This window comes from Adiantum capillus-veneris, chromosome 6, assembly GCF_014529385.1.
Source record: "Adiantum capillus-veneris isolate H3 chromosome 6, ASM1452938v2, whole genome shotgun sequence".
Lineage (NCBI taxonomy): Eukaryota > Viridiplantae > Streptophyta > Polypodiopsida > Polypodiales > Pteridaceae > Adiantum > Adiantum capillus-veneris.
The window spans coordinates 109,651,738-109,723,826 of NC_140936.1; the positions used below are offsets into that span (position 1 = coordinate 109,651,738).

A 72,089-nucleotide genomic window follows, 5' to 3' on the forward strand; every position below is an offset into this window, starting at 1 on the left:
CGTGGTCGCACTATTCCACTAGTAAATCCTCTTGCTTTGATAAGTCAATGAAGAGCTCAGTTTCTGCGTACATGATTTTTGTCAAAGAGTCTCTAAAAGATACTAATGTTTCATCAAATGTAAATGATAGGAATCAAGAAGAGTTAGACTTGTCTAATTTTTTAAAAGGATTCCAAGATGTGTTCATCGATGATATCCCTATGGACTTACCTCCAAAACGAGGGGATGATGACCATCGCATTGAGCTCCTTCCTGGAAGCTCACCACCTAACAAGCCTCCTTATCGAGTCTCACAAGCTCAACAAGAGGAGAACATGAGGCAAGTACAAGAGCTGGTAGATAAAGGGATGGTGAGGCCTAGTTCCTCTCCCTTTTGTTCTCCAGTCCTTTTAGTGCAAAAGAAAGATGGTACATACCGTATGTGTGTGGAATATCGAGCACTAAACCATATCACTATCAAAAACAGATTTCTCGTACCTCGGGTAGAAGATCTGTTTGATAAGCTACAAGGCTCTACCTACTTCAGTAGGATTGACCTTAAGAGTGGCTATCATCAAATAAGGATAGTGGATGAAGATATCTTAAAGACCGCGTTTCGCACAACGTTTGGTCTTTATGAATATCTAGTCATGCCTTTTGGCTTGACTAATGCACCAGCTACGTTCAATCGTTTGATGGAGAAAATTTTTAGACCATATCATAAATTCACTGGAGTGTTCTTTGATGATATCATCATCTACTCCAAATCTTTGGAGGAACATAAGAAACATCTCCAAGTGATTTTTCAAGCATTGAGGGAGAACAAGCTTTATCTCAACCAAAAGAAAAGCGAATTCTTCCTTCAAGAGATTCAATACCTAGGTCATATTATCTCTAAGGATGGTATCCAAATGGCTTTATCAAAGTTAGAGGTAATAAAAGCATGGCCTAACCCAAGAAATCTACATGAGCTAAGAAGCTTTATTGGTATGTGTGCATACTATAGACGCTTCATAGCAAAATTCTCTCAAGTAGCAGGACCACTACATGACTTAACTAAGAAGAATGTTAAGTTTGTATGGACTGCTAAGGAGAAAAATGCTTTTGAAAACCTTAAAGAGAAGCTTACTTCCCAACCAGTCCTCGTGCTTCCGGATCTCTCAAAGCCCTTTGAGGTCCAATGTGATGCTTGTGGTGATTGCCTTGGAGCGGTTTTGCTTCAAGAAGGGCCTGCCATAGCATATGAGAGCCGAAGGCTCAATGGTGATGAACGAGTCTTGGGCATTTATGAGAAAGAGATTTTAGCTGTTCTACATGCCCTAGACACATGGAAGCACTACCTATTGGGGACTCCATTTATCCTACGAACCGACCACCAAAGTCTCAAGTATTTCATGACGCAAACCAAGCTTTTCGACAAACAAATGAGGTGGTAAAAAATTTTTCTTTCGCAATTTAATTTCCATATTGCTCACATAGCTGGTAAGCAGAATCAAGTTGCCGATGCACTTTCACGACGACCAAAAGTTAATGCGGTGTCTATAGCTACTCACAATGATCTATCCTCTATGATAGATGAGTATGCTACTGACCCTGACTTTAGAGACATAATGTCAGCCCTTGAATTGGGGAAGAAAGAGGAACCATTCACCTTGCAGGATGGTTATCTTCTCCATGGAAATAGGCTATGTGTTACCCATTCTCTTCGTGAGAAAGTTATGTATGAATCCCATGCTCCTCCATATGCGGGGCATAGAGGTATTCAACCTACTCTCCGAGGAGTAGAGACGTACTTCTATTGGTCTACCATGAAAGTGGACATACAAGAGTATGTATCAAAATGTGTAGTATGCCAAAAGACCAAGTATGCTAGAGGGAAGCAACCTGGATTACTCCAGCCATTGCCTATTCCAAATTCACCATGGGAGAGTACATCCATGGATTTCATCTTTGGATTACCCAAGTCTATCCATGGGAATACAGGAATATGGACAATAGTCGACAGGTTTAGCAAGCAAGCACATTTTATTCCTGTCAAAAAGACTATTAAGGCACATCAAATGGCAACTCTCTTCATATCTCAGATTTTCAAGCACCATGGATTACCCACATCCATCGTGTCAGATAGAGATCCTAGAATGACCAGTAATTTTTGGAAAGGTCTCTTTGAAAATCTAGGAACAAGATTGAATTTCTCTTCGGCCTATCACCTACAAATGGATGGCCAAAGTGAGATAGCCAATCTTACGATACTGGATCTACTCAAGACTTATGTTACCGAAGTAGATCAACGCTCACAATGGGAAAAGTACTTACCTCTTGTGGAGTATGCCTACAATAATACTGTACATACTTCTACGAGAAAAGCACCTTTCGAGATCATTGAGGGAAGACCTAAAAGTCCCTTACTACTCAAAGTACATGGGAAGATCTTCGCCGCCGATGAGTATAGCCGTGACCTACAAGAATCTTTTCAAAAGATTAGGGAGGCTATATCCATCTCTCAACAAAGGCAAAAATCTGCTGCTGATAAGCACAGAAGAGCCTTAATGTTCAAAGAAAATGATTGGGTCTTACTCAAGTTTCCTGAGGCTCGATTAAGGCAAACGACGGGCAAAAATCCTACGGGCCATCAAAAGTATTATGCTAAACTAGCAAAAAGATACTATGGTCCTTTCCAAATCTTGAAGCCCATCAATGAAATGGCTTATCACCTCAAGTTGCCCAACCATTGGCTCATACACAATGCCTTTCATGTAAGCCTACTTAAGCCCTACAAAGGAGAGCCACCAACTGAACCAATTATTGAAGACCCTCCTGAAGTTGAAGACCAAGAAGAGGTGCTACAACCCGAAGCTGTCCTTCGGCATGAAGATAAGGTACTACGACATGGTAAGATTATCCGACGGTATCTTATTAAGTTTAAAAATTATCCTTTTGAAGATGCTAGATGGATGCAAGGAGTACAACTTAAGGATAGTATGAATCTTGTCAATGCTTACAATGCTACATTAGAGTAAGCAAATGTACAAATTTCTTTTAAATGACTCATGTTTTTGTCCTATAATACTAGTCCTCTTTGTAATTGTGCACAAATTTAACTAGTATGCATGCTTAGAATCATGTTTGTGATGATGATGTCTCTCAAACACCAAGTAGAATTTGTCACTCTACTTTGGGAGAATGAAATAGACTAAAGAGCAGACATGCTTGCGGCAGCTATGACTCCCAAGCACCAAATGGATTAGTCATCCATCTTGAAAAGATGTCGTAGGGTAAAAAGGGATCCTCTACCCGCTAAGTACGATTGACTAATGACTAAAGCTTTATCTCTTCTACCTCATAGTCGAGGACGACTATGATTTTAAGAGAGAGGTAATGTCATAAAATCTAATATCTAACCAACCCAAATGATTTTCTCATATTAAATTGATCACTTAATGTGGGAGAATAAAAGGGAACAAGTGTTAAGATATAGATATGTGCTTATAGATCTATCTCAACATGGGGCCAATAGTAAAGGGGCCCAAATGGGAGATGGTCTATCAAAGAGCAAGGCTAACCAATGGAGCATAAGACTTTAGGGTTAGCTTCATTGAAGACCTCCAATAATGTGTGTAAAAGTCCTTTGACCTTAGGTAAGCTAGGGCTGGAGCTTAAGGTGGCAACCCGGCCCAAGCTCGAGGTGCTTGTCGTACTTGAGGTGCTTGTCCTGCTTGAGGTGCTTGATTAAGGTGCTTGACTTGCTCCATTCTTGAGGTGCTTGACTTGCCGCTTGATTAAGGTGCTTGAGGTGCCTTGACATGCTTGCCTGAGATGCTTGTGGGAATACCCCCTAGTTCAAGTGCTTTGTCATGCTTGGTGAGTAAGGTGCTTGAGGTGCCTTGACATGCTTGCCTGAGATGCTTGTGGGAATACCCCCTAGTTCAAGTGCTTTGTCATGCTTGGTGAGTAAGGTGCTTGAACACCTAAAGTAAAAAGCATCCCTACAAGAGGGGGGGCGAGCCCTTTTCCTAGGGATTAGATAGAGAACACACACTCACACACACAAGGGAATCCCCAACTTGAAGAGGCAGCAAGGACACATGTCAGGTCCCTACCCATGTTACCTTCATGTGTTGATTGAAGCCTATTGGCTAAGCTTCAAAGGGGTCCAATGATAAATTACTTGAATTACCTAATTGTTTTTGCATTTATCAAGTCCTCTCTCTCAAAGGGGAAAGGGGGAAACTTGTCCCAAGCCTACACCTAATGCTAGAAATGGCCCAAGCTTGTGATTGGCTAGGCTTGGCAAGGGCCAATGATCTTCAATTATGAGCTAGAAGGAGGGGTCGACCTAGCAAGGAGGGGGCTTGCTTGAGGGGTATACTCACCCACACACACACACACACACACAAACACTCTCATTGTGTACTATGAAAAGTGCAAGAGCTCCCTCTCCTTCTCCAAGCAAGTAGAGGTTGAGAGCCTACACCAACACTCTTGGCTATGGGCTTTCCATCTCCTTCTTCTTCATTACTATGCTATTATGTATGCTAGCACAAGAGTTATGATAAGTGAGGAACTAGTTCTTTCTCCTATGAAATGTTTCTTCTTCCTCTTCCCTACCCTCATTCCCTACTAGCTCTCTCCACCTTCGAAGGTGTTTGAGGTCTTGGGACTGAGGCTTGGGATAGTTAAAGCTTTCTTGAAGTTTATGTTATGTTTGTGATGCATGAAGCTTTCCATCTTCATTGCATCACCTAGGTCACAAGGAACACAAAGAATGTATTGTAACAAGTCTCTCTTAATGGGAGAAATCATAATACAATTGCCTATTGGAGGGGGGACCGGATCCACATAAATCCGGTCCTCAACTGTTGTCATGTTCTCTAAATTCTCTCTCTTGCAAAAAGTATTGTTCATGCCAAGTTAACTAATTGCTATGATTATGTTGCTATCTTCAATTATGTCTACACGCTATGCTCACAAAGTTATTTCTCAAAAGTATTCTCATTAATTTCCGCTACTCTCAAGTTGAATAGGCTAATTCCATTACAATTAACTTGGCATGAATAACACTTTGTAAGAGAGAGAATTAGAGAACTTGACAATAGTTGAGGACCGGATTTATGTGGAGCCAATCCCCCCTCCAAAAGGCTTTTGTATTATAGTTTCTCCCATAAAGAGAGACTTGGTACAATACAAGATTTGTGTTCCTTGAAACCGTGATGGTGCAATGAAGTTAGAGAGCTTTATGCACCACAATTATTCTCATAACTTAGCTAAATGAAAGCTTTAACTTGTCTTGAGCCTCAGTCCCAAGACCTCAAACACCTTCGAAGGTGGAAAGAGCTAGTAGGAAATGAGGGCAGGGAAGAGGAAGAAGAAGCATTCTTACGAGAAAGAAATAGTTCCTCACTTATCATCACTCTTGTTGCTTAGCATAGCATAATAGCATCGTAATGATGATGAAGAAGATGGCAAGCTTAAGCATTGAAGCATTGCTATTGGTTGGATTTGCATTCCATAGCCAAGAGTGTTGGTGTAGGCTCTCAACTTCTCAACAAACTTGGAGAAAGAGATGAAGTTCTTGCACTTAGCACTTCACATAATGAGAATGTGTGTGAGTGTGTGGGAGAGAGTATACCCTCAAGCTAGCCCCCAAGTCTCTTGGGTCAACCACTTCTTTTTTCCCTTGATTAAATCTCATTGGCTCTCCCAAGCCTAGCCAATCACAAGCCTTGGTCACAACTAGAAATAGAGGTAGTACTTGGACAAGTGTCCTCCTTTCCCTTTTGAGAGAGAGGACTTGATAAATGCTTAACCAATTAATTTAATTAGCTAAAATTTTATTGGACCCTTTAGAGGCCAACCAATAGGCTTTAGGCACCTTATGAGGGCAACATGGAGAGGAACTTGACATGTGTCCTTGTTGCCTCTTTAGACTTGGCTTGCATTGAGTGAGTGTGTGTGTGTGTTGTCTCTCATGCTCGTACTTGTAGGCTTGCCCCCCCCTTGTGTAGAGTTATGATTGACTTTTTGGAACACCTTAAGCCCCTCAAGCACCTTAGTCATGAATCACCTTAAGCACCTTAGACATAAAGCACCTCAAGAACCTTAGTCATCAAGCACCTCAAGCACCTTAGTTGGCAAGCAAGACAAGCACCTTAGTCAGTGAGCACGACCGGGTTCCCACCTCAAGCACATCCCTAGCTTTCCCAAGACTTGGATGGATCCATACGGATATCATTTTAAGATATAATATGACCTAAGTATTGAATCTCTTGAAGAAAAAATTCACTCTTATTTTGATGATAAAAATCTTGTTCTCCCTCAAATCTTGAAAGATTACATGGAAATGTTGCTTGTGCTCCTCCAAGGACTTGGAGTAGATGATGATATCATCAAAGAACTCTCCAATAAACTTGCAATGGGTCTAAAATTTTTCTCCATTAGACAATTGAACGTGGCAGGAGCATTTGTCAAACCATAAGGCATGACAAGATATTCATAAAGACCAAATGTTGTAGGAAATGCAGTCTTTATGATATCTTCATTCGCTATCCTTATTTGATGATAGCCACTTTTAAGGTCAATCCTACTGAATTAGGTCAAGCCTTGCGATATAATATGACCTAAGTAATGAATTTTCTAAAAGAAAAATTCACTCTTCTTTTGATTGATACAAATCTTGTTCTCCCTCAAATCTTAAAAAAATTACATGGAGATGTTTCTTGTGCTCCTCCAAGGACTTGGAGTAGATGATGAAACAAATCTTCTACCTGCGGTACGGGAAATCCGTTTTTGATAGTGATACGATTTAGTGCTCAATAGTCCACACATATGCGGTATATACCTTCTTTCTTTTTCACTAAAAGGACTGGAGAACAAAAGGGAGAGAAGCCAGGCCTCACCATCCCCTTGTCTACCAGCTCATGTACTTGCCTCATAATCTCCTCTTGTTGAGCTTGAGAAACTCTATAAGGAGGTTTATTAGGCGGTGAGGTCCTGGGTAGAAGCTCTATCATATGGTCATCATCCCCTCATTTTGGAGGTAACTCCATAGGGATATGTTCATTAAATACATCTTGGAATCTATTTAGAAAATTAGACAAGTCTAATTTTTCTTGATTCCTACCACTTTGTTTTGTTAAAACATTAGCATCATTTAGAGACTCTTTGACAAAAATCATGTACGAGGAAAGTGAGCTTTTCATCAATTTATCAAAAGTAGGTGAATTTACAAGTGGTATAGTATGATCAAACTCATTAGCATCTATATACATCCTCTTTTCCGTGTAGGTGCAGTAGATTCTCCTTTCAGGGAACTTCATGTTGGCAACCATGCAGTTGAACCATGGTGCCCCTAGCATAACATCCTCATGTTGGAGAGGAGAGATGAAAAAATATTCTTTGTCGACGTAGTTGTGGACATGAAGCCTAAACTTCCCAATTAAGGGAGTTACAAAGGCTTGCTGTCAATTGAAAGCCCCATCGGCAGTTACAATATCTCCCATCTCAAAAGTTTGAATGCCCAGCTTAGTGGCCAAGTCGGTTGATATGAAGTTGTGAGTAGAGCCAGGGTCAAAAATGATGAAGGCATCATGCTCCCTCACCTTTCCCCACTCATAGGGAAGGGATGATCCTTTGCAATGAGCATCCTCTTTTGGAGCTTCAACCGTGGCAGCTCTAGGAGTCTCATTGCGGGCATTTCTTTTGGGCCAAGAACGATAGCCATGTCCTTGCTCCCCACACTTAAAGAATTTGTGGTCTTTGTGAAAAGCCTCTAGCTCTTTAGGAGAGAGTGTGTTTTTACCTTTCTAAACTCCTTTTTCCTTGGTCTTGTTGTTGTTATTGTTGGAATTTCCTTGGGAGGACTTTTGAGCATTGCTCTTCCCCTTTGCATCTTTTTGATCTTTGTTTTCCATGGGCTTGGAATTCCTTTTAGCCCCTTATTGTAAATTGATATGATATGAAACCATCGTGTGGTGGATGACTTTGGTGATAGAACCGAGTCGTTGTAGGTTGACATACTCAGCCATTTGTTTAGGTAATCCTGCACAAAATTGTTGCTTTTGCTCAAGTCTTATCTTTTGAAAGACTGTAGCTTTGAGATTAAAATCCCATAACTTGTCTACATATTGTGGATAGACTCTGGGAGAGGTAGATTCAAGCTTCTCCATTCAGTAAGCACTTTGTCCTTAGCATTGCTTCTAAGGAATCGCTTCATTATGGAAACTTGTAGAGTTCTCCATGTCCTTGGGGCTTTGCCATTCCCACGGAGACTAGCCCACCATTGACCAGAAGGTTTTTGAAAGTGCATATCTACATGGCGTAGCTTGGAGGACTCTTTGAATCCCTCGTCTCCAAAGGCCACATTGAATTTCTAGATGAAGGCAAATACTTTGTTAGTAGCACCAAAGGTGGGAATGAGCTACATTATGTACAAAATTGTTGGACATGCGCTTTGTTGGGGTTCTAAGAATCATACCTGTCTTCATACTATCAAGCACCATTCTGATTTTATGATACGGGTCAAATTCTCTGATTTTTGTTGGTATAAGTAACTCATACTTCCCTTCTCCATGCAATCTGCACTCTGTGTTCTCCCAAATGGTTCTAATGAAATATTTAATAAAGATATCACTCTCATTTGTTTGTTGGATTCAGACATCTGCACACACAAAGAAATTGCATGTATGCAATCCTTTCGAATAGCCTGCATAATAAATTTTGTTTATTTAGGTGTCATTTTTGCACCGGCCTCATCCTCTTCTTCATCATCATCATACGGCATACTATTGTATACATTTTCATAGACCTCACTGGTTAACATAAACATGTTTTGGAGTCCAGAAATAGGCTCCATCAAAATCTGTATGGCTCTTGCAAGGTGGGAATAGATCATGACTAGTGGTATATGATTAAGAAGGTTGTATGTATCACATTTTTTATCCACTTGGCCATAGTAGAAGCCTTCAACCACAAGTCCACCCTTAAAAATCTTGTTGTGCCACTTATCCGTTTGTGATTTGTGTGCCTGGGACTTGGCTTTGGTGTATTTCAAAAGATAAAAATCCTCACCGCCTTCAGATGCCTTCATTGCAAAGTTGTCCCCAACATACAACATTTCAAACATTTGTCTGTGGGTTGTTCTCGTACATTCGCAAGTTGATGATTGATCTCTTTGCTACAGTTGTCATGTTGCTATCATCCTCCCTGGCTCCATCCTCTTCCTCACTATCCTCATTGTCCACCTCTTGCATCGGTACACTAGACATGTATTTCCATTCTTCAATGTATTGCTTGCTCTTGCATCTCCTTCATTGCCCACTTAAACATGCATCACAAAATTATGAGAGTGTACAAAGACGTAGAGTGCATGGGTCCTCAGGTGAATAACCATCTACACAATGGGTCGCACGCAAGCCTTGGATTCGTTCACATTCCCGTTGGATATCTCATTGCACTTCTTTCTTTCAAACCAGCCAAAACACTCTCTATGTGTTAGATCTATGTGACCTAGCCATGTCTCCAAATTCTTCCTTCAGTAAATTAACAACATCAGCCGCACCCTTCATTGGTGACCCGTCTAGTTTCACCTCCTCATTGTTAGTGTTCTTTTTATGACAACACTAGCTCCATCATGCTCCCCTTTTCCATGCCTCAATGCGGAAAAGTTCCACATCATGTGAAAGTCTATCAATTGATGGTACCTGGCAACAAAGTAGAAAGGTCACTGTGCCTTGAATTGTGATGCTACACCATTTGACCAAACCCAATGTTATCACAAAGGGTGACCTTGATCTTTCAACCACCTATCATGAATCATAAAGCAATGTTGCACAAACAAAAGTATCATGCTGCTTATCATCAGATATGTAGAAATGCAGTGTCTTATGTACGACACCTCTCAAATTTCTAACATATGTAATATTGCACAAGTATTGTTACTTGTCTTGACCACCAATGCATCAATTTTATTTCATTCTGTACTTTGAATGAATAATTCTTTGCAAAGTCAATTACAGATACAACAACATTGTTAGGAAATCTAAGCCTAATTTCTTGAAGGTGTTGTGCCTGCCACCCCACTGAAAGATGAAGTTGTGCTTGATGAAATATTTCAGATGCTTTGCAAAAGGCCATGTAAAGAAGCACATGACATTCTTTGTAGAACCATGTCCTTGTTTTTGTTTTCAGTTCCATCGTCAACCACATGTCCACTGCTGACGTCCATGAACACCTTGAAGAATGGGAATACATATCCATTGTACCGGTGCAAGAGGGAAAAAGGGCAACGTGGTTACGCTACATTGAGAACATTCCCCGACCAAACATTTCTTTGCATGGAACTCATTGTCAATTGTCTTTGGACACGAAATGAATTCCCACAAACTACTTGTGTGCTGCCATATACTACCTAGTTTGTAGAGCACTGATTTGCATCATTATTGCTACAACACACAGAACATCTACATGTATGAGCTTTTACATGATGCCCAAACTTATTTTTCCGCATGTGATTGAAAGCCTCCTTGAGGAATAACATCTGCACATCATACACACCGCAACAAGTATACTGTTCTTTTAGCTTTTGAATAAAGAATGGATTCAAGGCCTCAAAAGACCTAAGAGATATCTCGATCGTGGGGTGTGTTGGTTTGAATCTCTTGTACGGTTCCACTTGAGATACGAAAACAATGTAGGCTAGAATCCTTCAAGATGACACAGAGATGCAAGCTTCAAAAGTTACAATAACCAGACCCAAAAGTTGATAGTAAAGTACCAAATTTGAAACTAAGAATTTAGCTAGCAAAGAATTCAGCATAGTACCATCCTCAGAGACTTGGTTTTTGTGCAAATAGTACCCAAGCCATTGTAAATTTCCAAAATGAGTGCTTCAGGTACTGATTAGCTTTAATTTTTGTAAGGTCATTGGATGAAGTATCAAAGTATTAATGACCTGGTAATTTGAAAATACTACCCACAACATTGTAAAGTGCCAGGTTTGGAACTCTGGGTACTAGTCCCAAGGGCTTGGTACTGCGTTGATTGTAGAGTACACGGATTGGTGGTTTGGGTGTTGTACAAATCTAAGTTTTGAAGAATTGTTTGATGAACTACCAAAGTTCCAAAGCCTCAATGACCTGGTACTTGGCAAATACTACACACAACATTGTGAAGTACCAGGTTGGGAACTCTGGGTACTCTAAAGTTAACATTACCAAACAAAGAATACTACAAAGATACATGACAATAGCAGTCCCATGGACTTGGTACTGAAAGATAGTACCCAAGCCATCCTAATGTACCAAGATTGGTGCTTTGGGTGCTGGTGAGCTCTGAAGAATCATTTGATGACCTACCAAAGTTCCAAAGTCTCAATGAATTTGCACTTTGCAAATACTACACACAGCATTGTGAAGTATCAGGTTGGAAACTCTGGGTATTCTAAAGTTAAGAAAGCATGTATTGGTGGTACCACTTTTTGCACCTTTTGGTGGTACCTTTTAAGAAAAGTGGGGACAAGTAATTTTTTTTGCAAAAAAACTCAAAACTTGTCAAACTTTATACTTTAGATTCTACATGAAAAAATCTATCCATTGATATATAACATGCTAGTTTATTTTACATGTAACACATGAAGATGGGGCTTGTAAAGTGCTACCAAAGGAGTGTCCAAGACACCCCTTTTTGGTACCACCAATACATGCTTTGGCCCAATAGCAGTCTCATGGACTTGGTACTGAGAGATAGTGACCAATCCATCCTAAAGTACCAAGAGTGGTGCTTTGGGTGCTGGTCAGCTCTAAGTTCTGAAGAATCATTTGATGAAGTACCAAAGTTCCAAAGTCTCGATGACTTGGTATTGTGCAAATACTAACAAGATCATTGTAAGGTGCTAAGTTGGGGACTCTTGGCACTCTAAAGTTAAGATAGCCAAACAAAGAATACTACAAAGAGAGACATGATAATACCAGCCCCATGGACTTGGTACTCAGAGATAGTACCCAAGCCATCCTTTACTACCAAGTCTAGTGCTTTGGGTGCTGTTTAGCTCTAAATTTCAAAAGAATCATTTGAAGAAGTACCAAAGTTCCAAAGTCTCAATGACTTTGTACTGTGCAAATACTAGCAACATCATTGTAAAGTGCTAAGTTGGAAAGACAAAGTTTGATAGAGAGAATCAACACCAAAAGCTATGGATTACCATGAAATGCTTACGTCAATGCGTAGAGCTCTTACTCACGGTTGCAACGCAATAGATGTGACTGCAATGTGACAACCGGGGAGGGAGTAGGAAGCACAAGAAGGAAGTCTGCGCTGTTAGCTCCCGCTGTGTTTCTACTATCAAAAATTTATAAAAAACTTACAAAAATTGGCTTTTATACCTTAGCCAGGGTTTTTGGTGGTCAAAACTAATAATCTGGGATCTCTAACTAAAGACAGATTGATACAATCTGGAAGATTGTAGCCCCGTCTCATCAATTACAATGTTTGTCTAGAAAGTAGGAGTTAGAATATTCCCAATTCATCAAAATAATAAGTGTTTTTACAATAAAAGCTCCGAAAAATGGTATCCGAGTTAGCCTGCTACTAACATTCCCCCCCTCCTTGATTGTGTCGTCCCTTGACACAGCTTCATGGGCTGAAGTAGTCTTCGGGTTTGACCGTTGGCAAGGTGATCTTTAAGCGCGTGGAGTGCTTTCTCATATCTAAGTCTTCTTTCTTTGTCAGGAACCTACAAGAACTGCATGGTGACTCTGTTTTTAAGTTCAATGGCTGAATAGCCAACAAATCTAGATTTTAGGTTGCTTATCACACTAGCCCTAATATCTTCGTTCGCCAAGTGAAGAAACCTGTATAAAATGCTTCCTCAAACACCAACATATTGCTAGATGGCAAAAACATGCATCGGACGTAGAAACCATAAAGGACTTCTTCGAAAGCCTTGCCACTTAAGTCGTAGTAGATACCCTTATTACCTTCAAGGAATGACATCCATGGTGCTCTTGCTTGCTCTAGCTCGTGAAAAGCTTCAATACATGTGAGCAGCATACGACAAATCCTGTATAGCATAGCACATGAGAGGTCAGGAAGGCTCTTGAAGAATGTCATTGTGCCCTTTAGGGTTTTCACCATGTATTCCTCTATCGGTGTTCCGTGCTCTGGAGCTGGAAATCATGGATAGTTCAGTCGTGTAGGCCGCTTCTTATTCAATGCTTCATGTGATTGCCATGTCCTTACCCTTGGTACAAGACAAAAGGTTGGGTCTTTCTGAAGTGCGGTAGGTGCTCTTGTGAACATATCTTTGTATAATCTTTCCTTGACCTGTAATAGCTCTACCTTGATCAAAGGATATGGCAATGATTGTTGATGCCATTCTGCATTGATTTGGTTGGGAGTGAGTTGAGTGACATTGATTGAGTGGAGAACTCTCAACTCCCAATCCATCATCGCTTTCCATTTAGAATCTGTCTCCTGGGCAACTTGATCCTTAAGTGCTTCTTCCTCAGCTTTAGATAGTTGGACCATGGGAACTTGCTCAACATCTGTGAGTGGTACTTGAAAGTATTCTTCTCCAACTAGCCCTTCTGTCGGCTGTGTTTCCATAATAGCAAAAGAGACTGAGGGAATTTTGATAGTTGGTTGCTCTGAGGTACCTGCTTCTTCTTGTGTCTCTGGTTGTCCCTCTCGCAGTAGTTGATTGACTCTTTTTAGCTCACCTACCTCCTTGAGCAATTGTTCTTCTCGTTGTACCCGCTTTAGTGCAAGGTCTCTTCTCTGTGATTGCTCTAGCTCAAGATCCCTATTTTTCTTTTCCAAAGCCTTATAGACTTCATCCTGCCTTTGATCAAGGCGACAACAAGATTTTCTCTGATTTGTCTCAAAAATTCTACTTGATCATTGATCCTTTGCTCTGAGTATTGCAGAGAGGCATTTGCTATGTTGAGCTGCACTTGGATCTTCTTTACTGACAGAGTTGTGGCTAGGACCTCATTGGTTATCTCTGTCAGTTGTTAGTCTTTGGTCTTCCAAGCATCTGACAACTTGGTGAGAAGTTCGCCCAGCTCCTTCATTTCTTTTTGTTGCTTCTCTTTGGCTAGCTGGTGTTGTTTGACTTCAGCTTTCAGCTCTTGGATTCGTCTTTGTAGATCTAAGATGAAAGTCATCTTGTCATCTAACTCTCCTTGTAGAGCATCGATGACCATTTCCAGTTGTTTAGCCTTAGCACTACGGCTAAGTGCTGTTGTTCGTATTTTTTCGATCGTCACCTGAATCTGCTTGGCATATTCATTTACTTGTAGGATGACTTTGTTGTTTGTCTCCCACTCTTCAGACTTTGTAGGTTGCCTTGATGGTTTAGCAGTTTTGGTTGGTGGCTCCTTGGGTGGTTCTGTGGTGGCTGCTTGTGGTTCCGACGGTGTTTTTACCTCTCCTTGAAGCATTGTGGTTGCCTCGGCTGCTTATGTTGCTTGAGGCTTTGTGGATGCCTCTGTGGTTTCTTGTTGGGTGGTCGTAGATGGTGTGGCCTCTGTCTCTATTGCTTTGGGCTGCTCAAAACTTGCTGCTTCTTGCGGTTCAGGCTCTTTGTATTTGGATTCCTCGCCCTCATTGGGTCTAATTGTTGGTGAAGGGGGAGGGATTGGCATTGGGTGGTCTTCTTGCTCCATAGCAGGTGAGGTTGGCTTCGAAGAAATTTCTTCTTGGTCATGCCGTGTCTCGCTTTGTGCCGTATCCTCCACTTGCCTTTGTTGCTCTCTTGCTTTTCTTTTGGTTTCCTGAGCTTCTTTTAACTTGAGGCTTCTACCTCTGCATACATGCATTCAAGAAAGTTTGTGGGGTCCTCTGCTTCTTTCCTTGTAGGGTTCTTAGTTATGGGACCCCTTATCTCTTTTGGAACCCACCTTTCTGAGTACTCACCTGTAGCTTGGAGGCTTCTTTCATAAGTTTGTTTTTCTCTTTCAAATCTCGCCTTCTTATGCTGAGGTTCCTCTTGGTGTGCAGCTACAGCTTTCTTCTTCATCTCTTGTATTGTGGCCCTTCTCTCTTCATTATCTGAACTCTCACTGCTACTATGAGCTTGGTGGGACCTTTTTGCAGATTCTTCATTAGATTTATAAACTCACTTTGATGAACACGTAGTTCTTGGAGAAGGTTGTGCAGACACAATCCATGTGTTCTCGTCTGGGGCTAGCAGCAAATTGTCGGCCATGCCAATAGCATGATATGCTATTCTTGTCAATACTTCATGCGTGCAGACACAATCCATGTGTTTTGGTCTGGGGCTAGCAGCAAATTGTCGGCCATGCCAATAGGATGATATGCTATTCTTGTCAGTACTTCAAGCATACCCAGATAGGTGATTTTAGTACTTTAGGCGTGCCCAGATAGGTGATTTTACCTTCTTTCTTGGTGCCCTTTAGTGTTGTCAACACATACTGCACATGATCAATCGGTTGATTGGTTGTCGACTTCAACACTTGGGTGAAGGTAGTCGCAACTACATGATTTGGGGTGGTGTACCATGGCAGTCTCCTTGCTAGAAAGTGAAAGTGTTGATGATAGAAACGTGTTGGTTCTTCCACTTTCCTTTGGATGAGGTCGGCAAAAGTTGCAGCAGCAGTCTCCTTGGTGAATGTGCCTGCTGTCTTCCTATCTCTGGCCCGCATTGTCATCCCTTCAGTCGGCAATTTCAGTGCCTCGGCCACAATCTCTTTTGTGATCACCACTTCTACTTTCTGTCCTTGTTGGTCAGTGATTTGGACCGACTCCTCTTTTTTAATTGTAGACAAAAACTTATAGGCTTTCTGGAAATCTACGCCGCATGGTTCCTGGTCGTAGAAGTCCCCGAGGCCTAGCCTTTTGCTAGCTTCCTTTGTATTTGGCTTTGGAGCGACATCATAGATCTCTGTCGGTAGTAGTTGCAGCTTTATTTCGTGTCCTTCTTCACTCTTAAACTTGCCTGTGAAAACTGTTGTATTGTTTTCCTCAAGCTGTTCTCTCGACAAATATGTTGCCTTGGCTGTCTTTACTGAACTTGGGTCCAGTTGGTAGGGTGGAAGCTCTTGCAGCTTCTCTTTTTGGGATACTCTTTTATTGGCCTTCTCTGCAGCTTGCATTGCTCCTGTTAGGGGAAGTCATTGCCAAAGTTAGAAAGTTTTGCAGATTATGCTCTGAAATGCCCTTGACTCTGAATTGCTGACAAATTGAGTTCAATTTGCTTCAAATCAATTTTGGAACATGCATAGATGCATAAAAACATGTAAAGATCAAAATCATAAAGTTCAAGCAAAAATTTTCAACAAAAGTAAATAATCGCGATTATTTATAGCTGAGGATTTTTTCCAACGTTTTGCACTTTTGACATGACAGACGGTTCTCTGAGTGAAGTGTGGGCTCATTTGAAGGGTGAAAATGGTGTCAGATTTAGGCTTTCCGTCTCTGAAACAGTAGATTTAAAGAAATTTGAGATTTTGAGATCCAAATTTGCTCAAACTTGCTCAGTGGGCTTGGGACATCATGTGCTTTGGTCCCATAAGGTCAAAGTTACAATTTTTCCCCATTTTGGCAAGAAAGTAAATAATCACGATTATTAACTTTTCCATCAAAATGAACATTTTTTGTTGCAACTTGATTCTAGGCATGATGTAGACCCTCCTGTGTATGTGAGAGATGGAGTGATTTGGATCAAAAAATGTGATAGATAACTCAAAATTTGGATTGAAAGGATTTCTTTGTGTTTTTTGACAATTTTCCAAGTTTTTGTTGATCATTTTGGCTCATACTTGAAATGTGGCATGTAATAGGTGTGTACAAGTGATAGGTGAAGTGAAGGTACCATTTCCAAGCCAAAAAAGTGTAAAAGTAAATAATCGCCATTATTTATAACAATCTTTTTTTTTTTGCTAAACTTGTTAATTTTTGGCCTAGACATATTCAATACACCTAAAACAAGTCCTAAATTGAATTTCGTAAAGTTTTGTATTGTCGACATCACTTCATGCTTTGTCGACTCTAAAATCACCAATTTTTGTGACTACACGGCTTGTGGAGTTGGTTAGTCACTTTTGAAGCTATGGACTTGTCCGCTACATAGTCCTGAAGCTACCCATCCAATTTTGGCCCATTTGGAGTCAGTTTGACTTCATATGTCAAATTTGACGCTTTATAGCCTTCGAGCTGTTTTTTACTTTTTGAGAGCTTGCCTTGATTGTTTTTATGAAACCATCCATGTACATTGTGGATAGACCCAGTCTATAAGCTATCTGTGGAGTCAGAATCCAATTCTGGCATCTGGCAAAAATCGAGCTTTTCTACTTGGGACCCCCCTCGACCCTGGCCAAATGGTCATCTGGTGATATAGAAGTGTTCTTTTATCTAAGGGCATGCTATAGTTCAAGTCTCATCCGATTTGGTTGAGTTGACTGGCTGCTATGGTCAATTTTTGGTCGTAGGACTTCGTGCACTGCTCAATTTCTAGGGTTTTTTCCATGGGCTTAGACTAGCTACCGGCCATATAGAGTTGATCATTGATAAGCATAGAACTTACCTCTCATGTCTCGTGTGAGATGGTGCTGTAAAAATGGGCGACTGTGGACTCCGAACATTGCACACGAAGAAGGTCGAAAGCTCTCTCTCCAAGGCAACTAGTGGAAATGAGGTGATTTTAGACTACCTTGGATATCTATACTCGGATTTGCCAAACTATTTTTCCCCAAATTCCCCTGTTAGTCCTACTAAGCCGTGAAATCTATGTTAAACTCAGAAATCTCCTCAATCGGATTCGTGTAGCTCATTCTGCAAGAATTTGCGGAAGTAGGCCTTGGTCGCCTAATTTAGGCTTCCCGCTTTCATCTGCCGATTTGAATGAATTTTTTTTGTGCCTCTCCGCCTTGTCCTTCCGATCATCAGTGTATCTTCAGTATTTGCATCTGAGCTCATTTGCTATTTATTATTAATTTTTGACATGTTTATTGGAAAAATCAAAGAAAATAACAAAATATACTAAAATAGAAAAGTAAAAATCCAATAATCAAGAAAATCCATTGAGAAACACAGCTTTATTGTTTTTTGTTGGATTTCTCCATTTTCAAGTCCCAATATCAAGAAAAATATCCAAAAAACACTATTTTTTGATGATTTTCTGATAGCATATACACTATTTACACTCACCAGCTAGGTATTATCAGTTAAATTTCCCCTGTTGATGACTTGGTAAGGGTATTATTAAGTAATGTTGCAAAAAATCACACATTAAAATCAAACTTTTTCCTCTCTCTTCAAACATTGTCCCTTCCACCCCTCCTAGATGGCGTACTAGGAAACGACTGTGTGCATGGGTTGAACAATCGTGTCTACGCATAGCCTTGATTGGATCTACCATGCTTTGAAGATCAATGCAGTTAAAACCATTATGTTGTGCAAGAGTTGGGTCTTGAGTAATTAACTCAAGGGTTTCTGATGTCAAGGTTTTCTTTTGCTGTCGTCCAAAGAGCAAATCTTGTAGCTTGTGTGCTCTTTGCTTGATTGTACCATCAGGATGCTTTGGCACACTGATTTCCTGAGCTATTGGTATCAATATTGGTGGTTGTTGAGCTTTTACCCACCATTGATATCTAAGTACTACTTAGCACACTAAATCTTCTAGTTAGCATAATGAATGTGCTTGTTAGCATACTGTTTGTGCTAGTTAGCATACTGAATGTGCTAATTAGCACATTGAATTTAACAGTTAGCTTCTGAGTGTGCTACCTAGCATATTGAATGTACCAATTAGCTAACTGAATGTGCTAGTTACATATGGCACATGCATGGAAGCATACTCTAAGTGCTAGTTAGCATACTGTAAGTGCTAGTTACATACAATAGGCTTTCGTGCATGGCTTGTATACTAATTAGCATAACTAGCATAATAACCGCCTTTTAACTCTCATAATTGCAGGTTGAGCTCTTCTACAAATTCAAAGAAAAGCATCCAAATTGCAAAATAGGTATGATAATGTTTACTTGATGATGAAGCCATTTTTTGTACAGCGGTTGAAAGATAGATACACATGCTGCTGCAAATATCATGTGCATATGTCCTTTTTAAATTGTATACTATCTACAATGTATCAATTGTAACTAGAATACAATGTATGCTAACTGGCATATAGTGTATGCTAACTAGCACAATATATGCTAACTGGATACTCACTACCATGCAGTATATTCTAACTAGCATATAGTGTATGCTAACTATCACAGTATATGCTAATTGTTTACTAACAAGCTTCTACATACTGTTTGCTAACTAGCAAACAAATATATGCTAACTAGCACAGTATATGCTAATTGTGTACTAACTAGCTGCTATATGGTGTGCTAACTAGCATATAGTGTATGCTAACTAGCACAGTATATGCTAACTATATACTAACTAGCTGCTATATGGTGTGCTAACTATAACTAGCATACAATATTATGCTAACTAGCACAACATATGCTAGTTGTATACTAACTAGCTACTATATGGTGTGCTAACTAGCGTATAGTGTATGCTAACTACCACAGTATATGCTAACTGTATACTTACTTGCTACTTTATAGTGTGTGCTACCTAACAAAAAACTTAATACATAATTCTGTAACACATAAAAATGGAATAGTAGGAGGCGACTGTTGAAAATACTATCTCATCATTAATTTCCAGCATCAAACAACATTACATGGGGTTTAATTCTACAATGAGAGTCACACCCCCCTAAAAATCTTTACGCCTCCTCACAGGGTGTATGTGTAGACCGCGCTTTTCTACTGCCTCCTTTTTCTCTGCTTTCTCCTTATCCTCTGCTTTCTCCTTTTCCTCTGCTTTCTCCTTTTTCTGTGGTTTTCCTTTCTCTCTTCTTCTAGGGTGCCTCTTTGTTGCTCCTTTGTTTTTTCTTTCCCTCTCCAACCTAGCATTCTCCTCTCTCTTGTATGCTAGGCCATCTTCCATTTGCTGCTCCTTTTCCATTTGCCTTCTATTTGCCTTTACTAGTTATTTGAGGACTTCATCAGAGAAGTTATCACAACCTGTATCAAAGGTATTTTCTGCCACATACGTTGTCCAATTATCCAACTGCAGCCAAAGAAAAAGCCAGTCTTTCATAGTTTTTATAAGAAATTGTTCTCCCTCCTTAGTGCTATGGTCCCCTAGCTTCAGAGCAATGAGCCAAGCTTGTGCTGGGTTCTGAGACACTTTGTAGAGGCTATCATCAATTAGAAGCGTGTTTTGGGCATTGTACACCGGAGCGTATTTTCAAAACACGGCTAAATCTTTCATAAACACACGTTTATTCAAGATATGCCTAGGTTGCCTCTTGCACTACTCTTGCACAAGAATACAGGCAATCCTTGGCACCTGCAATTTAAATACAGCCCTACAAATAGTCATGACTTACCTGCATGCTTGTGCTCCAAATATACACACTGAAGAACTGAAGACACCAATCCAAAAACTTGTGGCTGTCCTTACAACAAAACACATGCCGGCCCTCTACATTGTGTTTTATCATTTCATCTGCATATGCAGGGGGATTTATGCCAAAGGGAGTCTCTACCACCCTTACCAAAAGACCGTTGAGATCTAGTAAAAGAGCCCTTTTTTCATGTTAACCCTCACGGATCATGGACACCCTATTACCTACGACGGACGTTCTAACCTATGGTGGACATTGTATTATTTATTTGGTAGAGTCAGGTACCGGGCTTGTCGGTCCAATAGGAAAAGGGTAAGAGTGATCGTCGATGAGAGGCGCACTCTAACTGGAACATTCATGGGATTAGTTGGCTAAGCATGGGCGCCCAAGTGTGAATGGGGCGAGCTCATATAAAAGTCAACTAAACCTAAAATTCACTCATTCTCTCATTTGTGCAATAGAAGAGTGCTCTTGCTCCATCTTCTTCTTCTTCATCTCTTTGTGCATGTGTGAGAGAGAGAGAGGGAGAGAGGGCGAGAGAGGGAGTGTGTGGGCGATCCAGCATTACGAAGGCACGACGGCGGTGAAGTAGTTGAGCGCGGCGTAGCAGCGTCTCCTTCTTCTTCGCGGCGAGGAATCCTCCACGAAGCAAGCGTAGAGCGGTGAGTGACACACCATCGCCTTCTTTGAGCTTACTAGTTTAGGCTTGTTGTGTGCTTGGAGCCATTTGTGGCTCACACACGGTGTATCATCAAGTTCCTTGCATTGACACGTGCGACATAGGCGCACATTTTTGGCGCCGTTGCCGGGGAATGCCATACATGAAGCTCGAGTAGCACTCTATGCTTCTCCGTGGTGCAATTTCTATTGTAGGAAAGGTAAGGAAGGAGTGTGTGTGTGTGTTGAGAAGATGGATTTGGTGTTATACTGTGTGTTTTTTTTGTTAATGGAGTTCTCAAAGGTACTGTGTTTATTCTTTGTGTATTAAGGTAGTTAGTTTTCTTTGTTAATAGAGATTTCAAAGGCTCTGTGTTTATTCTCTGTGTATTAAGGTAGTTAGTTTTCTGTGTACAGTAAGTAGGAAGTAGATTAGTGAGAGTTAATAGAGTGTGTTAGTGTGTAAGAGTAGGTATATTAGTTAGAAGTAGGTAGATAGAGTGTGTGTGTGCTCTCGCGCAGGCCGCAGCGACCTTATCCTTAAAATAAATAAATAAATAAATAAATAAATTTTGAAGGTAGGACCGGGATCGGGAATATCTTCCAGACCCAAACCCAAGCTCACACTCAGGCCTAGACCTCAGTCGCCTTTAAAAAAAACGAATTTTAGCTTCACACGTAGCTAAAAATTGATTTTTTGAGGACCAACGGAATGTCAGATGCCCGAAAATTGTGCTGTAAAGCACACAGCGACTCTTTAGGTGATACGCTCGTTTCGAGCTATCACACACTTCAATCAAAAAAATGAAACATTAAAAAACATTCAAAAAACATCAAAAACAAGAAAAAATCAAGTAGAAAACGGGGTGCAAAACACCCACAAAACAAAGCAAGTAACCTTTGAGGGTACTTGCCAACACTTGTAGGGCACCCAAAGCACATGTATCTACGCTCTGGTCTTGTGCTAGAGTCCGAACAACTAGCTAGTGCTTCAATTTACGGAGGTACTCACTATCCTTCCACGCTAGGGTCTATGCCCTCGGCGGGGACCCAAGGTAGTGCAACCCAAGACCCAAATATAGCGGCTAGCGACTCTTCCTCTGACTACGATATTATGGAAGAGCATCTTACACAAAGCCCCGGGGGAACAAATGAAACCGTACCTAGCTGGGCTCAACAACCTGGAACTAGTGTTTTTAGCCGTTTGATGGAAACTTTTAGTAGAGCTACGCACTCTGAACCTACATCTAGTGAAGTAAACGAAGGGGGTGGAGAAGTAGAATCACCATTCACATCTCTTGTAGACCCCACACTCCCTCAGAGTGTCCACGTGGACATTCTACCTACCTCATTTAATGAGGGCCCTACCGAGCTACCACCTTCCAAAGTCGCCTCTAAGGTAGCGGTGACTAAAAGTCAGAACATGGGAAGCAACATTGCATCCACCTCACGGCAACCCTCTAGTACACCAAGTTTGGACGGGGTATTTCTCAATGAAAATTGGGAATATGATCTACACATGGAGACTTTGACCGACCTATACATGGGCTACACATACCAGTCCGAGAGGCAAAATCGAGGAATAAACATACCTTCGACGGGTCCTATGCGATTTTTAGACACGGGCAAAGGGAAACAACCCACTCTATCACAAATGGAGACTGCCCCAGTGAGTCCCATCGATCCCCCATATGTTGTTTTGCCAGGGGTCTCAATGAAATCTGAGCCCACAAGTGATAGTTTTACTTTTCCAAGTTTAGCTCATCTTTCCCTCAATGACACCACGGATACCATGCCTACCCCAATGATGGGCATGCCAAGAAACACGCCATGGACCTCATTTGTTAGTAAAGCACCGCTACATGGTAGCTCAATGCCTGCAATAGTACCTACAAGTGCGTACCAATCGTATGCACCTATGGGTCCATGTACTCATGTAGTCCCTACCCCTCCCATTGTTTCAACTACCTAATGCTCCACAACCACAATACACAAGTTCTTATTTCCATGGGACTATACCGGCTAGCACTAGCATGTCACATCCGACGTCTGCTATGCCTAGGGCCACCCATATGAACTATGGACCACCACATGGCACAACATCGTACCCAACGTGGAACCCAAGGGCTTCCTATGCGCCAAGCCCAATGCCAATAACTACTTCACATGTAGTCTCTGGAGCGCCTCCACCCACGGTGCTTGCTCACTTAGGTGACTTGGTAACATTTGCTCAAGCTATTGGTCGATCTATTGCTGAGAATATGCATTACGCGCCTGATAGAGAGCCTAGAAGTAAGGCAGTACAAATAGCCAAGCTCACACAAAAATTTAGTGGAGACGGGGATGTGAGGAAGCATATCAAAGTGTTTGAACAAATATGCGATTCTCTAGGAGAACACAATGACCTACATAAGAGCAATGCTTTAAGCCTAACCTTAAGTGGAAAGTCTGGGGATTGGTATAGAACCCTAAGGGTGGAAGAAAAAACGATTTACCCTACTCTTAGGAGACTGTTCTTAAAAGAATACATACGAGAGGGAGTGCTTTGGGGTGTAGCCTCTCAGCTCCAGAAAGCCCAACGAGAGGAAGGAGAGTCGGTGAGAGACTTTATAAGTCACTTGAAGCATTTGAATTCTTGTTGTAATCCAAATGAGCGCTTCAACAATAACCAATTGCTTGATAGATTCATTAGGGGATTACGACATGAGGATATCTACAATGGATTAGTCATTAGAGGTATCACCACTTGGGAAGCAGTCACCACCAATGCGATCCAATTGGAGGATAATTTAATGATTCAAGGAGAAAGAGTGTCTGTTGAGTCTAAATCTATTAGCTCACAAGCATCGGGGCATCAGCCAATGACCCTAAAGCCTATTGCTAAGGAGCCAAAGATATCTGAGATGACTTTAGCAGATCTCACCAAGGCTATTCAAGAGAGTCTTAGAGACAATCGTGCTCCGCAAAACAATCATATGTATCCGAGAAGGGAGCAGCAATGGTGCTCAGTATGCTATGGACCGCATAGTACCAGTGAATGCCCTACTTTTAGAGTAAAATTCAATGGGAACTGCAATGCATGTGGAAGGTATGGTCATCAAGCTAAGGATTGCATAGTATTTAAGCGCGCGATGGCCAATAGACCAACCTTAGCATGGACAGACACACCTCGAGTGCCCGCATTGATGCCGACCCTTGATTCCGGCCCCACCTTTTGAACAAACATCACAACATATGGTCCCTAGGGCCTAAAATGTTGTTCAAACAACACCCTTACCACCTCCAGTGCTGGGACAACAACCACCACATCTGAGAATCACTTCAGTGAATCAAGTGGGTTGTGAGTCATCTATTGCTTGTTTGGAAGGCTGTGAGGAAGATATAGATCCTAATATTGCCTATGGGATGGATGTGCTTGAAGAAAGTCCACAATATTACATGGAGGACTATTGGGGACAATTCAAACCTGTATATCAAGTAGCTGCTCTTGTGGCAAGAGGCCAAAATATCAACTACACTGCTAAGAGACCACCTCTTCAATGCTATGAGTGTGGAGGTCTACATCGTGTAGCCGAGTGTCCTATTAGGCTACAAAAGAACGCCACAATAATGCAAACCAATCAAGCGAGCACGTCTACAATGCCGATACTCATGTGTAATTGATGTGGCATAGATCATTTGATTGCCCAATGTCCAAATAATCCAAATGCACCGAAGATCACGCCATTAAACTTGATTGAAGTTACCGAGGATCCATCACCAAGTACACCTGTGGTACCAGTAAACGTGCTCACATGATCGATGCTTCAAAAACAAAATTATATTCTTGAGGAAAGAGACACAGCATCAATTGCCCAATCTCAGAAAAAGAAGAAAACACGAAGAAAGAGATCGCAAAAAGCAGCGAAGTCAGACCCCAGTTCAAAGACCAACATAGGGACTGGTGATGACCCCGTATATATGAACGACACTGAAGAAGATTCTGATTCAGGTGAAAACATGGAGACCAAAACAACCACTAACATAGAAACCAACAAGGAAGATCTTCATGAGCCACAATGGCCAGGATCCAAAAAGAAGATAGGAACTTACCCAAACCCTACAGAGGAGTTTGAGCGAGTCAAGCAATTAAGGAGTTTGGTAGAAGATACCCAAAGGGATCTAGAACCAACACCTAGGAAGATCTAGATTACACACACCATGTTCCCTACGCAACAACAACCTCACCAAGTCCATAGACCCTTGGACATACCTAGTGTCATCCAAGAAGAAAGTGACTTAAAGTCATGGGAAAGTGGGCATACTCACTTCTTGATGGAAAGAATGTTTACATAGGGACTACCTGATCCTATCAAAGAAATGGAGATCCCATCTTCCCCACGTCAAGGGACTCAAGGCCAAAAGGTGTCGTTAAACATTGCCAAATTGATGGATTTCATGTCTTCAGAAGTTAGAACCACCATCATGTCCAAACTATATAAAGACCCTGAGCTAGTCTCAGCTCTTCGAGCCTCCTCAATGGAGAACTAAAGTTTGGGCTACCGAAATTTGTGCAGATGGATGGAGCTGGGGAGATGCCAATAGAGGAGGAATACATAGATCCACAACCCAACCTAGATGAGAACCTTGTTATAGAAATACATGTTAACAAGTTGGGACAATACTTTGAGGGTGATGAATCCAATGCGACCATACCAATCACTACTAAGGGATTAACTATGAAGGGAATCCTTGATGGTGGCACTGGGGTTAGCATTGTGACTAAAAATTGCTGGGAAACTATGGGAAGACCTCACCTTGTGACCACAACCATAGTAGTTAAGATGGCCAATGGGTCTATTGTTAAAACTATTGGGATGCTAGAAGACCTCAAGATCAAGGTCTTTGGACATAAAATAAGGATTACCTTTATTGTTATGGATTTCTCCAAACACACTATGGCATCGGAGATGATCTTAGGACGTCCTTTCATGAGGGAAGCAAAAATGGTGTATGACTGGTCCAAAAACCATGTCTACCTGCAGTTCCAAGATTCTGTCATTCAAGTGGATCTTGTAGCTGGTCGAGCACATCCTCTAGGAAACAGGTTTATAATTGATCATATATCTGACACCACAGTTCACTCGGCCCCATTTCAGTATTGTTACACGTGTAAAGCGGACACTGATGTTGGGGAAGATTTTCCTTATATGGATGTACTACCTGGGATGACTGAGTCAGACAATGTGGATTGGGTCCACCTAGCAGCAACCATAGACACTTGGGGAAATAGGGGAACGACCTAGGTAACACCTGTGGGGGATGAAATGACCGTACCCTTAAATATGCTACAAGCAATGCATATAGCTTCTGACAAGACTCATCCTAATGTAACGAAGAAAACATACAAGTGGGTCCCTAAAGCTTCTTTAGCGACCATGGCTAGTACTAAAAAAAGAAAGCCTTGTAAGAAACGTACCACTCGCTCCAAGAAAAGTAAGAAAACGTGGCGTTGGATTTCTAAACGACTATTGGAATCCCAAGGCTACTACCAAGGAAATGATCAAATCTGGGTGCCAAAACGTAGATTGTGTTCTTACTTGTCACCTGACCCATGTGAGCTCAATCCTGTAGCTCCAAAACAAATTAACGACCGTGGAAAGAAAAAAATCATAGAACGCTACACACCCGCTCCAAAGCTAGTTTGGGTACCAAAGAAAGAACGATTTGTTCCACCTAGCTTAGGAAGGGGAGAGTCCCATGAAGCTTCTAGCTCCTCATGTAATGCATCCATAGAGGTAAAAGATTCTCCACAGCCTCCACCTACAATAGTGGACCTCCATAAAGCTACAAAGGAATCCACACCTCCCAGTGTTCAAGAATCACCTAATGAACCACTTCAAGTTCGATCCTGGGAGAGTACCTTACCACCCTTACAACTCGACGAGGCACCTAAGGTAATAGAGAACTACTGGCAAAAATCCCCACCTATCACCAACTGGAACAATTGGTTTCAAAGGTTGACAAGCTCATTTCAAACGGTATGATCTACCCAAGGAAGGGGGAAGTGTTTGCTGACAGTCATCATTCACTCATTTCCCTCTGAACATTCCTCCCTGACCTCTCAATCTCCCAATCTTAGGGAATGTATATATAAAGCCTTATACTCACAAAAAAGAAAAATAATAAAGAGCAAGAGAAATTAGCAAACGAGTATGCACAATAAAAGTCAAAACATTGACCCAGACCTACACATTCACATCCGGTACACTAAAATAGAAACTTATGCCATAAAACACCTTTGATCCTCATCACTCGAGTGATGGAGGGTAGGTAGAATTAGTACGATAGGAGCGTTTCTGTTTTAGAGTTGAGTGATTAGCAAAGTTCATTTTTCCCACTGATGTGCCTCCTAGAGGTATTCTTTGTGTTTCCTACTGTGTACAGGAGCGTGTTGCTGTTGTTAGGATTTGGACCTTCATGGAATCTTTATCTCGCCTCACTCTTCAAAATCAAGCGCGACCATCAACACAAACAGGTGTTTCTTGTCCATTAGCATTGCCCCTTATCTTTTTTGCATCTATGATTGTCTGCTTTGATTATGATTGGTAGCATAATATCCATCGCATTTGTTTAGTACCAAACATTTAATTCAATGTAATTTTTTGTCATAATCACTTGTCTAGGTTTAAAAATCAAGCAAGTTCCACTAAGCTAGTTTGACCAAGTTAGGTGTTAGATATCTTCTCTTAATACCATGGGGAATGCCTTCCAATTAATCAATGGTTACTTAGGTTCTTAATCCGATTTAGGTAGCATTGTGTGAAATGTACTAGGGATTTCTAGTGGGCTTGACCCTATTGACCTTTATCTTAAGTATTATAAAGGGAGTTTACTAGTGTGATGAGCCTAGGGAGGTGTATCAATGTTATATGACCCCCCAAAGTTACAAAATTAAAATGCTGAAAATGAACAAACAAAAAATCAAAGTGCCACAATGTAAAATCTTAAGCTGGAAGAGAAATCTCAGCTTGATTGGGTACTTCACTCACATGTATCGCCTATGGTACTAGAGCCCTAGAGGTTCCCAGTGTGGGCGCTTTTCCTTGAGAAGCAAAAAACCCAAGGCAAACAAAATAAGCACACACATCAAAATTGAATCACTGTGAAAAGACTTTGGGGGCTCAAAGAAAAAGTAATAAGTCAGGCAATGATTTCATGAGAAGTTCCTTTTATCGTAGCTTAACTACAAGGTCTTCTAGGTATAGCCTCTAGTCAGCCCTCAAACATGAAATACTTGGCTCTCGCGATTAAACAACTCAATTGACCAGAGAAAATTAAGAAGCTTACCCATGGTATTAATAGTTGATCTCTAGTGCCTTTCGACCGTTAATTTAGCGACCCTAGACATGTTTAAGTTTTTACCTTTACATCTGTTTATGCATTTGATTATATTGCAATTTAATGTTTATTGCTGACAAATTGTTTAAAATTCTGTTACCAATCAATTTGTCCGCCTAAAACTGCATATGCTTTTTAATCGCTTATGAGAATGCAATTACTGTGCCAATGTTGTTTGATTTTGTAGTGCCTGAAGAAGGCTAAGGACATTCATCTCAAATGCTCTTCCACCTCGACGAACGAGCTTCAACTCAATAGCTTCCGAGGATGGAATCTACATGAGGAAGGGGGGCATGTTAACCCTCACGACTCACAGACACCCTATTACCTACGACAGATGTTCTAACCTACGGCGGACATTGTATTATTTATTTGGTAGAGTCAGGTACCGGGCTTGTCGGTCCAATAGGAAAAGGGTAAGAGTGATCCCCGATGAGAGGCGCACTCTAACTGGAACATTCAAGGGATTAGTTGGCTAAGCATGGGCGCCCAAGTGTGAATGGGGCGAGCTCATATAAAAGTCAACTAAACCTAAAATTCACTCATTCTCTCATTTGTGCAATAGAAGAGTGCTCTTGCTCCATCTTCTTCTTCTTCTTCATCATCTCTTTGTGTGTGTGTGTGTGAGAGAGAGAGAGAGAGAGTGAGAGAGGGAGAGAGAGGGAGTGTGTGGGCGATTGAGCATTACGAAGGCACGACGGCGGTGAAGTGGTTGAGCGCGGCGTAGCGGCGTCTCCTTCTTCTTCGCGGCGAGGAATCCTCCACGAAGCAAGCGTAGAGCGGTGAGTGACACACCATCTCCTTCTTTGAGCTTACTAGTTTAGGCTTGTTGTGTGCTTGGAGCCATCTGTGGCTCGCACACGGTGTATCGGCAAGTTCCTTGTATTGACACGTGCGACATACACGCACATTTCATCACAAAGTTGCTTAGGCACCCATATTGGGTCTGGAGGAGGATACAATTTAGCATATATAACCTCCCCAGATGGGTGAACATAATTTAGGCACTCAAAAATTCTATGGGCATTCTGTGAATATCGTTTGAGCCGCTTTTCAATCTCCAATTTTTGCCTCCTTATCTACCTGGCTTTGCAGACTCCCCTTTTTAAAACTTTTTGTCATTGCATGGCTGCATTTACATCAGGCAAGGAGATTAATGCCAGTTTCTCTTCCTCTTCAAAGAAACATTGATACGAAGTGACGAAGTTCAGAGATTGGTAGAAAATTATAATGGACTGCTGCTCAACGTTATATTAGATAGACATTTTCACAAGGAAAATAAAAAAAGCTACAATGTCATCCACAAGAGGCATTAGTTTTTCAAAATGGCATAGCCATAAGAGTGAACGGCACAAGTGTGGGAATACTAAGTAAAGGCCAAACAACTGAATAGTGAAAATTGCCTGGTTACAATACAGAATCTAAGGAAAGGTCATTGGCATAGTTTTTTGCAAGCTCTTGAGCGGGTGGATTTCTTTGCACCTTTGGTGCTTTCAGCTTTGTCCTCCATTTTCTTTGGGGAGCCACAGTCATTGCTTGCAGTTTCTTTAGGTACCACTTTAAGGCCTAATTTTCTCTTTGCCTTAGCCTTTCCCAAAAAACCCTCTAGAGGGTTGTTATCACCAACTTCCTGCAGGTCCTCTATGATGTTAGTCTTCAAAGATTCCCCTGAGGCACAGACACTAGCACTAGCCATTGTCTGATGAGAATTTTTTACTATTTCAATTGCAACAGGCATGTTATCACCAGCTTCTTGTGGGTCCTCTATGTTGTTAGTCTTCATTGTTTCCCCTGAGGCACTGGCACTAGCACTAGCCATTGTTTGTTGAGAAGTTTTTACTGTGTAAGTTTTGTAGCAGGCATGTTATCACCAACTTCTTGTGGGTCCTCTATGTTGTTAGCCTTCAATGTTTCCCCTGAGGTACTGGCACTAGCACTAGCCATTGTCTATTGAGAATCTTTTACTGTGTCAATTGTAGTAGGCATGGTAGTCGACGGGTTCTTAGTTGCAGCCTTTCCCTTACCTTATTGTCATGCACACTACCCACATCATGCAGGGGCTTTGAGAGGCTTGCAACAAATAAATCTTTGATTACACCCTTTAAAAGCATGTCATGATGCTACATAGTATGTTTGCTATGCTAACTATGTGTGCAGCTAGGCCAGTATGCTAATTAACTTTCACGTGTAAATTAGCTAGAATAATCATATATGCTAACTAGAATATCAAGTATGCTAACAAGCATACCAGGTATGCTAAGTAGTAAACCTTATAATCTTTAAGCAATTCATGTCCCCACAAGCTTCTATGTGCTTGCTAGAGGACAACATATGCTAACTAGAATATCCAACATACTTAATAGCATATTAAGTATGCTAATTATCATATCCAATATGCTAACTAGCATACCTAGTATGCTAACTAGAAAAACTTAAAATCTCTAAGCTAATCCAACATGCTCCAAAATTCTTACTAGCATATAAATATTGGTAACTAGCATATCAAACATGCTTAATAGCGTATCAAGTATGCTAATTAGCATGTTCAATATGCTAATTAGCATTCCAGCTAGCAATCCAATATGCTAACTAGCATACTGGATATGCTAATTAGCATTCAATATGCTAACTCCGGTATGCTAATAAGCATAACCAATATGCTTAATAGAATATTGGATATGCTAATAAGCATAACCAATATGCTTACTAGAATATTGGATATGCTAATTAGCATCCACTCATCTAACTAGAATATCTAGTGTGCTAGTTAGCATTTTGAATACACTAATCAAGTAGGCCTACTAGCATATCCAGTATGCTAACTAGTATATTGGATATGCTAATTAGCATATCTTGTATGTTAACTAGCATAGTGGATATGCTGATTATCATATCCTACATGCTAACTATCATTCTAGCTTGCAATCCGGTACGCTAATAAGCATATCCAATATGCTAACTAGAATACCTAGTATGCTAACTAGAAAACCTTATAATCTCTAAGCTAATCCAATATGCTCCAAAATGCTTACTAGCATATAAATATTGGTAATTAGCATATTCAACATGCTTAATAGCATATCAAGTATGCTAAATAGCATATTCAGTATGCTAACTAGCATATCCATATGCTAATTAGCATATCTTGTATGCTAATTAGCATTCCAACTATCAATCCAATATGCTAACTAGCATACTAGATATGTTAATTAGCATTCAATATGCTAACTCAGGTATGCTAATAAGCATACCCAATATGCTTACTAGCATACTGGATATGCTAATTAGCATCCACTCATCTAAATAGCATATCCACTATGCTAGTTAGCATACTAGATACACTAATCAAGTAGGCCTACTAGCATATCCTGTATGCTAACTAGTATACTATATATGTTAATTCGCATATCCAATATGCTAACTAGCATATACAGTATGATAACTAGCATACCTGGCATGCTGATTAGCATATTCATTATGCTAAGTATCGCACCTTTTATTCCCAATATGATCAAGCTTCTTTTGCAGGAGGAAGCAGCGCCGGTGGTCCGAAGGAAACATGTAGCAACAAAACAGAGAAGGTGATAGTTATGATCACAAGGGAGCTTGACCATTGCAAGGAATGGTTGGACCTCAAGGAGCAGAGCACAGTCAATACACATGTTTATTCCGATGTTGTCTTGCACCTCTCAATCCTTCATAAAACTAGCAAGGGCTAGATTAGTTAGGGCAGACTGGAGAAACGAGCCCTGTAGCTTGGACTGCATGTGCATCAGACGTTCAAGTTGGATTTCAGAGTTCTGCACCTTAGATTTTGCAATGTCCACCTCAACCTACAAAACCAAGACAAAAAGAGCATGGTAAGTACATAAGATAGTTGAGCACATGTACCAAACATAAAGTGTAGAGATGAAACTTACGGACACTTATCAGTTTACAGGTTATGTCTATGTCACTATCTATGGGGTCATCTTCACCAGGAGGAAACCCCATAGCCTCTATGGTGTCTTTTGTTGTCTTTGTTCTGATTTCAAGCTCCATCTTTCATCGGGCATCCACATCATTGCTTGATAGTAGAGCCTGCAACTCTATCTCAGCTGCTTGTAACCTTTGTCTCATGGCCGTGACAATAGGATTGACCTTCGCATTTTTTTCATTCAAAACCCTAGAAAGTTCCAAGGCCTCTTGCACATTGTTTAGATTTTGCTTATCATATTGTAGCTATGTTTTCATATGAAGGACAATTGCCTTCATGCACTGCCATTCCTCCAGCCCACAAAATGAAGAAGCTTCCATCTCTTGTCAACTATCTTGATGAGGCAAAAGTGTGGCCTTGGTAGATTTGGTAGTACTCTTTCCTGCCAATGCCATGTTTGTTACCATATACATGTGGTAGTGATGTGTGTTAACACACTAGGACCGTCGGGGCATTTTTTCCCTCTTTAGGAGGTTTTTCCCCCGTGCATTGTATATACGCCCATCACTCTAGGGCTATCTATCTTTCCATTGCACACTAAGTAACACACTCTCTATTGTGTGCCTTGAGCTTCCTTCATCTTCTCCAAGCTGTGTGTGTTTCTCTGCAACCCTAATTCCAACAATTGGTATCAGAGCAGGTCACGTCCTCCTGGGCTTAGCCGCCAGCTGCTCTAGCACACGCTTGCTCACTTTCTCCGATTTCAATGAGCTTTAGCGAGCGTTCGCAGGCCGACAAAAATTTTGGGAGGGCTCGAAGAGCTTGATCTGTTCAGAATTTTGATTTGGGCTCATTTCGGCCTCCGTTTCCACTACAGGCAGTACTACATAGGCTATTTCATCATTTTGTGCAGAATTTCTGTTAGTTCCGTTTTCTGCATGGTGCCTTATAGTCTTCTACGGTTTGTGCTATATACCACATGTTGTTCCTGCTCCATTTCTCTTATTTTCGGGCAGTTTTCACATCAGGTGCAACATTTACCATGGCTGACAACAACAACACAGATGTGTTCAAGATGTTTGCTGCTGAGGACAGGTTGGATGGGGACAACTACCCTATGTGGGCTTATATGATGCAACATGTTCTTGTGTCAAAGGGTGTTTGGAACATTGTGCAGGGTGTCTGGAACATTGTGCAGGGCATTGATGTAGGTCCTGGTTCTGAGGATGTAGGCGATGTTGAGGATGTTGTAGGTCTTGTTGCAAGGATTGCAACTGTTAGAGTTGTTTTGCCTACGACAGAACAAGCTCATTGGGATGTTAAGGATGCGCAGGCTCATGCATTGATTGCGTTGTCTATGAAGCGCACCATTGTTCCTCACATCCGTTCAGCAAAATCTGCAAAACAGGCTTGGGATATTCTAGCAGGTCTTTATGCAAGCTGCAATGAGGCTAAAATTGCTTTGCTGCGTAAAGAGCTAGAGTCGAAGATTATGCATGAGGAAGATGATATGGACACTTTACTTGCTAGTGTCAAGGATATCAATGAGCAACTTATTTCTATAGGTGAAGTTATTTCAGACAGTTCCCTTGTGCAGACTGTTCTTGATGCCTTACCAGATTCTTACCAGACTTTTTCTAGTACTTGGAGGCTTATGACCCAAGGAAATCCACAAGTTGTCAAGTTTGATGCAGTATGCACATTGCTGTTGCAAGAGTCACTGTCCAAAAGAAACAAGACTAGACAGCGTGCAAGTGAACAGGCTTTTATTGCTTCTCAAAGAAAGGGTGGTAACAGCAATGCAGCCACTTCTTATGGTTCTGCTGCAAGTGGAAAAAATTATGTTCCTAATGCTTCTGCTGGCAGCAAATCGTCTGGAAATTTTGGTGAGAAGGGCAAAAAGAAGATGCGTTGCCATTATTGTAAAGCCAATGATCACTTGATCAAGTCGTGTCCTAAGTTGAAGGCCAAAGAGGCTAAGAAGAAAGAGGGTGGTTCCACTACAAATGCAGCCATTGTTGAGTCTTATGTGAAAGGATACTGTGTTGCTAATGTTGATGCAGAATGGGCTTTTAGCGCAGAGTGCACTTACAATCCTGCTGTCCATGATGCATGCTTGTCAGTTGCTGCAGATTCTCATGTGTGGTATTTCGACAGTGGTGCTACAAAGCACATTACCTCACATCGTGAATTGTTTACCTCTCTTGAGTTTGTCCCTCATGGGAATTCAGTCACTTGTGCCAACACGCCTCTTATCTAGTTCAGGGAGTTGGAAAGATTGTGCTCATTGCTGCTAATGGCAGTTCCTTCACATTTGTTGATGCACTTTATGTACCTAGGATCAAGAAGAATCTCTTGTCTGTATCTGCACTTGTTAGACTTGGACTTGTAGTCAAATTTGTGGATGACAGATGTACAGTTCATGATCTCAGTTTTGGTGATGAAATTGTTGCATCTGGCCTTTTGTGCCGTGGGCTATATAAGCTCACTTTGTATGAGAAGTGCAAATGCTATTGCAGATTCAAGGGCTATTTCAGATGAAAAACTTTGGCATGCACGTTTTGGTCATCTGAATTTTTCCAGTTTGCTGCGTTTGCAAAAATCTGATATGGTTGCTTCTTTGCCGCCTCTTGAAGCACTTGTCAAACATGTTTGTGAAGGCTGTATTTTGGGTAAGATGTAGAGTTCTAATTTCCAAAGGATGGTTTAGTTTGGGCCACATGTTGGTTGCAGCTTGTGCATAGTGATGTTTGTGGGCCCATGCAAACTCCGTCCTTGGGCAAATACCTATACTTTGTGACTTTCATTGATGATTACTCCAGGCATGCATGGGTATTTCCGCTTAAAGCGAAGTCCGAAGTTTTTATGTGCTTCAAACAAATTTTTGGATATGGCTAAAAATGTCTTGAAATGTACTATGGGCACCCTCCGTTCCGATTGAGGGGGGGATTATATGTCTCATGAATTTAGTGCATTTCTGGCTAGTCGTGGGATAAAACACCAATGTACAGTGCCTTATACACGTCAGCAAAATGGTGTTGCTGAGAGGAAAAACAGGTCACTCATGGAAATGGCACGATGTATGGTCAATAGTCAAGCTTTGCCGCATTCTTTTTGGCTTCAGGCCATTATGTGTGCCACTTATGTACTTAACAGGTGTCCTACGAAAGCTTTGTAGTCGATTACTCCATATGAAGCATGGCATGATAGAAAACCTTCTATTGAGCACATGCGTGTTTTTGGCTGTTTGGCATATGCTTTGGTGCCACAAGTGCAGCGCAGAAAATTGGATGATAAGGCTGTCAAATGTATTTTTGTTGGTTATAGTGCTGAAAGCAAAGGTTACACGTTGTATCATCCGCAAAAAAAACGTATTCTAGTTTCTCGGGATGTAGTGTTTGTGGAAGATTCTGTTCAGCCCTTGCTGTCATGTACTAGAGATAGTAATGTAAGCTCACAGGACATTTATGACACTTTGTTGCCTCTTTTCAGTGGTGGAAATACGAATGTAATTTCCAATGAGGAAAATGTAGAGCCTATGGGGGTTTCTGAAAATGTTTTAGATCAGCCTATTACTGATGCAGATGTACATGATGTACTTGATGAGGAAAGGGTTGAAAATGAGTAGGCTAGAGGTATGCCAAAATGGCTGGTGCACACTTTGCGTTACAGTAAATTGGATGCACCTTTGTCTAGTCGTACTTGCTTAGGCTCTCGCCATGCAAATTGTTATGCTTTGGCTGTGTCTAGCTTACATGATGTTGAGGGGCCTCTGACTTTTGATGAAGCACAAAATTCAGAAAATTGGATGGCTGCCATGAAATCACAATATGATGCACTTATAGAAAATGACACATGGACTTTATGTGATTTGCCTTCTGGCAAAAAGGCCATTGGTACAAAGTGGGTTTACAAGTTGAAACACAAGCCGGATGGTGAGATCGATCGCCATAAAGCTCGACTTGTTACAAAGGGTTATGCACAACAAAAAGGCATAGATTATGAAGAGACTTTTGCTCCCACTTGTTGTATGACTACTGTGCGTTTTCTATGTGCATTGGCAGCTCATTTTGGTTGGGATGTACATCAATCAGACATTGTTACTGCTTTCTTGAATGGTGACATATTTGAGGAAGTTTATGTAACGTAGCCTCCCGGTTTTGTCATAAAAGGACAAGAGGACAAAGTGTGCAAATGTAACAAGGCTTTGTATGGGTTGAAGCAATCTCCTCGTGCTTGGTATGAGAAAGCTGACACTCATTTGGTCAAACAAGGCTTTCATAATAGTCCAACAGAAAGCACATCGTATGTAAAGCGTGAGGGTGATGTACTTCTCATTGTGGTTCTTTATGTTGATGATTTGCTGATCACTAGACCAAATGAGAGACACATTGCTGAATTTAAGGCTGATTTGAATGCTACTTTCAAGATGAAAGATTTGGGGCTGTTGCATCATTACTTGGGTATACAGTTTAAGCAGTGTGATGGTGGTATTGCCTTGTGTCAAAAAAGTTACATAGAGACATTGCTATGTAAGTTTGAACTTCACGATTGCAAACCTATTGCCACTCCCATGGAAACAGGTTTGAAGTTGAGTCTACATGATGCTGGCGATCCTGCTGATGTCACTCTTTACCAAACTGCTGTTGGTTGCCTCATTTATGTATGCAACACAAGGCCGGATATTCAGTTTGCAGTCTCACAGGTCAGCAGATTTATGCATAGCCCAGGGTCTAAGCATTGGCAGACTGTCAAGAGGATTTTCCGTTACCTTAGTGGCACTTTACATCTTGGCTTGTTTTATCCCAAGGGGGGATCATTGCCGCCAGACTTACATGCTTTTTCGGACTCAGATTGGGCTGGTTGTTTTGACACGCGAGTGTCCACAAGTGGTTTTTGTTGCATGCTTGGCAGTTCATGTATATCATGGTTAAGCAAGAAGCAACCTACTGTGGCCACTTTGAGTTCTGAGGCTGAGTACAGGGCAGTCTTAAATTGTAGTAACTACCATGGTAATTACTGACATGTGACTGATCCACTATTCAGCTTTCCAAAAGACAATTCCTGCCCTACTGCGATTGTCTTTTGCCTTCCACATCCTTCCCTCCTTTCTTGAATTTTGGTATAACTCCAAAAGTTTTGAAAAAAAATCCATCGCTTGATTCTGAATTGGTGTTGAGGAACCCATCTGGGTTTTTGGTTGTGGCCCAAATCCTAAACCCTAAACCCATCTGTCTGTTTGTTGAGTCGGCCAATGTTCCTCATGATAGTACTCCTCTAGAGTCACTAGCTCTTCTAATATTGCTAGCTTTATACCATACTTAATGCTTGTCGAGTGCTTGACACCCCTATAATTGTAATTCCAAGGGTGCCCAGCCAAAGAAATTCCAGTGCCTCACTGGGAAAATCCACCATCTGATTAACTACTCAGCTAATTTGCATTTATATATCCGCATATTATAAATTGTACGTATATTACGGATTTATACACTGTATATCCGTATTACACACGTATATTCAATAAAAAAAGATTTCGATCGAAGTATATTTCGATCAAAATATAGTTCGATCGAAATATATTGGTACTTATAAAAAAAGGGCACCATGGTAGTTCGAATGAACTGCTGCAATTGTGATTGCTAGAGAGATAGAGACAGAGTTGCTGGAGCTTTAGAGAGAGGAGTAGACAGCGAGCACAACGTATCCGCAGCGAGCCACAGAGCATGTAATTTTTCTTATAGTTTTTTTTTTTGCAGTTAATTTGCTAACACTGTTTTTGTGGAGCTTTGCTCGCACCTCAGTGTTAGTTTGTTTTTTTTTTTTATACTAGTGTGTTGTTGTGGAGCTTTGCTTACACCTCAGTGTTAGTCTGCAGGTTTAGACACCCATCCTTGTCTGTGTTGATCCTCGTGACACAATGCAAAGGGGGGTTAGACTTTAGACGCTTCGTCCTTGACTGTTGCTAACCTCCATGTGGCACTTCAGGGAGTAGCTTAGGTTGTACAATTAGACTTTCCATCCCTGGTTGTTGCTAACCATCGAGTGGACTACAAGGAGGAGTTAACTATCATGCATCTTTTCTTCCTAGTTATTGCTGACCATTGCGTCGCACTATTGAAAGATTGGATTTGATAAAATAGATTCCTTGTCTCTGGTTGTTGCTGACCACCATGTCGCACTGCAGGGAGGGGTTTAGGGTTGTCAAATCCATCATCCTTGGTTGTTGTTGACCATCACGCTGCACTACAAGGAGATTGGATTTAATAGATTCTTCATCTCTAATTGTTGTTGACCACCATGTCGCACTACAGGGAGGGGTTTAGGATTTTAAATCCATCTTCCTTGGTTACTGCTGACCATCGCATCGCACTACAAGGAGATTGGGTTTAATAAATTTCTCATCTCTGGTTGTTGCTGACTACCGTGTCACACTGCAGAAAGGGGTTTAGGGTTGTCAAATCCATCATCCTTGGTTGATACTGACCATCGTGTTGCACTACAAGAAGATTGGATTCAATAGATTCCTTGTCTTTGGTTGCTGCTGACCATCGTGTCGCACTCCAGGGAGAGGTTTAGGATTTTTAAATCCATCATTCTTGGTTGCTGCTGACCATCACGTCGCACTGCAAGGAGATTGGATTCAATAGTTTCCTCATCTCTGGTTGTTGCTGACCACCGTGTTGCACTGCAGAGAGAGGTTTCATGTTTTTAAATCCATCGTTCTTGGTTGTTACTGACCATCACATCGCATTGTAAGGAGATTGGATTTGATGAATTATTTGCCTCTGGTTGCAGCTAATTTGCAAACTCAAACAGAACTAGTTACTAAATACACATCTAAGATCAAACTCTAATACCATTTACATTACTTTATTCATCAACGTTTTCAATTTCTTTAAACTATAAATACCAAAAATAAATTTTTCTCAAGTGTGAGCTTTCACTTTACACCTGAATCATGATAAATAAATCGCTTAATCTATCTCAATAACTTCCAAGTGTGAGTAAACTGACCTATCTAAATTACCTCCAAGTGTGAGTGTAACTCTACACATGGCAAGCAATCAAAATTCACTCTACTATGTAAATATCTTCTAGGTGTGAGAATACCTCTACATAAAGAGAGAGATTATTATTTAATCTACCTAAATTGTCTGTAGTGTGAGTATTACTTTACACATGACAGACAATCATTAGATAAATCTAACATAAGTTACTTCCAGATGTGAACATAGTTCAAAACACAACAAGTGACTCTTAACTTAAACTTTTTAACTAAAGTTACTTCTAAGTGTGAACATAGTTCAACACAAAGAAAATAATTGCTAACTTTAAATACCTTGAATCACCTCCAAGCGTGAGTTTCCTCTACACAAGGCAAGTAATCATTAACTATCTTACTTAACTTACCTCTCAGTGTAAGATATACTTCACACAGAGCAGATAACTCAAAACTCCAAAGCCTAAAAGAAAATAAAAATCCAAGCTCTAAATTTTCACTAGAAAAAATATGGCTAAATTTAAACTAGCATTTTTATATTTTTCTTCGTGTTGGAAAGCTCGCCTATAGGTGAGATGAGGGAGAGAGATCAATGGAATGAGCAAAACAGTCCGTTTCATCGTATATAAATAGATTTATTTTGATTTAATTAATATTTCAATCAAACTAATAATTAGATCGAATTAATATTTTGATCGAAAAGCTGAGAAATTATATGATACAGTGTTTTTGCTAATGTGGCATCTTATAATACGGTTGAATAAATATAGGTGTCATATAATACGCCCGTTTAAGGAGTATTATATGTACACCGTATAACATAAAATGCAACTTATCTACCTAGTATCCTTCCACTGAACCCGCTTCCTTTTTCCCTTCTTCGGTGCTGGTGCCTCAGAAGTTCCAGTGCCGACATTGTCCTTCTGGATACGGTTGTAAATGGCCTCCTAGTCAAGCTGATCCCGCCTGTAGTGGACATCTCCAATTCATAAGGCATGTGTGGATTGTAGGTTTTTGTGTCGGGATCATACAGCGTGAGTCTACCCTTTGTCAGACGGGGTCTGGCCAGTTTATGACAATGTGAGGCTGTGTGGATCCATACCTCCAAAAGAGGCTGATTTTTTTTAATCCCGGATTCAAAGAGAATCTCAGCCATTTATCTGTACTATGGCCCCAGTCCTGGTTTAGCTGTAATATCCTTTTTAGGGATCTTAGAGGATTCCACAGTAAGTTGAAGCAACTGATTTGTGATCATGGTGAGACCTCTGAGCTGGATCTTCCATTGTCTCATACAGAGCTTGACCCTTTGCATTTCTCCTTGCAATTCCAAAACATCATTTAGTTGGAGAGCATCATTGATAAGTGTTTGTTAGGTTCTCCATTGTACAGTGGCTCGCTCATACCAATCATGAGTATAGCTTGCTTAACAAGTAATGCATACAGGAGAATTGGTGAATCAGACACAAATTCCAGGAAATTAAGTACAACCTGATTCTCCTGCTGTGTCATCTTTTGAGTCACACGGACTAACTGAAAGAGTTTCCAGAGAGCAATTGCATGTTCCCCTACTGTCATTTGAGTTTGAGGTCCTTTACTGCTGCTCGAAGTCTGATCTTTAATGATTGCTTGTACCCTCTATTCCAAAACTCCTCTGCCAATTTGCATCTGAAGTAGAACTTCTTTCAATTGATTCCTCACTTCCTTCATGCATTTATATGAAGGCATGTTTTCCAGCAATAGATCCAATTCAAGGGCTAAAGAGTGTTTGTCTGCAGTAGATTATCGTTGCCAGTGTGGATTGACTATCATGTCATCAGAAGTTAGTGCCCACTCAAGTACCCTTTCCAACAATTGGATGTTGTTGGGATGCACAGATAATTGGCATAACTCTTGATCATGGAAAGCAACTGATTTCCAATGCTGAATCATTTTTTTAGCACAGACATATTATAGCCTTTGAAAGAAATCCAGATCAGAAAGAAGAACATCATCATCTAGATACATCATCGTAATAGGAGCTTTCTGATGTCTTAGTTTCTTGTTCAGTGCGATGAGATGTAATAAATGTTGCCCATCATCCTTGGAGGTTTCAGTCACAATTTTGGCTTTTCCTTTCACATCTAAACTGTCCTGTGATTGGTGTACTGGAGATCCGCTAGCATTGTGCTGCTACCCATTGCTTGGTTGCTGATCATCAGTTTGTTGGTCCTTTGGCCGCTGGTCTGGCTGGTCATCATTGGTGGACTAACTACCTCCTGTGGCAGCTGAACCACAAGCACTAGAGCCTGCAAAGTAGGTGGAGAAGGAGTAGTCTAATCATCATCATCAGTTTTGTCTGTCGGGCCATCCTCCCCTTCCTCATCCTGCCCTTCTTCTTTCCTAGAATATTCTTCAAGATCATTCTGTTTATCAATATAATCCAAGATAGCTTGATTTGCTAAAGCACTGTTATATTAAGAAAGCTTATCTTTCAAATCACTCTGTATAGTTTCCATGAGTGCCTTCATATTATCCATATTGAAAGTTACATTGCCCTTTCGATTCAAAATATCAGCCAAGCTATTATATATATATTTCTCTGTTAAAGAGGCTTTTAAGGTAGCATGGCTAGTCAGCAGTGTGTTGAATTCCACCCTCTTCATTCTCAGCATAGTCTCAAATCTATTAGCAACTCTCTTAGCCTCTGCCTTGTCTTTATTTATTCGCATGTTATCTATTTCAAGCTTTGACAACCTTTCTTCCAATGTCTGAATTGTCCTCGCTGACTGATTTTCAATAATACTATGCTGCAAAGATTATGTCCCTATATCCTGTTTCAACTTCTGAACTTGCTGCTCACTGATCCTCAGTTCTTCTTTTAACTTGTTCACTTCAGCAGTGGGGATGGACGGTGAGGCATCCATCATTTGTCCCAAAGCATTGATAATTGTATTCCAGGATGACTGGATAAGCACTGAGCAACCATCCAATACTGACGCTGGGTCAAAGAAAACTGGCTCGTAAATCATAAATATGGTAATGTGGTAAAGTCAGGTTTCTAAAGAATTAATTGTCCTATGAGGGGGTGATTCTGTAGCTGTTGTAATCTAAAGTCAATTCGCTGAAAGGGATAAGAACTTTGCTGGCTGGACTCGCAAGTTCTGGACCTTTTCCTTTATCACTATGAACTGGTAATTTCTCAGCACTAGTTCTTTCTGGCTGGTCTTTTTCAGCAATGGTGTTTGTTGGATTCTTCTTTGCTTGCTGGCTGGTCCCAGCAGTAATCCGTGCTGGAGCTTGTTCTTCACGTGTTGCTAAAGTCTGAGCTACTGAAGTCTAGCCAGCCAAAAATTTTGCAGTAGACAAAGGCTTAACCTGAATTTCTAATTGCTTTAAGAAAGTGCTTCTTTTGGCCAATGTAGCCTTCGGTTTCTTTGAACTGCTAGCTTCCACCTGCGTGGCCTTCCTCTTCTATCCAGTAAGAGCTATCTGAGTGCCTGGAGATTCTTCATCTGAAGATAACTCAACATCGTTGGACGCTGGAATGGGCTTCTGAATCCAAGCTCGTACCTGACAATGAGCATCTGGAGACGTTGCCCAGTACAGAAACTGCCAGACATATCAAGCTTTGAAAACACTCTGAGATTTTAACTTGGCAATCTATTGAAGCACATTATGAGACAAAACAAGTTGATCGGAGCTGTAGCATCTAATCTTTTGGAAAGCAACATAGAAAATAGCTTCTCTGAGACATATGTAGGGTTATTTTTCAAATAACAGCTTCAACCACAAATCGTTAAGCAGCGGGGATGTCCAGGCCCCCTCCGGAACCCCTTGTGCACTGGCCTTCTGCTTTTTCTTGGCTGCTTCGTTTTCTTTGAGAGCTGAACTTATTTGTTCTGCAGTTGTAATGGTCGGCTTCGGTTCATTTGGAATTTTGAAAGCATAAGCAATGTCGTCAGATGTTGCTGACACTTTCCTACCATACACTACATCACTGCCATCATCGGTATTGAAGGAATCAAGAACCTGCTTGATGATAGCCGTATCAAAATCTATTCTTGTGGCTTGCACTACCACATGCAAGTCCCATAGTTGTAGCAATGCTTCCGCTTGCTCAGTAAACACATACCGTTGTATCTTACTATGGGGAATGAGTGGTAGAGAAGCTTTAATAGAAGTGATAAGTACCAAAGTTTTGTCTATGGTATCTTAGATGTTCTTCGACATTTTTCTTCTACCCATACACTGTGAAGACAATAAATCTGTAGAGGAAGAAGACTTACTTGGAGAGTCAAATCTGTAGCCAGGTGTGGCTAGTAAGGATAGACAGCAATCGACAGATGCTTTAGACGAAGAAGTTTGTGGTTGTAGTGAAGAAGCCTTAGAGCTTGGCGATGGTGAATGTGTAACAACAGGCAGGCATTGCGTAGGAGATTTATGAGGAAAAATGCCTACTCGCCTTACTATTATACACGTTCGTGCCATAAAAGCTCCACTACTTACCATTACTAGAGTTTTGTGCACTACTGCTGATGTGGCATACATGCATTGGCTAATACTCCCCATAATCCTTATAATGATTATTACCGACAGTCCCACTGGCCCTTTTCCCCATAAAACTTGATAGTGGCTCTGACACTTTACTGATTCTACTACTGACATGTTTTTGTCGTGCTGAGTTTTTTGACCCCTCAACTGGCTTTGGTACTGGTTGTACATGAAAAAGGTTTAGAATAGCTGACTCTGAATTTTCCTTGCCATCAGTTCCCAGAATGCCAGTATCTTCTTCTCTGGAAGTCTCCTTTTCATTCAAATAATATATCTTGATCTTGGCCCCATTGTTAACACCTCGCAGGAGTAATCGAGATAAATCTTTCAATCTTACTGTGTCATTTGCAAACACCCAATCGACTCATATGGACCAGCCCAAGCTATCTTTAAGTCTGGTTTCTTAGGACCCAGTTTAGATTGTTAGTAGAACCAAGTTTCCCTTCTAGAATTCTCTGACTTTGATTCGCCTATCATACCAATGTTTCCTTCTTTGCTGAACATTCCTATTCCAGCATAGCAGGCTGCCTTAACTCATCCAACTGTGCTAATCCTCCAAGTCTATTTTTCAGATTATGTTTGAAATCCAATCCATACTCTACTGCCATACTGAGACTGGGAATCACGAATTCCATAGGCACTACAGCTTCAGTACCATACACCATTCTGAACGGTGTTAGTCTAGTAGTGACCTTATAAGTTGTCCTGTAGGCCCATAGAGCAATCTGGAGCTTCATATCCCACTGGTGTGGCTCCTTCTACACAATTTTAGTAAGAATGGTCTTTATGGTTTTATTACTGCTTTCTGCTTGCCCATTGCACCTGGGATTTCCTGATCATCTGGGAGAAACTAGTTAGGCCCGCCTCCTTTCCTTTTGGTTGACTCCTCTGCATAGTCCCAAGATGGACCTTCAAGTTCTAAATCATCATTCAATACTTCAGTAACTTCTTCAGAGTGCCCTTCTTCAGCAACCACTGGTAGACTAGAGTCTCAAAATTCTTCCTTGGAGTTAACTGGTCTCTCTGGCCGTCCATCAAGCTGAACTGGTCATTCTCCAGGATCAGTTCAATGAACTAATCTAGAAATTGCTTCTTTTGCTTTGCAGCCTGATCTTTATCCAATAATACTGCGTTTAGATCTATCTCGACTAGTGGAAAAATATTCATTGCTATCAGCATCTTCTCAATTTTCTTCACCCCATACTTCTATCAAAGCTCTTTTGGTCGCAACGCCTTTCTCCAATTCCTAGTGCTGTTTGTCTAATCTGAATTCTTCTACTGGTGCCTTGTATTGTCAGAGTCTGATTGTTGGCATAGTCCTGAATAGCCTGTGTCATTTGCAACCATGGACCCCCCAGTAGCATCCCATATGTGCCTTGCACATCTAGTACTTGGAAGTTGGTCTTGAAATTTTCGTTGCCCACCCTTATCTGCATACTCTATATCATCCCAATTGCCTGCACAAATCGATGATCCACCATTCAAACTTTGAAAGGTGTTGGTTTCATGTTTGTGATACCCATTCTTTGTTGAAGGTGTGCCCCCAGGATATCTACTCCTGCTCCTCCATCCAGTATGACACCAGAGAGTGGCTTCCACTGTTCCCTAACCTTGTAGTCTACTTGGATCATCGGCACTTCATCATCTCTGACAACAGCCAAGTCAATTGCTATGGCTTTCGCTTCAGCCTTCCTTTGTTGTCTCATGAATTTTGCTACTTCAGGCAAAGTTTTTCTAATGTCATCTAGTTCAACTGTCAGTTTCTGAATTCTGTCACAAATCTTGACATGAATTTCTTCTCTCTCTTTATCAGAGTTATTCTCAGAACTTGAAGAATTGAGACTATCTGCAGAGTGCTATTCCTCTGTTCTGGTATCTATGGTGCCTCTTTTAGTGTTTCTTGTTCTAGTTGTATCTGATTTAACGTTCCCTAGTTCCTCCACTAGTCCTTGAATTGCAGCCAACATAGTCTCAGGAATGGCAGACCGTGACTGATCTGGTTGTGCTTTCTCAAAAGACCGAGCTGGTATCTTCTGAATGATCGGGCATCATAACTTTCTCGTTGTGTTGGCAGCTTTTTGGCTAAATCTTCTGTGATCTTAGTCGTAAGTTCTCTCTACTCCTGCCATTCATCGACTACCTTTTCTTTACCCTTTGCCTTCCACACCTCTCTCTGCTGAGCCCATTTGCTACATTCAGAACTAACTAGTTTTTTCCGCTTACCTGGAAATTCCTCAATGACTACCCCTTTGTTGCATATAACTGCTCGTATAGGAACTAGATGTGGGGCTTTCGCCTCAGTAGCTGCAGTGGTAGGTGTTTCTGGACACTGAGTTGCAAAATGCCCATACTTGCCACAAATATAACAGTGAAGGCTTTGATAATGAAAATTACCACGATAATGAAAATTACCATGACCCCGTCCCCGGCCAGTACCTCCCTGGTACCTGCCACGCCCAGTACCAGTACCACTGATACCTGATTTCTCCTCTTGGGGTACACTGGTTGTCTCCACTCTGGCTGGTTCAGCATTGGTAAATTCCACTACAGACAAATATTTTCCCTTCTTGAAGTGATGAATGCGAATGCCACAACTGTTTCATAAATGACCATATGCTTTGCAATAAGTACATTGTGGACACTCATTGGAAACATGATCTTTTGATTTGCACCTTGAACACCAGGTTTCCATTCTTCTAGCTGGGTGTCTGGTTTGGCTGATTTCAACAATCTGTCGCGCCATCTCATCAATCCTTCTGGACCAAGACCCTTTCTTGGCCTTGTCTTTGCTCTTTTCATTTGAGCTGCTTTCAAAGCTATTAGAGGTCTTACTAGAATCAAAATTCTCAGTGGAAGAATTGGTACTATTGGACCTCCTCTTCTTGTGACTACTCTCCTTCTTATCCTGTTGTTCAAGCTTCAATGCTCTCTACACCAAATCATTAAATTTATTTGTTGGTGCAGGCACCTCCTATTCTCTCATCTTCTTATTGCGGAACCCATTTAGAAACCATGCGTGTAACCTCTTTTTTGATGGGGGTTCTTGTAACTGCTTGGTTAACTCCTTGATTTTTTCAACATAACTTCTTACTGAAAATATCCCTTGTTTAATCGTATCTAGCTCACAGAGGATGTCCATTAGGGAAAATTTGGACTCACAAAGGGGCCTTATAAGGAGTTTGACTTCCTCTCTCATGTCCAAAACGGGCATGCGGTAAATTTTTTGCAAATCAACTCTAAACTTGGCAGAGATTTGGCAATTAGAATCTCCTCTTCAAGCTCTTTCTAATGATATATAGCACACCTCGAGATTCCTCATATTTTGAAAGATTCTATTTTTTATTCTCTAGATTCTAGACGGAGTTGTCACATCACAAGATCTTTCAAAATATGAGGAATCTCATGGCGTGCTATATAACAATAGAAAGAGTTTGAAGAGTAGATTCTAACTGTCAAATCTCCACCAAGTTTAGAGTTGATTTACAAAAAATTTTACCGCACGCCCGTTTTGGGCATGAGAGAGGAAGTCAAAATCCTTATAAGGCCCCTTTGTGAGTCCAAATTTTCCCTAATGCTCATCTCCCCTGTTGTCTGAATATTCCAGTCTGAAATCCTTGAGAAATGTGTTGTATGATTTGAGTTGGAAAGCTGGGTAATGGTAGTACCATTTCCTTGTTGCATCCTTTGGTGTTTGGGGGAAGTATTTGTCCCAGTCATCTTCATCAATATTCTTCAACTCAGCATACTGTTCAAAATCTTGGATATGAACATCTGGATCATCTTTCTTCCTACTTTGAACATTGGGAAAAAGTTTTTCAATGAAGAGGTATAATCATGCCGGTCAGCATCGTCTCTGCCTCTTCTAACCTTATGAACCTGACTCCGTCTTCAAGACTTATTGTAGTGTTCTGTATCAACATCCCAATCAATTTCTTCTTTGGTCTTAGTTTCTATCTTTTCTCTGGATTTTCTACTGGAGCTGTGACGACTACCCTTGCTGCCTTTGGCCCTAATCCCTATGTGTGGTGCAAGAACTTCCGGGCATGCATTCTTCTTGCTCAGCCCTTCTCCTTCTGGACTGAGTGGAGTGCTAAGAGTCCTTGGCGTCATTAGCATGACAGTGCTCCTCCGGAGCCTCAGTCTTAGTCACCAGGTCCTTCTTAGTATCAGAGTCTCTTTCTGATTCCTCAAGAACAGGGTCGACACGGTGTGACGATTTACGACCACGACTGGTTTTAGATGCCATCACTACACTAAAAAACTCTGACTGGGAGATAAGATTTTTCTGGTCAAAGAGCAAACAACTCTAACCACCATGATTGACAAAATGGAATTGGAGCTGATCTCTTCAGATAACTGATTCCAGTGTTAGAATTTAAAGCTACTGGCAGGTCGTCACTTCAGTTAGTGAAACTGGAATAGAGAACTGAGACTGGACTGAAATAGTTAACTAAACTAAAATAGTACAGTGAGATGAGAGACATACTGAATGATTGGAAAGTATTTGTAGATTCAGATTAATGGTTCAAGGACAATCAGTACAATGTGTAATAAGCTTGGGCTCAAATGATTACAGTAGTGATGATTACAGAGTGAAGCAGTGAAAGACTCGTAACTTGAGAATACTTGGAAAACTACAGCCGAAAGATAAACATCTAAGCCAAGAACTAAGAAGTACAAGAGACAAGAACCCCAATTACAAAGTAATGGGTCCTGTTTATAGCTTCCAGGAGTTATTGTAGTAACTATTACGGTAATTAATAACGTGTGACTAATCCACTGTTCAGCTTTCCAAGAGACAGCTTCTGCCTGCTGGGACTGTCTTGGCCTTCTACACTTTGCAAATGTAGAGGAAATTTACATATTGTTCGGGGCCTTCTAGTATACGTTGTAGTGCAGTTTCATCATCAACTCATACATTTTGGTGCGGATTGTACTGCATTTGATGCGGTACTGACTAAAATCCTTTGTTTTTTTGAACAAATTGAACCACTTGACATCAATGACCTGCTCCCACCTAACCATTTTGGGATCTAAATCTATGGAAAGGCCATAAGCATCATTGAACTCTTCCAAAATTGTACAGAAGTTTTTTTTGCATGGGGAGCATGACCTTCAAAGCTTTCCATTGGCCTGCACACATGAAAGGAAAATGTGCTGAATTGTATTGTATCCAGCAAAGGAAAATGTGCTCAACTTCATTGCATGGAAATGTGCTCAGATGTATTGGTCAAATGTGCATGAAAATGTGTTCAATTGTATTGCTCAAATGTATTGCATGGAAATGTGCTCAAGTGTATTGCATGAAGCTTCTTGTGGTAGAAGTGAAAACACACAAAACCCGCACGAGAGAGAGAGAGAGAGAGAGAGAGAGAGAGAGAGAGAGAGAGAGAGAGAGAGAGAGAGAGAGAGAGAGAGAGAGAGTACTCGAGTCATGCTTCTCCACCTTGACTTCCTGCCTGAAATGGGAAATTGGGGAACCTTGAGATGAAGATAGCTTTGCCCTTTTGTAGGGAGATGGAGAAGCTGAAGCGGTTCTGCATTTTTTGCATATAGGATGGGCAGTCGGCTCTTTGGAGCTCTTTTCTTCGAACTCCGAACTCCCTTCCTACGGCTTAGCAGCTACTTCTTGCTACTGAGGAGAACACAAATGCCTTCCATGCGTCTCCTTGCTTGCAAGCTCCATGCTACTCTAGCCCTTTCGCTTCATCACTTCCCCACTCTCTCCTCTTCCAACGCCCATTGGTGCCAACAAACAGCTTCAAACACTAAATTAAATAGGCCACCACTTTTGACTATTCTATTGTACTTTTTACTTGAGAAGGTTTTAAATATGATTACTAATATAGTGACTTACATGCTTAAACTTATGCTAACTTGGTATTCTTTTTCACACATGTGAACTAGCATAAAAAGAGTAGCACGTTAACATACTTCTACCCCTTTGTAATGTTCTGTTTTCAGTCCCATAGGTCACATCTGACCTTTGTGGATGATAATTAAATGTCATAAAATCTAATATCTAACCAACCCAGATTATTTTCTTATATTAAATTGATCATTTAATGTTGGAGAATAAATATGAACCATAGTTAGAATATAGACATGTGCTTATGGATCTATCTCAACACCATAGTTAGAATATAGACACAGCTTATGGATCTATCTCAACACCAGGCCAAAGTCAATGGGTCTACATGAGAGATGGTCTGTCAAAGAGAAATGCTAGCTAATGGATCTTATAGATCTTAGGGCTAGATTCATTAAAGACCTCCAAACGTTAGAGTTAAAAAGTCCTTAGACCTAGGACATTCTATAAGCTAGGGCTGTGCTTGAGGTGGGAACCTGGCCCAAGCTTGAGGTGCTTGTTGACTAAGGTGCTTGTGGCGCTTCATGACTAAGGTGCTTAAGTGATTCATGACTAAGGTACTTGAGGGGATTAAGGTGCTATAAAATTCACAATGATCCCTACATATGGGGGGGCGAGCCCTACAAGTAGGGGCATGAGAGAGACACACACACACCCTCACTCACAGCAAGCCTAGTCTAAAGAGGCAACAAGGACACATGTCAAGCTCCTCTCCATGTTTCCCTCATAAGGTGCCTAGAGCCTATTGGTTGACCCTTAGACAGGTCCAATGAGGATTTACCTAATTAAATTAATTGTTAAGCATTTATCAAGTCCTCTCTCTCAAAGGGGAAAGGAGGACACACACACACGCACACACACTCATTGTGTGAAGGGCCAAGTACAAAAACTCCATATCCTTCTCCAAGATTGTTGAGAAGTTGAGAGACTACACCACTCTTGGTTATGAAATGCAAATCCAACCAAGAGCCATGCTTCAATGCTTAAGCTTTCCATCTTCTCCATCTTCATTTCTATGCTATTATGCTAAAGTGAGGAGCTATTTATTTATCATATGAATGTTTTTTCTTCCTCTTCCCTACCATCATTCCCCCCTACCTCTCTCCACCTTCAAAGGTGTTTGAGGCCTTGCAACCGAGGCAGGCGATGGTTAATGCTTTAACAAAGGCTATGTGATGCTTGTGATGCATGAAGTTTTCTATCTTCCTTACATCACCTAGATCTCAAGGAAACCAAATATTGTATTTTATCAAGTCTCTTTAATCTATAATACAAAAGCCTATTGGAGGGGGGACCGGCTCCACATAAATCTGGTCGTCAAATGTTGTCAAGTTCTCTAATTCTCTCTCTTGTAAAATTATTATTCATGCCAAGTTGATTGAGTGTAATGATTATGTGGCTACTGCTAATTAAGTTCACCCTCTATGTTCTCAAAGAAGTCTCATAAAAATGCTCACTCTAGTTTTCTTAATTCCGCTATTCTCAAATTTCATAGGCCATTTTTATTACATTGGTATCAAAGCTATTGGTTTCTCATTTCTTGCTTAATAAGAGAGGTCCTTAAGTTGTCCATGAAAGGTTGGACCTGTTCATTGCAATAGGGTAAGTGGGACAAGGATCTATTATCTTGGTTGAAAACGACTTAGTTCAGGGTACACCGTTGGTAACTATAGTCTTAATAATGGAGTCTCTTGGGGCTTTCCTTTGCTAACCATTATTGAGCTACTAGCAAGCTCAATAGGATCCATAATCAATCAAGTAATGTTAGACCCTCTCCACTAGTATTTGCAATCAATAGTCTCTAAACCACGGGTGTGGCTGCTAGAGAACTAATTTTCAAAGGTAAAGAAGAGTAGTGGCTAAGGTTTTTGAGGGTACCAAAGCACAAAATAATTATTACATAAGTTTAATCATCATGGATGACAATAATCAACAAGAGAGTAGAATGAATATTGACAACTTTGATTCTGCACATGAAGGTGCTAATGATGATGCCCCCATGTTTGTTAATTATCATGTTACTAGGTTGCAACAAGCTATGAGCAACCCTGCTTTGTAAGCCAAAGTTACTCAACAACTTCGTGCTTATGGGATTTCCCTTTCTCTCCAAGAGGAGAGAGAGCTTAGGAAGCCTCTTGATGAGACTCCTAGAAGAACACCCTCTCCTATAAGAGGGGAGGAATCCAAAGAACAAGAAAGAAGTGAATCACTAAGTTCCTATGAAGATGTGGCTCCACAAAAATGGTAGTCTAGATGATCGACAACTCCTCCCAAGAGGAGACGGCCAACCCATAGTCCTTCTCCTCGTCATTTCAACAGGAAGAGAGGAAACAAAGGAAGAAAAAGGCACGAAAGAGGTCACCCTCTTCTCCTTCTTCTTCACCTTCTTCCTCTTCCGATGAAAGTAACAACTGTTCTCCTAGAGAATACAAGAGGAGAGGACATCACAAATCCTACCCTGCTTGGAGAAGGTCCCAAAACCTCAAGAAATTTAAAGAGGGAGAAAAGAGTATCCCTTTTTTTTACCTATGATGGCACCTTTGGTGCTACTTACAAAGTACTAGCCTTCATCCAACAATTTGACATGGCCTTTGGAGATGAGGGCTTTGTAGAGTCCTCCAAGATATTCCATGTAGCTATGCACTTCCAAAAATCTGCTCGTCAATGGTGGGCTACCCTTTGTGGAAATGACAAAGCCTCAAAGACATGGAAAACTCTACAAGTTTCCATCATGAAGAAATTCCTCTCAAGCGATGCAAAGGTTAAAGTGCTTACTGAATGGCAGAGTTTGAATCTACTCCTCTCTAACAAGTCTATCCACAAATATGTGAAATTTTTTTGGGATTTACATCTCAAGGATACTGTCTTTCAAAAGATAGACTTTGCCGAGCAAAAGGAAAAATTCTATGCTGGATTACCAAAAGAAATGGTAGAGTATGTCAACTCCCAACAACCTGGTTCTATCACCAAAGTAATCCACCACATTGTGGTTGCTTCGCACATCAATTTACAACAAGGGGATAAAAGGAATGCCAAGACCATGGAAATAAAAGATTAAAATGATGCAAAGGGGAAGAACAATGCCCAAAACTCTTCTCCAACAACAACAGCAACAATCAGTCTGAGGATAAGGGAGTTTACAAAGGTAAAAATAAACTCTCTCCTAAAGAGCAAGAATCATTTTGTAAGGACCACAAATGCTTCAAGTGTGGGGAGCAAGGACATGGTTACCATTCTTGTCCCAAAAGAAAAACCCGCAATGAGACTCCTAGAGCTTCCATGATCGAAGCTCCAAAAGAGGATGCTCATTACAAAGGATCACCTATCTCCTATGCTTGGGGAAAGTTAAGGGAGCATGATTCCTTCATCCTGTTTGACCTTGGCTCTACTCACAATTTCATATCGAGAAAGTTGGCCACCAAGTTAGGCATTCAAGCTCATGAGATGGGAGATGTTGTTGTAGCCGATGGAGCCTTCAAGGGCCAAGAATCGGTAGTTACTCCCTTGATTGTGAAATTAAGGCTTCTTGTCCAAGGCTATATTGACAAAGAAGATTTCTTCATCTCTCCTTTCAAACATGAAGATGTCATCCTAGGGGCACCATGGCTTGACCGTATGGCTATTAATGTAAAGTTCCCTAAAAGAAGGTTGTACTTCAAGTATAGGGAAAAGAACATGTACATACCATACCCCTTGTAAATTCTCCTGCTTTTAACAAACCAATGAAAAGATCAGTTTCTGCGTACATGATTTTTGTCAAAAAATCCATAAAAGTTCCTAATGTTTTATCAACTAAAAATGGTACGAATCAAGAAGAGTTAGACTTGTCTAATTTTCTAAATGGATTTCAAGATGTTTTGATTGATGGTATCCCTATGGACTTACCTCCAAAATGAGGGGATGGTGACCATCGAAATGAGCTCCTACTAGGAAGCTCACGGCCTAACAAGCCTCCTTACCGAGTTTCCCAAGCTCAACAGGAGGAGATCATAAGTCAGGTACAAGAATTAGTAAACAAAGGGATGGTGATTCGTAGCTCCTCTCCCTTTTGTTCTCCAATCCTTTTAGTGCAAAAGAAAGATGGTACATACCACATGTGTGTAGACTATCGAGTGCTAAACCATATCACTATCAAAAACACATTTCTTGTACCGCGGGTAGAAGATCTATTTGATAAGCTACAACGTTTGACCTACTTCAGTAGAAATGACCTTAAAAGTGGTTATCATCAAATAAGGATAGTGGATGAAGATATCATAAAGACTGCGTTCCGTACAATGTTTGGTCTTTATGAATATCTTGTCATGCCTTTTGGTTGGAAAAATGCTTCAGCCATGTTCAATCATTTAATGGAGAAAATATTTAGACCCTATCGCAAACTCACTGGAGTGTTCTTTGATGATGTCATCATCTACTCAAAGTCCTTGGAGGAGCACAAGAAACATCTCCAGGTGATTTTTCAAGCTTTGAGGGAGAACAAGCTTCAATCAAAAGAAGAGTGAATTTTTCCTCCAAGAGATTCAATACCTAGGTCATATTACCTTATGTAGTTGTTAGATGTTGCACTACTTGATTTTGAGCCTCTACGAGATAGAGAAATGTTTTCAGATGCATCTTTTGAGCCTAATGAAGAGGATTTTACTAGAGGCTTGATGTACTCAGGTATGCATGATTGGGATTTCAATACTAATGAGAGTGACGGTGCACTGCCAATGCTTTTACCTGTGATTGATGATCGACAATTGAATGAGCCAATTGCATAGGGGATATGGCAGTATCTGATGCTACCTGATGCTATATGGAATCTTATGTTACCTTATGATGTAGGGGATTTTGAGCAAGCTTTTGACCCAGGAGGTGACAGATATATGCATGGTCCTGGGCAATGGACTTATATGCCATATGATCCAGGCGGTTCGTATGAATATTTGTGGGTTAATTTATGTTTATGCTGTAATGATTGGAAATTCTTGTATTTTCCCTATGATCCTGGAGGATGGTAGAAAATTTTTAAAGGAATGCTCATAGTGGGGCAAATGATTGGGTTCCCGTTTGATCCCCGGGGCTACTCAAATGCTAGTTGCAGGTTTGAAGAGTATCGGTTATCTATTGTAACAGGTTGCATGGTGCAAGGTTTTGTTTCCTAGATCTATGCTAAGTCAGAAGAGGTTTTCAGTTATGCAGTCAATAAGCTTACATGGCTGGCTTTCAGTTGACTTCTTTGGATAATTAATGAAGTATCTTTGCATCTTTTGAGTTGGTTCTGCTACCAAAACTTGAGGTAAAGGCCTTGACAGCCATTCCGTGTGCAGACAGAGTAAGGCATACTTGAGCTTCATAGGGTTCCTTAAAGAGAGCTTAATGGTCAAGTTGTGTGCATCATTAACTGGAGAACTTGAGTCTGGCGAGGTTCACTAAACAAGTTATCCATGATTGAATGCTTTGAAGATACGGTAGATACAGTTCAAAGATTTTTTATGGACAGCTACCTAATGATTAAGCTAGAACATTGATTATAGGGTATAAGCCTTATTTCATTTTTCATATTTTTACCAGTTACGTGAGTCTGATGATGGTAAGGAGCTTAAGGTACCTGTAGTAGATGCAGATTGAAGTACAGTTGGCACAGACCGGAGGCTGTGTAGGTTCAGAGGGGGTGGATGTCGTGCCGCTCCGCTTCCACAATAGAAAAAAGAGTAAAGAGAAGCAGAAAAAGTCTATTTGAAGCTCACACATTTATTGAGCAGTGACCAGGGCTCGAGAACAATCAAGACGATCCAGAAAGTGTATGATTTATGTGGTTATGAAAGCCTAAGCGTAGAGATTTCATGCTTGAAGAAAAGGTTTTACATGTGAAAGGGCTCTTAGGACATATAAGGCAACTTGGGTAGAGGAAGACATGTGGTCAGTGGTAAAAAGAAAAGTGTATGAGAGACTTCACATCTCTGCATGAGGGAGGCTGAAAAAGTCCTATTCTGGAAATTGTTTATAAAACATGTTTCTGGACAAAACGAGCCGCTTAAACAGAAGGAAAAGGGTTTTTTGAGCATTTTTGCATCTCACGCATAGAGGCTAATTCTGCACCGATTAGGAGATATTCAAGTTTTCGTGCTCTACTGTATTAGCGGGGAGGAAGCCATAAGCTTTGAGCACTCTAATCCTAAGCCAAGATTCCATAGCCCACTCTCATCCAATCTTCCATAGCCAATCTAATCAAAGACACCATAAGCCACTCTCATCCAAGCTTCCAAGCCACTCTAATCATGGAAGGAGTTTAAATAACGGAAGCAGCGGTATTGTTAATGATAATCAAGCTTCAGGATCTTGTTCAAGCTGTTAATTTCAAGCTTTGTCTACATTCATTGTGTCTGATGAAATTGTCTTCCTCACACCTCTCACAGCCAGAGGCCCCGTGCCTTCCCGGCTCACCTTTCGAACACAAATCCCCCGACAGCGGTCCTAGTGTGTTCACACACATCACTACCACATGTTTATGGTAACAGAGCCAATGCGGTTTTTATAGCAACTCACAACAATGATCTATCTTCTATGATTGATGAGTATGTTATTGACCCCAATTTTAAAGATGTAATTGCAGCCCTTGCCTTAGGAAAGAAAGAAGAACCATTTACCTTGTAGGATGGTTATCTTCTCTATGGCAATAGGCTATGTGTTACTCACTTTCTTTGTGAGAAATTGATGTATGAATCCCATGCTCCTCCCTATGTAGGGCATCGAGGGATTCAACCTACCCTTTTCATAGTAGAGACGTATCTAGTATTGGCCTACCATGAAGACGGACATACAAGACTATGCGTCAAATGTGTGGTATGCCAAAAGACAAAGTATGATAGGGGGAAGCAACTTGGATTGCTCCAGCCTTTTCAAATTCCTTATTCACCATGGGAGAGCATATCCATGGATTTTATCTTTGTATTGCCCAAGTCCATCCATGGGAATATGGGTATATGGACAATAGTAGATAGGTTTAGTAAACAAGCACATTTTATACGTGTAAAAAATACTATTAAGGCACACCAAATGGCAACCCTCTTCATATCCCAAATTTTTGAACAACATGGCTTATCAACATCAATAGTGTCGGATAGACATCCTTGAATGACCAGTAACTTTTGGAAGTGTCATAATAATCAATATCTAATTCTCCTAAACGATTTTCCCATGTTAAACTGATCATTTAATATGGGGAAGTGCCAGGGGAGAAAAAGCTAGAATATTGGTTAAGCTAGCAGACCGGCCACAGTAGGGATCCAAAGGAGGGAAAATAGGGATCCAAAGGGGGGGCCATCTGCAAAAGAGCTATGTGCAACAATGGGCTCAAAAGACCCTAAGGTTCAGCCCATTAAGACTTCCAAAATGCTAAGGTTCCAAAATTCAAAGGTTGTGTCCAAAGGTCAAACATTAGGGGAATTGGATGTTTTGTGTGTGTCCCAAAAAGTCTTTGTCAAGCCCTACATAGGAGGGGGCGATCCCAAGAAGTAGGGATGAGAGAGAAACACCCACACACAGTCACAAGCTTCATTTGTACACAAGGGGAAAGAGGGACACATGTCGGCTCCCTAGGCAAGATGCCCACAAGGTGTACTCAAATCCTATTGGATGGCCATGGAGGTGGACCAATGAGAATTAGGCTACAGTAAATTTAGTTTAATTAATTTAAAAAAACTTAGTAAAAGAACCAATAAGAATTACGCTCTCTAAAAGACTATTGGACAGTCTCCCAAGGGGACCACCAATGAGCATTCAGCAGCCCGATGGCTTGCCTGATTCCTATTGGCCAGGAGGCAAAGAGGTCCAATGAGAGCTTATTTGCATTTATTAATTACCTAAAGCTCTCTCAAAAGGGGCAAGGGGGACACATGTCATAAGGCTATCACTTATGCTTCCTAATTTCCATTGGCTAGGCCTGGGGAGGTCCAATAGGGCTGTAGCATGAGCATTTAGCAAGGGGGGTCAACCAAGAGAAAGAGGGGGGGCTGATTATTTCAAGGAATTATCACACACACACACACACACTCACACAATCTCATGTGTGAAGCAAAGAAGACTCTCTCTCCTTCTCAAGCTTTAATGGAAAGCTTACCACCTACTCCAAGCTTGTGAGAAGGATGCCTACACCAACAACTCTTGGCTTTCTGATGGAAATCCAACCAAGAGCCAAGCTTCAATGCATGCTCATCTCCTCTACCATGCTAATTACTAAGCTAAGCTATGCTAATATGAGTGATTATGTGAGGAGATGTACATCTTTTTTGTAAGAATAATCCCTCGTCTCAATCTACTCTCATACCCCGCTAGCTCTCACTGTCTTCGAAGGTGTGTGAGGTCTTGGGTCTGAGACCATGAGGGAATTGATGTTGTGTTTGATAAGTCTTTTGCTTAGTGCATGAAGTTTCATTTTCATTGCACTAGCTAGTATTGAAGGAACACAAAGAATTGTATTGTAAAATGTCTCTCTTGATGGGAGAAACCATAATACAAAGCCTTTTGGAGGGGGGACCCGCTCCATGAAAATCCGGTGCTCAACTGTTGTCAATTGCTTAATTTTTCTCTCTTTTGAAGCATTGTTCATGCTATCAAACTAGGTGTTATGCTTTTTTGTTGCTCTCTCCACCCAAGCACTCTTGTTATTCTCATTAGGAAGCTATTCTAATGAAATGCTCACTATGTTCATGCTATTTTCCACTACACACAAGTTACTATACCATTAAATGTTACATTGGTATTAGAGCACACGGTTTCTCTTGTCTTGCTCAAGAAGGGGGGTCCTCAAGCTAGCTATAAATGGTTGGTACTCTTAATTGCATGTGAGTAAGTAGAATAAGGATTTTTCAGCCTTGGAGTGCGCCTGCCTTTGTGCAATTAATGGGGCATCACCGTCAAGAGCTATGGTCTTAATAGTGGAGTGCTACGGGGCTTGCCTATGGCTTAACCACTATTGGGCTATTAGAAGCTTGACAGGAGCCGGTGCTGTTTTGGTGTTGAATGACTCTCTCTTCTATTCCTTGCAATTAATGGTATTCGAGCCACTGGTACAGTAGCTTGAGTGCTTTTTCTAAAGGGGTAAAGAGGAGTAGCAACTAGGGCTTGAAGTGCCGAAGTACACCTAAAAAGTTTACATCTAAAAGATGTTAGAATGGTTGACAATAGTAAAGAGAGTGAAATTAATGTTGATAACTTTAATTTTGCTAATGAGCAAGCTACTAATGATGCCCCGATGCTTGTTAACTATCTTGTTTTTAGGATTCAATAATCCATGGGCAATCCATCTCTCCAAAGTGAAGTGCAAGGGAAACTTCGTGCTCATGGGATTCTCCAAGCTCCCCACAATGACGAGAGAGCACCTAGGAAGCCTCCTTGCAAGACTTCCAAAAGAGGTCTCTCTCTAATTCGGGAAGAAGAAGAGGATCCCTATGAAGGGCTCAAAAATTTTCTCCTTGACGACGCGTCTCCTTCTCAAAGGAGAACTCAAGAGCCTCCACCGAAAGAACGAGAAAGGAGTGAGGATCCCGCCACCTCGGTGGAGATGGCTCCACGAAGGCGGTGGGCTAAACGCTCTCCATCGCCTCCAAAACGGAGAAGACCATCACATACTTCTCCACACCATACTTCAGAAAGGGATGAGAAAAAGCAAGAGAAGAAAAAGGCGAGAAAGAGGACACCCTCTTCTCCATTTTCTTCATCCCCTTCCTCTTATGAAAGTGATGGTGAAGACAACGAAGAACAAGGCAAGAAAGAGGTCACCCTCTTCTCCATCTTCCTCAAATTCTTTATCTTCTGAAGAAAGTGATGGTGCAATCTTTGAACCATCAAAAAGAAGAGGCCATAGGAAATCCTATGCCGCATGGAAGAGGTCATCCAAGCTCAAGAAGTTCAAAGAGGGAGGAAAGAGCATCTCTTTCCTTACCTACGATGGCACTTTTGGTGCTACGGACAAAGTCTTGGCCTTTATCCAACAATTTTATGTGGAGTTTGGAGATGAGGGATTCATGGAGTCCTCTAAACTACGCCATGTAGCTATGCACTTTCAAAAGTCCGCCAGGCAATGGTGGTCTAACCTACGAGCCAACGGTGAAGCTCCACAAACATGGAAAGCTTTAAGAGCTTCCATTATGAAGTAGTTTTTGGCCACCGATGCCAAAGAGAAAGTACTCACTGAATGGTGAAGCTTAAAGCTCTCTCCTTACAAATCCATTCACAAATATGTAGACGAGTTTTGGGACCGTACAACTCAAAGCCACTGTCTTCAAAAAGTTGGATTTTGGAGAGCAAAAGCAACAATTTTGTGCAGTCTTAACTGAAGAAATGGCGGAGCGGAGTATGTCAACTCCCAAAGGCCACTCACCATATCGACTGTTATACACCATATTATAGTGGCCTCTCAAATCAATTTCCAAATGGGGGACTAAAAGAAATTCTAAGCTATGAGCTTAAGGGGAAGGACAATGTCCAAAATTCTCCTAAGGGAAACTCCAACAAAGCTAAAGAGAAGGGAATTTACAAAGGCAAAAATAAAATCTCTCCTGAAGATCTTGAGCGTTATCGCAAGGATAACCATTGTTTCAAGTGCGGCGAGCAAGGGCATGTGTGCCACGCTTGTCCCCAAAAGAACACCCGCCATGAACCTCCTAGAGCTACCTTGGTTGAAATCCAAGAGGAGGAAATTCACCACAAAGGATCTCCTCTATGCCATGCTTGGGGAAAGGTAAGAGAACATGATGCTTTTATTCTCTTTGACCCTGGTTCTACTCACAATTTTATATCTATAGAGTTAGCCACCAAGCTAGGCATACAAGCCTATGACATGGGAGATGTCCTATCCGTAGATGGTGCTTTCAAGGGGCAAGAAGATTCAGTCACTCCCTTAATTGGGAAATTGAGGCTCCATGTCCAAAGCTATGTGGACAAAGAGGACTTCTTTATCTCTCCTCTCACGCATGAGGATGTAATGCTAGGGGCACCATGGTTTGATGGCATGGCTGCCAATGTTAAATTCCCTGAAAGGAGAATCTCCTTTAAGTTCAGGGAAAAAGATATGTATATAGATGCTAAGGAAATGGGTAACACTATACCCATTGTACATACACAAGCTTTCAACAAGTCAATAAAGAGCTCTATTTCCGCGTACATGATTTTTGTTAAAGATTCTCAAAATGAACCTAATGTTGTAGCAAAAGAAATATACACAATCAAAAGGAATTAGAGTTATCCAATTTTCTCAAGGGGTTTCAGGATGTCTCTATTGACGACATCCCTTGTGAGCTACCTCCTAAACGAGGTAATGATGACCATGCAACTGAACTTCTCCCAGGAAGTTCACCGCCTAACAAACCTCCTTATAGAGTTTCTCAAGATCAACAAGAGGAGATTATGCGGCAAGTGCATGAGTTAGTTGAGAAGGGCATGGTTAGGCCTAGCTCATCTCCATTTAACCACATGGTCTCCCCCACAAAGACCCGACATTCTCCCACAAAGGTATGTCACCTCTCTCTGTCTCTCTCTGTGTTGTGTACAGCGGACCTGTATGTGTAGTAGAGTACTGAGGTGTGGATACATTGAGTAATGAATATGGATTTATTCCTTTCAGAGACAGAAGTTATAGCCTCCTCCCAAAATCAGCCGCTTTGTTCACCCCAAGGATGTGGAGGTGCCATTAAAGGCATTCTGCACGACAAAGGAGGATTTTCACAGGGAATATGGGTTAAGTCTTGAGGGGAAAGATGTTAGGAAGTTGACAGATGCAGATGTGCCCATAATGATTGGATGAAAGTTTTCACGTGTCTTCCAGTGAAGGAGAAAAAAGTGCCGATAAAAACAGCAAGGCCAGATCACTACAAGGCACTCTACCAGCTCTACAAGCAGGTGTACCAATCCAAACCACCAAACTATGTGCTGGGAGTCAAGTTTGCACGCGGATATGTTTATTTCGTATGCACAGGTCCGGTAAAGTGGGTTGAGTTTGCATCTGAGGTGGTGAAGAATGTGACCAATGAAGGTCACTTAGGTAGGAAAAGAGAACAATGGAAGTTAGAGACTTCCCAAGTATCCACAGGAACCCCAAGTGGTTCTGCCATCTTCTTAGTAAATACCCCATCCGGAAGTACACCAGTCGGAAGTGGACTTTTTGCGACCACTCAGTCTGCGTTTAGTGTTGAAGTATCCACTTCCTTGCAAGAACTTCTTGTTGAGGTTAGAAAATCTCATGACAATGTATCAGCCGAGTGTCAGAAGGCTAAGGATTCAGTGGTCAAATCTGTTGCTGATGTGCACCGTTGCGAGGGTTCCCTTGACACCATCTGAATGCACTTCCCTGAGGATGCCAATGTAACAACAGGCTTGCTTGACAGCCTCCAAGAAAAATTTGACCAAGCAAAAGCCACCCTACAGCAGGCACAGGTATGCTTTTAACTCCATCTGATTGTAGTATAATACCTGCAAAGTACCATATGGTATGATTTTTCATACCGGTAGGATTATATCATATTCGGTAAGGGTAGATGACAATACCGGTAGGATGTTATCATACCGGTAGGATTATACCCTAACGGTATGATTACATCCTACTGGTATGATAACATCCTACTGGTATGGTTACATCCAACCGGTATGGTTAGATCCAACCGGTTTGATGTTATGCTTCCAGTATAATGTTATCCTATCGGTATGATGTTAACGGATGTTATCCTACCGGTATGATGTTACCGGATGTTATCCTATCGGTATGATGTTATAATATCCAGTATAATAACATTATACTGGTGGGATAACATCATACCGGTAGGATGTAATCATACCGGTATGATAACATCATTATACCGATTTTCAAGCATTCATACCGATTTTATACCTGTTTGTTGACATTTTCTGATAACTAAGGCTCTTGCCTACGGGAAGAATTATCCAAATGCTTGGACCGTGAGGAAACCTTTGACCTCTATGTCACGTTTTTGACCGGGTAGTATAACCGAGACCTACAGGAATATTTTCAAAAGATTAAGGAGGCTATATATCCATCTTGCAACAAAGGAAAAGGATACTACTAACAAGCATAGAAGGGCCTTAGATTTCAAAGAAAATGATTGGGTCCTACTCAAATTTCCCAAGGCTCGATTGAGGCAGACTACGGGCCACCAAAAGTATTATGCTAAACTAGCAAAATGATACTATGGTCCTTTTCAAATCCTAAAACCAATCAATGAAATCACCTATCAACTCAAGTTGCCCAACCGTTGACTCATTCACAATGCTTTTCATGTGAGCCTATTTAAGCCTTACAAAGGAGAGCCACCACAAGAACCAATCATTGAGGACCTGCTCAAGATTGAAGATCAAGAAGAGATGCTTCAGTCCCAATTGATTCTTCAACATCAAGGCAAGGTACTAATACATGGTAAGATTATCCGACGATATCTTATTAAATTAAAAAATTATTCTTTTGAAGATGCTAGATGGATGCAAGGAACACAGTTTAAGGATAGTATGAACCTTGTCAATGCTTACAATGATACAATAGAGTAAGCGAGTGTAAATATATTTTTTAATGAAAAATGTTTTTGTCTTCTAAGACTATTTCTTTTTTTAATTGTGCACAAATTTAAGTAGTATGCATGCTTAGAATCATGTTTGTGATGATGATGTATCTCAAACACCAAGTAGAATTTGTCGCTCTACTTTGGGAGAATGAAATGGACTCAATAGCAGACATGCTTGGGGAAGTTAAGTCTCCCAAGCACCGAACGGATTATTCATCCATTTTGGAATGATGTCGTAGGGTAAAAAGAGATTCTCTACCCGCTCAAAAACATAGACTAATGACTAAGGCTTTATCTCCTCTACCTTATAGTCAACTCATAGTCGAGGACGACTATGATTTCAAGAGAGAGGTAATGTCATGTCATAAAATCTAATATCTAACCAACCCAAATGATTTTCTCATATTAAACTAATCATTTAATGTAGAAGAATAAACGAGAACAAGGGTTAGATTATAGGCATGTGCTCATGGATCTATCTCAACACGAGGCCAAGGTTAAAGGGATCTAAATGAAAGATTATATGTCAAAGAGCAAGGCTATCTAATGGAGCTTAAAGACCTTAGGTTTAGCTTCATTAAAGACCTCCAATGGTTAGTGTTAAAAAATCATTTGACCTTAGGCAAGCTAGGGTTGTTCTTGAGGTGGGAACCCGCCCCAAGCTTGAGATGCTTGTCGTGCTTGCTAACTAAGGTTCTTGAGGTGCTTGTCGTGCTTGTTGACTAAGGTGCTTGAGGTTCTGGTCACGCTTGCTGACTAAGGTGCTTGAGGTGCTTAATGACTAGGGTGCTAAGGTGCTCCATGACTAAGGTTCTTGAGGGGTTAAGGTGTTCAAATAGTCAATGCATATCCCTACTCATGAGGGGGTGAGCCCTCTTTCTAGGATCTAGAGAGAGAACACACACACCCTCAAACAAGGCAAGCTATATACAAAGAAAGTAAATAGGACATTTGTCAATCTCCTCTTCATGTTTCCCTCATGGTGTGCGTATAGCCTATTGGTTGGCCTCCCAAGGGGTCCAATGATAATTTAGTTAATTAAATTAATTGTTTATGCATTTATCAAGTCCTGTCTCTCAAAGGGGAAAGGGGGACACTTGTCCCAAGGCTAGCATGCTTGCTTGAATGCACTCTGCATGTGACTGGCCAGGTTTGAAGGGGGCCAATGAGCTTCTCTCATGAGCTAGAAGAAGGGTTCGACCAAGGAATCTGGAGGTTTGCTTGCAGGATATACTCCCCCCCCCCCCCCCCCCCACATGTGTTTATATGGATCTATCTCAGTACGGGACCAAAGTCAATGGGTCCAAATGAGAGATGGTATGTCAAAGAGCAATGCTAGCTAATGGAGCTTGAAAGACCTTAGGGTTAGCTTCATTAAAGACCTCCAAAGGTTAGTGTTAAAAGTCCTTAGACCTAATACCTTAGGCAAGCTATGACTGAGCTTGAGGTGGGAACCCAATAGTAATGTCATGCTTGCTGACTAAGGTGCTTGTTGTGTTTGCAGACTAAGGTGCTTGAGGTGCTTGTCGTGATTGCTGACTAAGGTGTTTGAGGAGCTTGTTGTGCTTGTTGACTAAGGTGCTTGAGGTGCTTGTCATGATTGATGGTTAAGGTGCTTGTCATGTTTTTTACTAAGATGCTTGAGGGGCTTCATGACTAAGGTGTTGAAGGGGTGAGATGTTCTCAAAGTCAACATGCATCCTTGCACAAGTAAGGGGGTGAGCCCTACAAGTAGGAGCATGAGAGAGAACACACACACACACACACACACACACACACTCACTCAAGGCAAGCCAAGTCCAAAGAGGCAACTAGGACACATGTCAAGCTCCTCCCCATGTTGCCCTCATAAGGTGCCTAAGTATAATGGTTATGTTGCTACTCTAATCAAGTTCACCTTCTATTTTCTCAAAGTATTCTCATAAAAATTCTCACTAAAATTTTTTTAATTCCGCTTTTCTCAATGTTCATAGTCCATTTCCATTACAGTGAGACTCTTAAAGAGAAGAAGCTAGAGCAAGTCATTATCCCACTAATGAATAAACCACTTTTATAATGCCCCTCGAATGATTCTTTGTACTTCAATGTTTAGTAAAAAACAAGCATGAATCAAAGAGAGGTGATGGTCATACATAGAAGGGGAGACTCTCAAATCCAATGGAATCTTGCACGTTGACCTCAAAACATTGAAGTGTATGTTTAATTATGGAGTGGTAGATATAGCAAGGTCTCCATGCTTGTTCTGCATGGAGTTTGCAAAGGTGACTCGGACCCAAAGTGGTGGAGAAAGGCTCCTATTCATCACAATCAAGACTATACTTTTCATTTAGTTCTCAACATTCCACTTGTTCATGTCCACATTTGTACAATGCATGCTCTTTGCAGAAGTGTGGAGAAGTTATTATATCTCTACATTGTTTTTAAAATCAAGAATTAGGGTGAGTGGAAGGTGGCTCTTGAGGCCCTTGAACTAGTATTGTCATATATGGGTGTACATGGGGCCCGGGGTAAACATCCAAAACCAACAAGATGAAAAAATATCAACCAATGACAATGTTGTGTCTTGTAAATCATCCATCAATGGGTCCAAAGCACATATGTTTTTATCTAAACCACTAGGCATAAAATATGTGAAACTAAAAAAGTGTGGGAGGATCTACTAATCTACCTATGTTAGCAAAGTTGAGTATCTAATGGAAAAAGCTACATATAGCAGTGAAGAACTAGGAGCCAGCTACTCGCAACATCATGAGTGATGTGTGGCATTCCATAGATACACTCTTTTTAGATGCGTAAAAAGATGATTGGTGATCACAAAAAGATATCAACAAGTTTAGGGAAACCTTTAACTACTAAAGAATTCATTCAAGACAGCATGGAATGACACTCAGGTTACTCATTACATAGTATTCTTCAAGCACTCTTGTAATTAATATGATCTATGTGAGTGTTTACTTTGCTTAATAACTTACTGATATGGATGCAGCACATCATTTTCAACCATTTATCATAATTTATTCGAAAAGTATGGAAACCTATAAATATGGAATACCCAAAGCCTGAAAAATTCTCGTTACATGGCCAGGAGTACCTACTTCAGACACACACAACATGGTAGCTCTCAAGACAAAGCAAAAAAATTGAAAGATCTATTTCAATGGTTCTATCATTAATCCTTCTCTACATTCATCAAAAGCAAGTATTAGACTCCAACAACAACACATCCACTCAGGCATTTATAGCCAAAAAAAAAAAAGATTAAACAATCAAAGGCATTTAGAAACTCAAGTTCTGGTGAAAGCCAAAGAAAGTGAAGGGAGACAATAGAATATATGTGAACCATTGATGGAGCAACTATCAATTTTTTATTGTAGCTACATTATCATGATTTTTTACAAATCACATTGGTAAAAACAATGTGTATTGATCACTTCATATCTTCTTAGAAGTGTGAGAAACTATTGTAACACAACAAGGTGATAACATCATTGTAAAAGAGTCACTTCTAGCGATAGAAGATAAACATCAAGTATGGCCAAAAAACTTTAATTGAAAAAATACCCGAAAGTGTGAGTAGCTGCTCTAACACAACAAGGTGACAACATTATCATAGTTGAAGCATTTCTAATCGTAAAAGATAATCATCAAGTATGGTCAAACAGCCTCAATTAAAAACTTTGTCAACATTTTGTCATGTGTGAGTATTTCACTCTAACACAAAGACTCAAATAAATTCTTAATTTCTAAACCTTAATCTAAGTGAAACAACTCATTATCTCCAGTGCGAGTAAACACTTTTACTTTAGCACAAATGTAAATAATCACTATTTACAATACGCACCCATCTTTAAGTGTGAGTATATACTCCAATACAAGGATAGATGGTTCCCGACATAATTTTCTTCTCTTTGAATGTGAAAAACCTCCAACATAGAAAGAGCAAGTTCTTTTTTTTATTTTGATTCAAAACTATTCAATTCAAAAATTAAAAACAAAAAACTATACATCATAAAGTTAATTTAAATTATTTTTAGTTAAATAATATTTTCTATATTTTTCTAAATATTTTATCTTTAGAGAGAAAACGATCACTTTTATCAGGTAGCTCAATGTTTGGTTGTGTGAAATGTTCTTGAGAGAGGCCCGGTGCTTGTATATATACTGCTTTCTTTGATCAAAGAAAATATATGATCGAATATTTCTTCGATCAAAGTCCAGGGAAATAATATGGAGAGCTAAATTTAGTGATGTGTCATCGTATAATACGGACGTTTTATACTCCTAACGTATAATACAAGCATTAAATGCATATAATACGTTTAATGTTTCACGTATAATGCGACCTAGTGATGCACTACTGCATCCATGCCTCCTTCAAGGCGAATGGGTCTCATCGGGGAGCCCGGAGTATGTATCCACATAACATCATTTCCCCAGTCATGAAGTCTTTAGTGTGCCAGAACCATGGCTTGCTGATGAGAAAATAAAAACCACCCTCAACCTGGGGAAGTCAAACCACCACAAAATCTAGACTAAGTGTGAAGTCATGCACCTACAACGGTACCTTGTCAACTATGCCCACCAAGGGATAAATAGTTCTCTAGTTGGTCAAAGTCACTGTGAGTGGGGCGGACCTAGTAGACTGGATACCTAGTGGCAACATAGTGAATCCAGGCATTAGAATGATACCAGATACCCCATCAAATATGACACATGAAAATCTTTGTCCCCGAATAGACACAGTTAGATGAGGACACTTGGAACTAGTGAGGTGAGAAAAGGGATATGAAATCATGTAATACTAAAAGGGTTGCATTGCAAGGTGCCCGCCACTAGACCCTGCACCGGGGTACAGGGATTGAATGAATGCAAGAGTGTCACTTTGAAGATTTGGATCCAGATTGAGCATTTTGTAAAGGGAAACCTACTAAAAGGTGTTCTTCAGGATAGTCTCTGTTGTAGGCTTCTCGCTTTTGGGCAAGGTGTGTTCTAGGACTTTGATCTGCTGCAATTCAACTATTACTTCCAAGAAGGCCCCGTCTATATCATATAGCATAGAGTTTTCTCGACTGCTGGCACTAGGGAGTGGCTTGTTGTAGAAGAACTAGGTTGTTGAGGAGGAAATGGAAGAGATGGACCTTCAAGAAGACCAAGGCCTTGGGCTGCTCGTTGTGACCGAGTGAGGACACCAATGGGATCCTCCATTGGCTGCACCCTAGCCTTTACGTAACCACATGTGTAGGAGGTGATGGTTGATGATTGGTGCTTATCGCAATCAGGTTGATCTTTGAATATGTGAACTCTTGCTGGTTCTAACTAAGATTGAAATACATGGATGCCTATTGCTTGAGACAATCTTTACTGTAGTGATCCTTAATCTCAGGGCAACGACGGCAAGACAGAGACCCTTTTGGCAGGGGACACTTGATTTGGTAATGCCCATATTCCCCGCACCTATAGCACAAAATGGGACAATTAAACGGATGAGACGGGGGAGAAGGTTCTCTCTGCTCTTGATGCATGGGGGTGGAAAGTGAGGGGTAAAAACTATGAGAACCTGGGGGAGCATTAGCATGATAAAAAATTTGACATGGAAAGGTGCTTTGAATACCTTGCATAGTAGGAGGGGTTTCAGCAAAGGGGGCATGTGTTTTGGATGGCCATAGGGATAAACCATATTGGATGCAGAATCCAAGCCATGTTGAAGCGTAGGGGTGAGGCTTTGTTGTAATTGCCACAGTATCTTCAGATAGTAGCACTCCTTGTCATCATGGCCGGCCTTCTCACAGAAGTGACAGTAAGCTCAAAGTGGAAAATCTTGCAGAAAATTCCCAGGAGAGTGGCAAGAGCTACACTAGACCATATCCTTAGACTCCTGATGAGCCTTGAGATCCTCTAGCTCTCTCATGATCTAGTCCAAATCTTCTTGATGTGGAGGCTTCTCCTCTCAAAGAGATAATGATCACTCCTCTTGAAGAGCTCATTGCAACTTCAAGGCTTCAATTTCCCTACGCAAAGAAGTCAAAGGGTCAAAAGGAAATTCCAAAAATATTGAGGTGGTCTCTATCACTACAAGAGGCTATTCATATTAGCGACGCTCACACAGCGACGCTCAAAAAAAAAAATCCCGGCGTCGCTATGAGCGTCGCTATAAGCGTCGCTATAAGCGTCGCTATGAGCGTCGCAAATTTACAAAGAAATTTGTGACGCTCATAGCGACGCTTATAGTGACGCTCATAGCGACGCCGGCTGGGGTAAAAAAATAACCGAGCGCGCCCAAAAACTCAGATCTCAGATCTGAGTTTTTCGGCGCCCTCAAGCAAGGAGCAGGTAACGCTCTCCCTCACTCTCTCTCTCTCTCTCTCTCTCTCTCTCTCTTTTTCTTCTCCACACACACATACACACACACACACACACACACACGAGGAGAGGAAGGAGAGCCAGGTATGCTCCTTCCCTCTCCTCATTCTCATGTTTTTGAGAGAGAGAGAGAGAGAGAGAGAGAGAGAGAGTACAAACAAAAACAAAAACGCACACACACATACATAAACAAAGAATGCACACACACATTGAGAGAGAAAAAGAGAGAGAGAGCATGCATAAACAAAAAACGCACGCATTGAGAGAGGAAAAGAGAGAGAGAACATGCATAAACAAAAAACGCACACATTGAGAGAGGAAAAGACAGAGAAAACATGCATACGATCCAAAAAAACGCACACACATTGAGAGAGAAAGAGAGAGAAACTAATTTAACGTCGTAGGAAACTAATTAAAATTAAAAGACCTAAAGATCTAGCCGACGAGGAGTTGAACTCAAGACCTATTATTCAAGAGGGAAATGGCATAATCAATCTATCATACTTGGCATGGGTGATAGAAAGGTTATACCATTTATCTCTTTTTATTGGCACACACATCCACACACGCGCACACACACAAGAAGAAGAGAGTTATAACGTCGTAGGAAACTATCTTAAAAGACGTTAAAGATTAGGTTATATGTAGACTTACATTAAATTAGATTTAGGTTTATTTTTAACTAGATTTACGTTTATTTAAGCTAGATTTAGATTTACGTTATATTAGATTAGATTTAGGTCTCCATAGACTGCGATGCCTGCATGAAGCGGGTGAAGAAAGCCCTCAATGGAATATAGGGTATTGCTGCCTTCACTCATGGTGGGCTCCGTCGATCCAAAAGTACTGGTGAAATGTCTTCAGAAGATAGGGAAGAAGGTGGATCTTCAGGGCCGCAAGAGTCACTACATCCCCGACACAATGACCATCTAGACAACCTCTAGTCATTAGACTTACGTTAAATTAGATTTAGCTTTATTTTTAGTTAGATTTACGCTTATTTACGTTAGATCGAGTCCACGCAAGAATTACTTACGGTTTAGGGTTTAGAGTTAGACGAACAGTGAAAAGATCTACTGTGAAAAGATGTTAAGATGCTGTGAAGTGCTACAGCTAGAGAAGAGGCAAAGGGGTTTTGTCCACTACATGCAGTATCATGTAGACGTGGGTGTGTAGATTTCTTGTACCCACAAATATAGGTATTGACCAATAAAGACGAGATTATAACCCGGTGGTTCTGATCTCCGTGCACCTCTAGACCGAGGTGTGCGGGGATTGGACATGACTAGAGAATGTGAGGTAGAGAGAGAGAGAGAGAGAGAGAGAGATAAGACGAAGAATGCCAATAGAATATTAAATTTGTTGTCCAGGTTATAAGTTTTTTATCCTCATTATGAGTAGCGACGAGGATGTGGGACCGTCCAACTGAAACACCTATCTCTCAACGAGGGTCTTATGTCCTTGTAATCAATGCAAGCATGCTGTGCGACGGACAAGACGTGTTTCTTTGCAGCACGTTCGCGAATTTGGCGAGTTCGATCCATCAATTATAGATCGAGTTGTTGCCAATTATAACTCGTCGGACTCTGACGCTGGCCAACAAGCAGCAATCTTGCAACCCAATAGACGTGTTCGCAGGCGCTTTGGTCAAGCAGCATATGTGAGGCCACAAGATGTAGCCTCTGACAGCTCGGGGGATGATCATGCAGAGCACATTCCCAACGAGGCAATGTTTGAGCCCGAGATTGATGAAATGATCGAGACGATCATGGATTCAGAAAGGCTTATCTATGATGATATGAAAAGTGAAGCCGATACGCCATTGTATAATGGAGCACGTATGTCTAGATTGAAAGCACTCCTGGTTCTTCTCAACATGCAGACAAAGTTTGGATGGAGTGACACTAGCGTCACAGCGCTTTTCAGGTGATCTATTACAATTAGTTTACTTTAATAGAACTCTAAATGTATAATGATCTGATAGATTTTTACACGACTGTATCATATTTTTATGTTGTGTAGATTGCTGAAAGAGCACATACTACCAGCTGACAATGTGATGCCAGATTCCCGAGATGAAGCAAGAAAGATTTTGCGAAACTTGGGGATGGATTACAATTCTATCCACGCTTGTCCTAATGACTGCATTCTTTTCAGAGGGGAATACATAGACATGGAGAAGTGTCCGAAATGTGATTCCGAAAGATATCGAGTAGATCTCCACGGGACAAAAATTCCACAAAAGGTTTTGCGACATTTCCCTCTGCTTCCTCGCATCAAGCATTTCTTCGAATGTAAGTCCATGGCCGCCCTAGCATCATGGCATGAGGAGAATAAATCTTCGGATGGTGTGCTACGAATTCCTGCAGATTGCGTAGCGTGGAAACATATAGATGGAACATGGTCGGATTTTGCC

At 41.0% G+C, this 72,089-nt stretch overlaps 1 pseudogene; it reads right to left on the minus strand.

Moving 5' to 3' along the window:
• Nucleotides 1–32,134: 32,134 nt before the first annotated feature.
• On the minus strand, nt 32,135–49,634 carry LOC147456071 (uncharacterized; annotated as a pseudogene).
• Nucleotides 49,635–72,089: the final 22,455 nt, after the last annotated feature.